The 71807-nt window shown below is 41.3% G+C and overlaps 3 protein-coding genes across 5 annotated transcripts in view; 1 reads left to right on the top strand and 2 right to left on the bottom strand.

The window, feature by feature from the left end:
- rev1 (REV1 DNA directed polymerase) overlaps positions 1-7972 on the bottom strand; it is a 12991-nt gene extending 5019 nt beyond the window's left edge. For both annotated transcript variants that reach the window (XM_073473676.1, XM_073473677.1), the window contains exons 1-13: positions 7711-7972; positions 6833-6908; positions 5634-5766; positions 4547-4715; positions 3949-4458; positions 3027-3838; positions 2157-2249; positions 1935-2051; positions 1729-1855; positions 855-983; positions 611-765; positions 414-533; positions 96-316 (exon numbers count right to left, since the gene is read on the bottom strand). In XM_073473676.1, the coding sequence (XP_073329777.1) occupies positions 96-316; positions 414-533; positions 611-765; positions 855-983; positions 1729-1855; positions 1935-2051; positions 2157-2249; positions 3027-3838; positions 3949-4458; positions 4547-4715; positions 5634-5766; positions 6833-6898 (2652 nt within the window). In that variant the 5' untranslated portion in view covers positions 6899-6908; positions 7711-7972. The remainder of the gene's footprint in view (positions 1-95; positions 317-413; positions 534-610; positions 766-854; positions 984-1728; positions 1856-1934; positions 2052-2156; positions 2250-3026; positions 3839-3948; positions 4459-4546; positions 4716-5633; positions 5767-6832; positions 6909-7710) is intronic.
- Positions 7973-11222: 3250 nt separating this feature from the next.
- On the bottom strand, positions 11223-31184 carry aff3 (AF4/FMR2 family, member 3). The gene is made up of 19 exons (XM_073473893.1): positions 31053-31184; positions 29117-29161; positions 24188-24262; positions 23163-23196; positions 22998-23055; positions 21953-22004; positions 20541-20578; positions 20189-20378; positions 15590-17545; positions 15373-15500; positions 14087-14246; positions 13900-14003; positions 13678-13741; positions 12984-13120; positions 12819-12890; positions 12613-12706; positions 12439-12488; positions 12115-12320; positions 11223-11958 (listed from the first exon to the last, which is right to left on the bottom strand). Exons 1-19 carry the CDS (start codon positions 31122-31124, stop codon positions 11837-11839), a joined length of 3657 nt encoding a protein of 1218 aa, XP_073329994.1. The 5' UTR covers positions 31125-31184; the 3' UTR covers positions 11223-11836.
- Positions 31185-42021: 10837 nt separating this feature from the next.
- arhgef7a (Rho guanine nucleotide exchange factor (GEF) 7a) lies at positions 42022-66962 on the top strand. Of its 2 annotated transcripts, XM_073473879.1 has the most exons (20): positions 42022-42337; positions 46727-46811; positions 46956-47089; positions 49032-49233; positions 50462-50550; positions 51074-51168; positions 51358-51453; positions 51763-51885; positions 53738-53876; positions 53959-54018; positions 54131-54277; positions 56825-56911; positions 57749-57827; positions 57910-58049; positions 59258-59482; positions 59589-59682; positions 60159-60248; positions 64515-64614; positions 65895-65949; positions 66104-66962. In XM_073473879.1, the coding sequence occupies exons 4-20, from the start codon at positions 49035-49037 to the stop codon at positions 66224-66226; spliced, it is 1941 nt and encodes a 646-aa protein (XP_073329980.1). In that variant the 5' UTR covers positions 42022-42337; positions 46727-46811; positions 46956-47089; positions 49032-49034; the 3' UTR covers positions 66227-66962. The 2 variants fall into 2 exon arrangements, with proteins under 2 accessions (XP_073329980.1, XP_073329981.1); XM_073473880.1 differs by lacking the exons at positions 64515-64614; positions 65895-65949; positions 66104-66962 and adding an exon at positions 60715-60923 and having other exon boundaries at positions 42209-42337.
- Positions 66963-71807: the final 4845 nt, after the last annotated feature.

Here is a 71807-nt window from a genome sequence, read left to right as displayed (position 1 = left end):
CACAGAGGAAGGGGGACATGAATATTAGACAGATAGGTGGGAAATGCAGGGATGAGACAGAAGAAATAGCTCAAGTGAAAGGAAGTAGGTCTAACCCTTGTGAAGCGGATGTTGTAGTTCATCTCAGCTGAGACAGACTTTCTTTCCTTCTCGTAGCGGACGGGCCTATCATCGAGCCCCCTGCAGAAGCGGAACAGGGTCTGTCCGGTCCGGGGTCCAAATTTCTTTTGCAGCTGAGACAGATTGACCTGTTGGAGGTCCCCACATGACCTCACACCCATAGCAGCTAGTTTCCTGCCCATAACAGGCCCAACACCTAGAAGAAGTAAACAACAACTGATCAAATAGCCACCACGAGGACACTTAAAGACTGCAGACTGAATGCTATGACCAGCAGGTGGTGCTGTATCTACCTGGCAGGCTGGTCACTGGCAGGTCCCTGATGAAATCATCTACTTCTTCAGACTTCAAGAAGTACTGCCCGTCCGGTTTGGCCTTACGGGTCGCCAGCCGAGCCAACAGGATGTTGGAGCCTGAACAGATGACATAGTCAGTTTGAGTCTGTAAAACAGAAACAACGTCTTGATCTATTTTACAGTATAAGACTCACCCATGCCTACTGAAGCACAGCATCCCGTCTTCTCCTTGATGTCTGCTCTGATTGCTTTGGCCAGATCTGCTGGGCTGACACCCAACTCGACTATCAGAGCAGAACCATCTATCAACACTTCATCACAGCTCAGAGCCTCGATGTCATGGGTGTAACTGCAAAGAACAAACAATAAAAGAAAGAAAGTGTGATTTAGGTCATTTTGCATGCAAGGAAAGTGAATAACTGACCAGGGAGTTCTTACCTTGCAAGAGTCTCATACATGGTGAGAGCCACCTCTTTATAGGCCTCAAAATCATAAGGGACAGACTGCAGCGCTGGACACAGCTGTTTTGCTTTGCCAAAAAACATCCCGTTTCTCACACCTGCCTGTCTGTAAGAAAGAACCGATTTATTAACATTGTGGTTAGTCCAAAATACTGATTAGAACCTGAATTATACTCAATTTTTGGGGCCGATATGTATCGATATTTTGTATTCAAACACTTGTGACAAAGCAATGGAGGCAGTTTAACAATAATCCAAAATGAGCAGTGCACTGAAAAAGTTAACTCTTTTTTAAATGTCTTAACCCAGTGTCTTTTGCATTATGTTCTGTCAAAAAAAAAAAAAGGTTTCATATTGGTGCTTATCGGACAACATAGACTGTATGTTGACACCGATATACCTGTGATAGGCCAATTTTGACTGACAGAATCAGCCAACCAATATATTGGTCAGGCTTTAATACTTATATTTGTGATGTTTAGAGAACTTGAAAGTGTATCCTTGGGTCCACCAGAAGGAATAACAGAAAATGATACCTCCTGAAAATACAGGCTGTAGCAGCAAAAAAAGCAGTCACCTGTAAATGGTTACAGACTGACCCATGTTCAGTTGATAACAGACTTAAATCATCAAGAGATCAAGCAATTCAAGAGATGGAAAGACTGAAAAATGACTTACTCATTTGCAAGATGGAAAAAATGTATAATTAATTGTTAAAATACAGAACGTGGTTGGTAGCTTTCCCCTCCTCATCCTCACTGTTTAAAGACTTGCATACAAGTTATGAATGCTCTTTCTGGGCTAAAAGGATCTAATAAAATCAAAGTGTTAAAAAGAAAGTGCGTCCTTACCTCGCCTCATAACTGCAAGATGCAATCTCTGCCATTGAGAGAGCAGCAGCATCCTGGTCCACTCCGTTGGTATGGGAGTCAGGACTCTCTTGTGAAGGAGTTCTGTATAGATCATCTTCTGCCCTCTCTGAGAGGCAGGACAAGAATGTTACAATAAAGTAAGGTAGCGAGCTCCAAGACAAACAGGTTGGGTATAAGAATCTCACCAGGTTGAGGTTGAGCATATTTCCTCTGATAGTACTGCTGCTCTAGCTGAGGGTTGGCCCCAGCTCTCCGAGGCACTCTGCCCTCTCCACGGTTACTGGTCACAGCTACAGGCTTCCCTGCAAGAAGAGCATCGACTCAACCAGGAGAACTGAATGGATCAATGAGACTATTATTGGGATCACTACATATGAACACCGTTCACTGACAAAAAGGGGCCTTACCTTTTAGGTCTGGTCGATGTCGGATACCCACAGACACAAAGAAGCAGTCCATGTCCACATGAAGAATACATGATTTAACGCTTGCTGACGTACCTGAACACACAAACACAAAACAGATCATCAGACAAATGTTTTTCAAATCACAAAAAGACATGAACACTTCATCTAAAGATGCCACATGCATTCCAAGACATCCAGGTTGCGGTTTAATATCTTTTTTGCTTAGGAAGGTTCCTCGCTGAGACCTGAACTATCAAAGTGGCAGCCATGATAAGACCTGGTTGAATATTTTAAATTCTAAGGAAAGGCGCTTACAGGCTTCCTTTCTTATCTCCTTTAGCATAAGACACATTGGACCATCCTTTACAAAAATGACAGGCGATAATTCCATCCCAGAATTTTTTGTGGCAGCAACATTTAAATTGAATACAGCAGACCAGGACAATAACATCCACCGTTGTATAATTATGTAGCTCTATGTCAGGTTCTCTTAGCATCACAGTTGTCTTTTCCTGAGTCCTTTTGAATTCTCCTTCAGATCTTTCTTTGACCTCACAACATTTTCCATGGAGGTCAAGGAAAAGTGTTTAGGAAAGGACATAAGGCTTACTTTTTCAGTTTAACTGAGAGAAGCTACACATCCCACACAAGTGAGTACTGGGGCTATGACACATTTAGTTTTTTGAAAGATCTTTTTCAGCATTTTTTCATTTCAAGGTAGTTTACACCAAGTAGCAACAGGACACACAGAATGAGAGAGACACTCAACTAACATCTGTCAGAATTTGAACCACCATGACACCCAAATACATCCTTCTTGCAGCCTGGGTGTTAGTGGTAAAAGCAACAAGGCAACCTTTCCTTTCCTACCTTGCCTGCCTGCAGAGTGCTGGGCCACAGATTTCCTCAGTCGCTCTTTTCCAGAGAAGGAGTTTGACCCTGCTGCTTTCCGTTTGCTATGTAGTTCATTGACATACTCAGAAAAGCCGGATCTCCACGTGGAGATCTGGTGTAACCGTGAGTGAGAGTAGAACTCGGAGATCAAACCGCCTGTCTGTGCCAGCAGCTGAGCTGAAGACTTAGATGATGATGACTTCTCAGTGGGAGGGTCAGGTTTGGTTGTTACATCGCTCGTGTTGAGTGAGGATGTGTCAAATGAAAAGGCATTGCGGTGACTTCCGTTCAGCCGAATTGGAGCATGTGAAAGAGGTCGAGAGGCAGGTGAAAGGGCAGTCTTTTCAGGATCTGAATTAACTTGGCAGGATGGCTGGAGCTGTTTTAGGTGGTTTTCGGTGGCTTTTATTGCCTCCTGGTAGGTAGGAGGTGGAGGTCTCTGCCCACTGGCTCCTTGTGAGCTGGAATGCTCCCGAAAGACGGGAGACTGGTCGGATTGCTTTGGAGGACTGTGGGGAAACTCGTACGGGTCATGTTTGGTGTGAGGATTCTGAGGTTTGTCTTCTGAACTCTTGACTCTGCTTTTAGGCAGCTCCTTGTCAACAGAGGATTCATCTGTAACAGGGGACAGGTCCTCTGGCTTTAAGGCACCATTAACAAGGTGAGCATGTCCGTTGGTCAGGGGTGCTTCATTCACCACCTGTGGGAGAGGATCTTTGCCACACTCTTGCATTTCATTCATTTTTGAATGGCTCATCACGTCCAATGAGGTCTGCATTAATCCGTTTCTGTAAAATAAAGAAGTTTTTTTTAAAATCAGAATTAATGTAACCACATGTTCTCATTGTGTGTGAAGAACTTTCTAATTTAAATGAAGGGATAAAAGTTGGATACTCACATTTTTAATTCAGCTTCCTTGCAGCCGCTCTGGGCACTGCTGCAAGAAGAGCTGATCTGAGGTTGTGGTTGGCCGGCTCTCTGGTGCTGGAGACTGGGATGAGGTGTTTGAAGAGTAGACTGTGGAGGTTTGTGCAGGTGTTTTGTGGGGTAGGGGAAGGTGTGTAAAGGGTCTCTGTGCCTGGGATCTGAGTAACTTGGTTGAGGGTTAATGGAGCGAGCTGCAGAGTTGTGCTGGATGGACTGAGGTTGGATGTTGCCTTGGTGAAGTCGACTGTGACCGGGGGGAGGGACGGAGTTATTCTGACAGGTGGATGATGAAGACTGCTCATGGTTGAGGACAGAGTGCTGAAGGCTGCGCGGTGGCAGATGAAGCTTATGATGGACGCTTGGCTGGCTGGGTCCTGCGATCTCTGAGGTCTGACGCAAAGTCATGCCGGGGAAGAGTGGGCCTTTGTGTTTAGCATATAGCTGGTACTGCAGGTAAGGCAGGAGACGCCCAGCCTTGACACTGTTTTTAAACAAATGACAAAGTTAACACAGGAACTTCTTTTAGCTTATATTTTTACCATATTAAATTAGCAAAACATGCTCAGCACCTGTCAGTGATCCACTCTGGCCTGATGACCTTCTCCCCTTTGAGCTCCTGAATTTTGCTGTTGGGTAAGTTATTGGCGATGATGTGGGTGGTCTTGGAGCGAGAGTAGTAGGTGTGGAACTGGCCGCCGTGCAGCATCATCAGCCTGCGTAGCTCATCTGCGTTCGGCTCTGCTCACAAACAGGCAAAAAAATGAAACAGTAAACCAAACTGACAATAAAATGATGACTTCAGTTTGAGTTGTTTTACTACATCTTACAGTAACATTGCGCAGATAGGCTGACTCAATTAGTCGTTGAATCGACATTTTCTGGTTGGAGCTTTTTAAATGTAAAGATTTGCTGCTTTTCTTTGTCATTTATGATGGTAAATGAAGAGTCTTTGGTTATTGGACTGCTGGTTAGACAAAAGAAGCCATTTGAAGATATTACTGTGGTCTCTGAGTAATTGCCTAGAGCATTTTTTTGACATGTTAAAGACTAAATGATTATTGATTAATCATGAAAAAAATTGACAGATTAACTGATAAATAACAAATAATCATTAGTTGCAGCCATAATAAAATAACAAAATAAAATGTCCGCTCCATAACGAACTGAGCAGGAGGCCACCTGAGTGTTACCTGATCTCATTGGTAAAGTGCATCAAGTTATCTACACAAGACAAAAGTCTTATCCAAGATCTGCACAAAAGATCAATACCAGCAACTATACTTGAGTAAAAAGAAAAGACCCAATAATCACATGAACCATGACCTGAAAGATGGGTTTTTTTCCCTGGTATTATCCAAATAATGCCATGATCTGTATGTCCATGACAATTAACATGGATATATTGTTAAATGTATTACAAACGGGTTAGAGTATTATAACATCTTTCTGTACAGCTACAGTTTTACAGAATATTTTGAAAATGAAGTTATAATTTTGGGTGACAGAAAAAGAAATACAGGGAATCGTCTGCGACATTCTTTGAGCAGATTTGCATTACTGTTCAGTTCTTCACCCTGGACCAACACGAGTGTGAGAGAGGAGACACAAACTTATTAAGTGTGCTATGTGATATCATGCGCTACAGCATCGTGTTACCTGTGTATCCATTGACGTAGATGGACACTCCACTGAAAATGCTGGAGCATGAACCATCCTTCTGTTTCTCTCTGGGGGCATCGAGTTTAAACTGCTCATCCAGCTTAGACACTTTGGCAGCCATGTAGCCGCCCTGCAAACAAGGAGGAGAGCAATGACAGGACAAGGTGTTAGAAAATCATTCACAACAGAATCTCAGCGCTGAACAGAAACATTTGTTTATATTAAATCATATTCTTGAAACATATGCATATTCTACAAGTATTTTTGACATTTACATAAAATCCCCCTAAAAATGATGCTTGGCCATGATGCATCGATAAACATTACATATATTCAGACTCATTCAGACAAGATTATAACAATGCATTATCTCAATTTCTATATATACACTCCAGCAACAATCAACATTTTTTCAATGTACAAATACTTTTAACTTAATTATTGGCTTTGTTTTTTAACCTGCTTAATTTGCACTGATTGCAAACCTTAACTACCATGTGCATTCTCCTTTGCAGACTGCACATACCCATTCAATCTGTACATTAATGCTTATGAACTTACACAGATATTAAATATGGTCTGCTTGGTGTTGAATTACTATCTTGCCTGTATGCTGATACTAATTTTATTTTGGTTTGTAATGGGCTACAAGCAGCTCTTACAGTTGTGTTAAAAGTCAGAATAGCCTTTACTTAATCAACTCAGTATTTACAACTTCCCATTAAGTTACCTATATATCCAACTATAGGACATTTCACCCTGAAAGAGATATCAGCCTCAGAGATGTCTGCCTTCTCTCGAATATAATGGAACTAGATGGCACTCAACAGTACTGTCTCTTTCCAGAAATCATGACACAGTTACTCAAGATAACCTCGCTGTGAGCAATATTTTTGGGCACTCTGAGCACTGCAAGCCGAGTGTCATCTAGTTCCATTATATTTAAGAGAAGGCAGACATCTCTATGGCTGATATCTCCAAAACTCTGCAACTCACACCAAAATGATTTAGATGGATAAAAAGCAATACAGGTAAGGGGGGGAATATGTAGTTATGATTTGGGGTGAACTGTCCCTTTAAGGTCAGACTCCCTCAGTCATCAAGTTCACGGTCCTTTTCACTATGGGCATGTCCTCACACTGGTATGATTCCTGCCAAACATCGCTGCTGATGATGATGAGATGACAGATACTCACCCTCTCAGCCCAACCATTGTCACCACCGGCATTGGCTTTCTTCTTCATCCACCCATCTCGACTCATACTGAGCTACCTGTAAGCACAAGCAGAGCTATTCAGCAATACTGAGTCATGCAGGTCCAAGCTGGGCTCAGACACCAGACTGCAGACAGTTTAGTGTTTAATTACTAAATTAGGTTATGTATTTATTTTTAATTATTCAGAGGAGATAATGCAGACAAATGGTTTTCCATACATCCTGAAATGATCAGATAAAGATGTGCCAATCATTTAATTACTATATTATTTATAATATCATATTATAACATTTTGAACTTCCCTGGGTGAAGTTTTGTTGGTAGTTTCTCATGTGCAAGCCAGAGGACACAGACAAACCGTGACACTTTTAACAAGTGACATTTACGGCTGTTGTGTATTTAATGTATTATTGAGGTGACATGTTAATTCAGCATAAATGTTATGAAATTGGATCTCCGCTCAAGGCGAGAGCTCTGTGTCCAAGGGCATGCCCGGGCAGCTCCTCTGCTGTTGACAGGTAGGTTACAACAGAGCCCCATGTGGCACTTTGACACATTCTTCATGTAAGCAGCTAACATTAGCATAGCGACTCCAAACGATGCTTAGCTAGTTAATCATGCAAGTCGCTGCGCCATGACACGACTGTAACACCGTGCCAGTTCAAGCAAGCGAGAGAAAAAGAAGAAGAAAAATACCAGCAGAAGTGTGTTGTCTGCACGCGTTAACAAAGCTGGCAAGATTAGCTACCAAACAATGGATAAGGTACGTGACTGTAACTTCAGCACGGTGTAAATCACGGGTGTAAACAAACAACAGTCCCGAGTGGTTGTTCGCTAACAGAAGTGAGTCGCTTTTACCTTTTATCCTGTCAGACTGGGTTGTTAGCCACAGACTTCTCTCTGCAGATAATGCCCAACACAAACGTTGTGTGTGCGCACTGAGTACGAGGTAAGACCAAAGCAAAGCGAGATGAAAATCCCCCAGACAGTTAGCTCGACTCCTCAGCCTTGACTTTGTTCTCCAGAGAGGTCCTTTTGATCAACTGAGGTCCCCTTATTTTGTTGTGCTGCCACGCCATGTCTGTTCAACATTTTCGCTCACCCTCCCAGTCCTTTTGCTCTCCATTTCTACCGCCTGATCCATTTGCTTTCCCTTTTTCTCTGTGAGAGTCAAGGGCGTCAGGCAGGCAGGTAGAAGTTCCGGAGAAATTTTTCAAAATAAAACATTACATTTGCTAGACAGGAGAAGCAGGATGGAAATGTTGGGTTATGGATCATAATAAGAATAACACAATAAAAATAAATAAATAAAGTGTTTCATATATATAGGTCTTGTCTCACAATCCAGGGTGCCCAAACTTTTTGCCCTGGAGGGCCAAGACTGACACTTAATGGTGGGCCAGAAAAAAGCATCTATTGTATTGTATTGTATTGTATTGTTAACATGCAGGGGGTTTACTAAGATTGTAAGTTCCCTCAGCTGACTGCTAAAAATATCTGGCAGTCCAAATTGCACCTTACGGTAGGCCAACTTTGGCCTGCGGGCCCCTCTTTGGCAGTCTTGCTCGAAATACTGATGCCAGAACATATTTTTTGTGATGTAGAAACTGAGTCTAGACAGCAATTGTCCATAAACTGTATACATACTTAGGTAATCTAGAAAGATATGGAGAGGTTTGTGTGGTCTATAGCGGATATAGACAGTCTGTTTCATTCCCTTTAAACAATTTCAAACTTCAATTCACTGTGAATCATTGAATGAATCCAGGCAAATTCTTAAGTTACAAAATATTAGCCTATATCTTAGCAACATACTAATCTTGACAGGCCTTTATGGAAAAAAAACATTGATACAATGACATGCATGGGATTTTAACCTTGTAACATTTCAAAATTTGAGTTTCTTCCTGCTATTTTTCTTCCTCAACATAATCTCCAATCTCCTATAAAAATCTATGCTCTTAAATACTGTTATGTTCGGGAAAAGTGGTTCATATTTTGACTGGCTTTAACTGTATTTTATTTTCAACAACGAAATAAGCTCAACTTCCGGTCCCCATGTAGCTTTTCGTAGCTAGCTTGATCCTGCTTACCCCCGGCTTCTTGTTTTTAGCCTCAAGTTGTGTTGTAATGCTGCCACTATGCGGGCAACTGGCTGCATGTCACCTGAAATGACTGTGTGGTAGCTTTTGGACGCTCTGTGCAGTTTTAAACCACCCACTCTGAGACTTTGACACCAATGTACCGACACGAACAAGGCAACCGTCGTTGTGAGGCGGTTCGGTGTTGGAGGACCGGCGGGTTATCGCACTTTCACAGACTGTTCACCTCAGAAAATGTGTCTCTGTCATGGCTTTAAATCAGCAGGCTTGAAGCGCCCACACCGCCTGCTTTCCTGCGCTAGACAGTCGATCAGAAGCAGTCTCGGGTTGTTGTTTTTTTTCGTTGTGTGTACTGTCTGGCTCCAGCTCGGTTGTCCTCAAACGGCCCGGCACACGAGCACTGACGGCCGTGACGCAGAGGCACGTGCAGATTGAACGAGGCAGGCTGTGATGATGGTGGTCCGCTCCGACTGTGTCACAAGGGGGCAATAATAACCCCGCAGTCACAAAGTACAGTAAAAACAGCGTGTGTGCCTGATTTGATCCGGACTAACACGTGATGTGTCTGTTTGTGATTGACTCACCCGACTTCAAATCTACTGCCTGTGTTAAATAATACGTAACAGTCAGCTTTAAGTTCAGGACAGTGGAATAAAGTAGGTCATAGTGCAGGGAAATAAAAATGTCCATAGTCTGGCGCTGGATTTCACGCAGTCCAAAGAAACCAGGATGCTATTGACCCATGGCTCGTCGTGTCCCGAGGAGCCCCCTTATTGGTTGTTCTCTGTTGCTATGGTACCAGACATCGGATGCTGAAGTTTCATGCCCGACTTCTGTGTTGGTGCAGCAGGAAGTAGTTGCAGTGATGGAGAGTGATGTGTGAGTGTCGAGAGAGGAGATCTCTGCACAACTGGACTGACTAATGAGTGTGACTCACTCACAGTCACTGACGCCTATAGAGTGTACTTGTGTGTGAGAGAGAACCTATAGGATCCTCTCCCCTTCACATGGGCGACAGATTTTTTTCTTTTTTAAAACTTGCCGCAATAATGTCCACTGTCAGTATAATGAAATAAAAAAGGCACTGTGAGACAATAAAAGCAGAGAGCTTCTCTCAAACATTGATTGGTGTGTACCTCAGGAGGGAAGCTGCACATTGTGATGTAGAGCCATGTTTGCTGAGGGCATCTGAGGACACAGGATCACTTCGTGTATGCGGGGCATCCCTTGTTCATAAATAGTTGCAGTAAATTGTGCAAAATCTGAGAGTAGCTTATTTTATGTGCTTTTAGAGTTGGGCAATACATCGATATTATATCGCTATCATGATATGAGACTATATGTCATCTTAATTAGGGATATCATATCATAATATGGCATATGTTGTAAAGGCTGCATTACAGTGAAGTGATGTAATATTTTGAATTGTACTTGTTTTAATAGGCTACTTTAGCCACTTAGTTATTATATCCACATTGCTGATTATTATTTATCAAATATCTCATTGTGCCAATATTTTGTGAATGCACCGATAGTCATTCCTGCAATATTGTTGGAAAATTGACATGGAGGAATTTGGTCAAACATATATAGTGATATTTGATTTTGCCACCCAAATAGACCATGTTCACACAGCGGCCATTTTTCTCTGAACTCCTGCTCAGGGTGGGAAGCCCAAATGCTATGTTAATATTATTCTGCTGTGTTTCAGGTTGCAAGTCATATAAAATGTGGGGAATCTGATGATTTGCTATCATTTCACCACTTCACCACCATGTCACGCGTTCGTAGCTCTGAATCACTGCCCACACTTTTTATATGTTGAGAAATTTAAAATAGTTTAAAAAATGAATGAGAGTGAAAGGGCAATCCAGTTTGAATGTCAGGCTTACCCTTTCACAGGGTAAAACAAAACTTTACTTTGATTACCATTGTCCGTTTTGAGAGGGTTTCATAGGCTAATGGTTCGAAGAAAATTAAGTTGACCTTGTAATCCTTCAGCTGAAGTTAAAACATAAATATTATCAAAATTAAGACACAAAAGATTGATAGTGATGATATGTTACCTGTGTAACTCATGCTGTAAGAATCTGGAAATCTAAAACACATATTCCTGAACCAGACCCAAGAAAGCAAACTTAACAAGAGGATCTCTGAGCGACCTCTTCAAATTCATTATTCATTTAATGACATAATCCCACACTCAAAACAGGGACAAAAATACATTTTGCATAAAAGGGACCTTGAATGTTGGCAACTAGACTCACCAACACCTTTTTCTCTTGTATTTTTTCTTTTTTTCTAAAAACAGATATTCCATCAAATATTGCACAGTAAAAACACATACAAATGAAAATATCAAAAAAATTTAAAAGAAGAGTCCTTCATTAGAAAACGTCACAGACAAGAGTTCTACTCTGGAGAAAGTGGTTTATGACTGGTTGGTCTTTTTTAAGCATTTTCTCCTGTTTTGGCCCCAAAGAAACAGTCCATTGTATAATGATTCAATCCAAAGTATGAAAAAGGCTTCACACATACAGCCGAGTCCCGTTTCTGACACCATGAGACCTTTGGCAAATTATTTCAAATCCATACAACTCTTCAGATTAATCCAATGATGAGGAAGAAGGTGCACGTATTCCATCTGTGAGAAATTACTAGATTACTCCTTCGGGATGCTTTGCACACAGTAAGACCTGGATGGCAAGCACTCCAACATCCTATGAGGATGGTCAGGCTCGAGGGGATTTCATCCAATTCCATTTCGCACAGCACTGTAGGTATCAGTGCTGTCCTGTCAGCTGCATAGAGTTCCAGAGTTGTGTCCCTTTTAAGTAAGGCCGGGAGGCCCAGTGGGCAGGTAAAAGTAAATCCTCTCCTTGTTAGTTAAGTTTGGCACTGATGCGTATCCATTGAAGAGCCTGTCTGGTGTACTGGACTGCGTGAGCTATGGTACTGTGAAGAGTCAATGGTCCAGACAAAGTATTTAAGTAGTTGAAGAACTCTGTAATGAAAAAGGAAGATCTTAAATCATCTGTTGTCATTGACATATAAAACAGATTCATTTGATCTAATGTGGCTTTTTTTAATGTAAGTCTGAACGTAAAGGTTTTTTTCCCATCTCATACATTGCATGTGTGGCTGAGTGGGGCCTCCATACCTTTATTCTCCTTTGCCAGGTTGTCTGCCACCTCCCAGTACTCATAACTATACAGGACACTGTTGGTAATGTTCAGGTGATTTGCTGCCATCTGATGGATACGTTGGGGAATGCTTATGAGAGAGGGTAAGTTGCTGCCCCCGTGTGAACCCTGTCTGAGGTGTTTGGCGTTGGGTGAGAGCGAAGAAGGGGGTCCTCCTGTACCCCTGGGAGTTGAAAACACAATGCACAACAGAGTAATGGTGATCAGTAAAGGCTCAGTGGCTGCTGAAAGCACATGAATGAAACAAGAGTGCCTGTAATATGAAGTTATTATCCACCTACTTCCCAGAGTCATTCCAGCAGGGAGGTGTAGAAGGCACTTTGGGAGAACTCTGTAATGACACCAAAAACTAGGCTGAAAGTTGCCCAAAGGCAAATTTTTACATTTGATTTTTGAAATGGAAATGACAGCAAGATTTCCTGGAACTGACACATCAGACCTGTTTTTAGACAAACCTTGAAGTAGTCAAGCAGAACTTTGGAGTATTTCAGTGCGTGGTCCTTCTTTAAACGAAACATTTGCCAGTAAAGGAGGGCAAGGCATCGGAAACTGTGGGCACACAAGTCAAAGAGCCTTAGACCGACCACAAATCATCCCCAAAAATGCAGGTCCTTCAGCTTGATGATAGATGTGGAATAAACAGAGGAGATGACATACGCACCACAAAACCGCCAGCTGTTTGTCTTCCTGTCTTGCCCCAGGGCCGGAGTGGTTCTTCAACCTCATTGCGTACCTTAAAACACAGGACTGTTAACAATGGACCTGCGGTTCATCTGTATGCGTGTGTGTCGACGTCCAAATCCAAACGTGTTTTTGCGTTATTCACCTAATAAGCTCCACTGTCTCTGAGTACATGGTGTAAGGAGACTTTGCCTCTAGTGGCCCTTCCTCCATTGCTTTCCCACATTCCATAAAGGAGAGAGCGGCGTCAATGTAATTCACAGCCTTCCCTAGTTTGTCCACCTGGAAAAAGACATCCAACATAAGCATACTCTCTTCTCCTTGTCTTCCTTCACATATGTTCAGTAGCTGATGTTAGTTTCTCCCTGGGAAAATATTTGTATTCCCGAAAAGATGCACAAGATGCAAGATACTGAAAGATGAGCAGGTGGCACCTTGCATGGTAGCCTCTGCCACCAATGTAGGAATGTATGGGTGAATGCTGACTTGTGTAGTAAAGCGTTTTGAGTGGTTGCTTAGACTAGAAAAGCGCTACATAAACACAGTCCATTTACCATTCAGACCTTTGACTGTATGTAGTTTATACATACAGAAGATTGTATGTTTCTCTCTCTCTGAAGTCAATTTTTACTTCCCTGGAAACAAATGTGCTATGTAAATAAAGTTTTGTTTGCTCGCCCTCTCATTGACATATAGACATTAAACTGTTGCTAAACTTCTCGTCTTTCTTCAATTGAGAAAGCAAATGGTTGTATTTAAACAAATGGCAGAGTTTTTCCTTTAGTGATGGTACAACATCCTAATTTTGTTTTATATTCACCTTAAGATCAAGGACTCACCATTGCATCTGCACGGTGCTTCATCCTTTTAGCCTCATGTAAGTAGTACTCTGCATGGTGCGGACTAGGAAGATGGACAGAAAGACAAAAAAGTAAAAAAAAAAGTGCAGTGCAGTCACTGTTTCCCAGGAAGGCCGAGGAATCAGGTGTCTGGTGAGTCTGTATCTGACAAACATCAAGCAGTGTGGGCCATGCAGTGAAACACCGTTTGGACTTGCTCACGTTTCATGGTTTGGCACGGCCCCCCTGTGTCCTGCAGGGCCCCAGGACTCGGATGGTGGTTGAGGCTGTCTTGACACTTTTACACATTCCACCTCCATCTTGGGCTGCGTGTACAGGTGAAAAAGAAATAAACCAAAAATACTGCAAGCAATGGGATGATCTAAAAAAAAAAACTTTTTTGTCTTACCTTTATCGCAGAATCTCTATTCTTGTCTCTGTTCTTGTGGACGTGATGCTGCTCCGAGGTCTTTGTTTTGGAGGGAGGCTTCACAGCCTCGGGGCTGTGTGGAGACAGTGGAGACACAGGAGACAATGGCCTCTTGCTGTCCAAGTACTCCTCCAAGTACCTGAAGGAACACCGACATATGTACATTGACACAAACACACATGGGATGTATATTTAATACACTTAAGGGATTTTCACACTGCACTTTGTCCAGGACTAAAAACATTCTTTGAACCTTCTTAGTCCCAGGCTAACAAAGCGTTCATGGCTAATCCTGACTTCATTTTAGGGCATGCTGGCCTTGCTCTGGAGAAGGGTTAGCCCCAAATTTGAGGCATTATCCCCTGAACATCAACTAAACACAGGGATTTCACACATATAACCCAGGGCTGGCACACTGCACTGCAGGGCTATCCTTAACCCTGGGCTAAGAGTTAACCCTAGGATATCTTGGTCCCTTTTTACACATGCACTGTTAACTCAGGGTTAAACTAAGCCTAGCACTATACAATTCACACTGAACTTCTAGTAGCCCTGGGTTAAAAGTCCGTTGGAACACGTGACTAATGCCTACTTCAGCCCCTATTAACAAATGCACATTTTAGCTTTTAGTGTGAAGTTGATTTTCTTGGGATAATCCGACAAACTCAGGGCTTTCCCTCAAGAGCAGGGCCAGCAAGCCCTAGGCTAAAGTGATCCAGCCTTGGAGTGGGCCAGGATTGAGCCAGTGTGAAAGCTTTCTTAAGTCCTGTTCAGAACAAAGATTTGTGACAAGACGAGTTGAAACTTGCAACAAATTGCAATTTAAAGTAGGCTTAATTTCAAACGTCAAGGCTTGTGTCAGACAGCCACAGCTGTTAGTCAAATACATAAGGCGATCCTCATCATCCTTTCATTTTCGACCAGCTGACAGTTCGTAACTCACTTAACCAGTTGACTTCAGCTGATTGGCTGGTGAAACAGGTGGTGAAACATTCTACAACCAGCCACTGGCGACCTGACGAGCTGAGTCGATCCAGTTCACACTGCCAACCCTAACAGCTCCCTTAGTCTGGGACTAAGACAGTGCTAAGAATGCTTTTAGCCCTGGGCTAAATATAGTGTGGAAAGCTGGTTTAACAATGTGTGTGTGGAAAGAGGCTAAGTTATGCCAGAGCTAAAGGTAGAACATGGAGTGTGAAAAGCCCTTTATTGTATGGCATATACAGTATTGTTGAGACAACGTGGTGTGTTTGGTGTTTTCTTACCCATTGTGTGTGGTCTCAGTCACAAAGTTGCGCTCAGCTGTGTGAGCTGAAGACTCTGTGCGCCCTGAGAGGTCATTTGTAAGAGGAATGCTCCTCTTGCTCTCTCTTTGTGACACACCATTCTCCAACTGGTCAAACACAAACACACATATTCAAGCTTTGAAGAGCAGCCCTATATCGATGCAGAATAAGAAAAGTAAATGTACATGTTGTCTACCTTGCGTTTCCTTTTGCCGTCTTTTGTCACAGTCTCAGGGACGTACAAGTGTTTCATAGCCTCCCCTGGCTTGTCTTTAGTTGATGAAGAGGAGGAGGAAGAGGGGGGCTTTTTAACAGGGGAGCTTGTAGTGCTGTCCGGGACCCTTTTAAGAAGAGAGAGATCTATTTGCACCACCAGATTTCTAAGCCCTCGCTGGGAAGATGTTGTAGCTTGTTCGCCTCGCCCAAATGGGACCAGGGTGTAGAGCTTCTGCTTCCCCTCACTCGGCTGCCCCTCACCTGGATTGCCCGAGGTGGGTCCTCTGGGGTGCACCACCTTCGGCCTGCTGGCGTCAGTCGTGCCTGGGCCTTGTTGCCCTCTCTTTGTGAGTCTCTTGTGAGAGGTAGAGTCCGCGGGGACTTTGGTGATCGGAGCCTGATATTCAGATTCTGAGTCTGAATTTGAAGAGGAGGAGGCAGAGGATGAGGAGGACACTCTATGAGGAGTTGGGGAACGTGATGGAGAAGGCGAAGGGTCTTGCTGTAACTCTCTCTCCTCCTCACTTCTTCCACACTTTTTTGCCCTCCCTTGGTGCTGGTGTGAGTCGTCTTGAAGGCGGTGTCGCTCGGTGCTGGTAGGCAATCTCTGTTTGGTCTGGACTGTTTGCCATTCGCGTCTATGCTGCTGCTCCCTCCTCCTGCTGTTTTCCCGTCTTGCTGTCTCCTCTCTCTTCCTCTGCCTCTCTATCACTCCCTCCTCCTCTTCCTCTTCCTCCTCCTCTTCCTCTGCCGAACTCTGGATCCAGGGACGCCTCAATAGCTGCTCCTCCGCCAGCCTCCTGTCTTCCTTTCTCTCCTGTTTCCCTTGTTGTTTTTCCCTATATCTGTCCTCTTTTCTCTCTGGTTTTCTCCCCTCTGCTTGGGTCAGATGATCTCCTCTGTGTTCCACCTGTTGCTCCTTGGGCTGGGGTTTCTTCTGTATAGTTTTTGTATGGTTGACATGCACGGGAGTTGGGGTTGTAGCCTCCCAAGTCTTGGTCCTAGGTTTTAGGCCAGGTGTAGAGTTCAAGCCAGCATTAGAATTGGTAGCAGCTTTAGAGGTAGATTGGGAATGAGAACTATGACCAGGGTTGGTTTCACGATTAGTTGGAGCTAAGTGCTTTGTTCTTGTGGGGCTGTGTCGTGAGCTAGATTGATGCAAAGGCCTGGTTTTGTGGTTGGAGTTGGAGTGGTTGGATCTGCTGCTTTGGATTTGCTCAATATGTGGCGCGTGTTTGGCTTTGGGAGCCTCTGAGATTTGTTTTGAACTTGGAGGCTTAGGTCTAGATTTGTGGTTGTGACTCTGGTTTAACACAGCAGAAGAAGGCTTGGATTTGCTTTGGTCTTGGTTCTGTGAGGGTCGAGTCTTGGGCCTGTGTTGATGAGTACTGTTTGTTGACTTGCTCTTGCTGTCAGTGTTAGGCAATGGGGCAACCCATGGCCTATTTTTTGTCCTGTGGTGATTGTTTGTTATACTCGGCTGTGTTTGGTTCTGACTCTGAACCTCAGGGAAGTGACGAACCCTTGAAGGAGCAGGAAGGCTGGGACTGGGGCTTCTTGGAGGCTCTCTAGGTATTGGGCTAGGGCTACGGCTGGCTCTCGGGCTCCCATGCAGACTGAGGCAAACACTTGGAACCGGACTGGGGATCGGGCTGTGCCTCGGGCTAGGGCTGGGACTTGGGCAGGTGCTGGGAAATGGGCTGGGGCTGGGGCAGTAGCTATAACCAGGACTGGGTAGGGGGCTGTTGTTGTGGCTGTAATGGAACTGTGGGCTTGGAATTGGGCTTTGGCTGGGGCTGTATTCCTGATTGCTGTCCCAGGACCTGGCTGGAGATGGGGCTCGTTGGGTGTGATCCGGTTCACTGCTGGCAGATTTTCTCTGGGATTTGTTCAGCCATTTATCCAACTGCCACTGAGCAGCAGATGGGTGATCAGTCTAAAGAAAGCACAGCAGAAGAGAGAAACAAATGTCAAATATGAGTCGCAAACTAGATTAATTCAACATTAATCTTTGTTAATTGCGAGGATTTGCACATAGGTACACGTGCAGTGGTGGAAGACGTCTACATAGATCCTTTTCTTTAAGCTGCTGTTGGTAACATAGTTGATTATAGATCGGGTTGGCCACCATTCGAAAGTGCCAGTATTTGATGAGTTGGGAGTGAGACTCTAAAATCAACTATCTTACCAACAGGAGCTTCAAGTAGAAGTCTTAAAACAGCAATGTACAAAATAAAAATTATCTACAAAACTTACTTGAAATATCTATCTAAAAGTACACAACAACATTGCATATCATAGTTATATAGATTTTATTATTGGACTATTATTTTATTGCCGCTAGATTTTAAAAACTTAATAAACTCTGTTTGTACTATAAAGACATTTCTGACTGTAATTAATCTTGTAGTGTTGTAAGAGTATGTAAACCTGTTTTTAATTCAAATAAACCTGTCCAAGAAGTAACTATCTTGAAAGTATAGTGTACTAGGTTCGCAGTGATATACTGGTTTCAAGGTAAACCATAGTATGAAAATTGGTGAGCATCATAATATGCACATATGCTTATCTAAGGTATTAAATTAAATCCTATTAGTGTTATTAAAAATATGTATATTTCAAGATTCTATCAAATTTCTATCAAGACATAATATATTGTGAAATTACAATAAAGCTGAAAAAAACCTGTTTTCATTATTTTTCAGGCTCCTGTGATGGCAGCAAAATATTTTGTACAATGCTCCATCACACTTGCTACAGCAGTATTTTTCGTCATTTGGACGACTCTTTCCGTTCAGGATGCAGGCAGAAAATTTGCAGGAAGGCAACACAAACAAACATGGAGGCAAGTGAACATGAGAAAAATGGTTTGATAGCGAACAGGAGAAGAACTCCGACCATTTTATGTCAACTACTTATTACTGAATTGATAAAAAATGTGGTATATCCTGATATGTCTCATTATCTGGATATGACATGACCTATATCAGGTTATGAGATTTGAGTCATATCACACAGCCCTACTGCGTTTTTTTTAAATGAAGGTTTAGGAGTCAATTATACACTAAAATGACTTGATAACAAGGACATTGTTGCAGGATCGTAATTTAACTAGCAGAGAAAATCAGGCTTATATTAAATATAAATATAGTGAAGTAGAAGTATGACGTAACAGAAAAAGTACAGTATGTTTGCAGTACGTGAGTAAACATACTTTGCTACATTCCACCACTCTGCACGTCTCTTTATATATTCGTTAAGAGGTCAAACTAGTTGAAAAGCGATGGAAGCAGAGAGTGAAGGATCACTTGGCGTTACATTTAACCATGAGCACAATGACACATATTTGTGTGTGTGTGTTGACATACCACAACATTGCCACACTCCAACAGAACCATTTAAATACAGTACAGTCACTGCCCCTGACATGTAACTCACTGACTCAGCTGCGCTTAAAAAACAACTCAAACTCCAAATGACAAATCGGGTTCGTGACTCACGTCTAAAAAGTGTCAGACTGACATTATAACCTCCTTTCAATAGCCTACATGGTCTCACAGTCCACATCTGTGCTTACAGAAGCTCAACCCCCATCCAATTATGCCAAATGACTCACTTGATGTTTGCTTAACAACTGGCTCGGTAACCGTAAGAATGAGGGGAGCACGAGAGAAACAGAAAGTATGTAAAAAATACTTACAGCTGGGGAGTAAACTTCTTCCTCTCTTTTGCGTTCTCTTTTTCTCTCTTCGCTGACTGGGGGCTAAATTAAACCTCTACTCCTCAAGTCAAACAGTGACCCCCCTCCCTCCCCACATCCCTCGCCCTCTTTCCAGAGAAGACACTGCATCTCTTGTACCGTCTCGGCTGCCCTCCCTCCTTCTTTTCTGTCCCTCCCTCTCTCTCTCTCTCCCTCCCTCTCTCTCGCTCACTACCTGGAACTCTGGATTTGCAGCTTCCATAACTCCAACCCCCATCTCTTCCTTGGGAGACATTTAAACAGTCCACGTAAATGAAAAACACATGGTGCGCACCCCCCCTCCGCCTCCCCCAACCCAAACACACTCCACTCCCTCCCTCTCCATAGGGGCCCAATGTGGTGCATGTTTAGTAATACAGTTATGTCGTACAGGGCTTTCCATTCATAAAAGAGAGGCAGGTTTCCCCTTCATTCCCCACATAATACACATCTCAAACTAACCCCCACAATTCCCCACACCTCCAAAAGCTCACCATGCTCTCAAAGTTTATCTGAGGCAATGACATCCAACTGTGAGTGAGAAGGGATGTCAACATCAACTCAAGTCTTCATGACTTCCAAGTCCTGAGGGCTTTCCTCTTTAAGACTGGGCCTGTTGACATGACACCCAGGCACTAATTCCCAAAGCTACCTCTGCCCTCAACCCTCCTCCTCTTCTCCAACTCACATGCATTCCCCATTCCTCCGTCCCTCCCCACACCTGCCATCAACTGCCTCGAGGCCACCGCTCCCTGTAGAGAATTCACGTGAAGGCAACCAGAGGTAGAAACAGACAAACGAGATATGAACGGAGAGCAGGGGGGGATGCAGTGTTGTTACCTCCTTGTCGCACAGTGGCTGCTGCGTGTTGGCAGGCGACGCAGGATCTCGGTAAACGTCTGGGCTCCGGCTGGGGCTCCGGGAGTGAAGGCTGCTGCTGGCCGACTCAGCAGAGCAGTCTGAGTCTGAAGAGTCCGAGCTGGAATGTCTCACCCGCCTGCCATGTGTGTGCGCTCGCTGTGCTGACAGGCTGTCAGTCAACACACACACAAACATCAGAGAGGGGTCAGCGTGGGTGCACGGCAGAGTGGAGCGGACAGATACTATTGTTATTCACACAGTAGATCTCATGTTTACAGACAGTCCTGCAAAAACATCCAAATATGCACACACGATATTTGTGATCGAGTACCTGTGTCCGTGATCCCAGGAAGCTGACTCATGAGTCGCCTTCAGGAAGACAAAACGGAAACTTATCATCCACAGCAGCAGCGAAGTGAAAACCTGCTACACTTGATTTGTTACCTCTGCTGCTTAATGGCTTTATATGATTAGTAGCAAATACAGACACGGTTGTGACACACTGTGTACGGGTGTGTACACACCATTAATCCATACCAGAAAAACCAGCAACCTTCAGCAGGAGCTGCCGAGTTTTGTTTTCTCTTCTTACATGCTCTCACTGTCTTTCTGCCTCTTCAAACATGTACAACAGCATGAAGTCATGAAGACATGAGGACATGAAGACGTCCAGCTCAGGTCATAACCACTGAGTTAGTTTTATGTCTGTGTCATACCAAACATCTGGAACATCCATCCCACATGGAATTACAAGACAAGATAAAACATTTGTCTTCTGGTAATACAAAGACAAAAAACTGTGTATTTACTGTATTTCAGTACACAATTTCCATTCCACTTCTGGATGCAAGCAGTACTTTTTACTCCACTACATTTATTTGATAACTGTAGTTACTAGTTACTTTGCATATTGCATGCTGCATCAAAGCCAAACTAGTGTACTTTTGAATTCATTTATTTTTATTTTTTTACTTTTACTTGTGCTTATGATGCTCAAGTACATTTATTGACAGAAACTTTTGATACAAACAGTAAATTTATGGTTAATTAAACTTTAGTTAATAGTTATTTCACTGTTAACAAACAATGAAATGACTTTCAAAACATTTATTAAGCAATCGTAAAGGTTTTTAAACATCAGTTGCAACTTTATAATGGCCATCCAAATGTTAATAGATGAACTACAGTTGCTATTGCTGAATAAATGGTTTATAAAGCATTAACAGTGAAATAACTATTAACTTCAGCTTATTTAAGTGTACATTTACCATTTATTTATGATGGTTTTATAAAGTGTTACTCACTTTTACACAAGTGCATTCAGATGGGTGACTTTCAATTTTACCTAAGTAATATTTTAACTAGTATCTTGACTTTGCTCAAGTACAACTTTTGGATACTTTTCACAACACTGACAAAAGCAAAAGAATGGTTACACCATTACATGTACTTCTATATACTTTCGAGTAATATACAAATGTATATGAAAACAACTACTAAGAGCCAACAGTTAATCGTGAACAAAGGACTTGTTTAATTGAAATGTTTTATAAGTGAACAGACAACTCAGTCTTTGTGCATAATCCTTAAAGTCAACTACTTTCTTTTAAAACAATAACACTAATATTATTATTATCAATTCATAATAGAGAAATGGTTATCAGTGTGGACATTTTATCTTCAAAGCACTTTTAAAATGCAGTGATGGTATTTTTCTAGCTGCAGAGAAAGAGTGTCACCTACTCTTTGATTGTCATCATCATCGCTGCTCAGCTTCAGGTCATCAGCAAGCATGCTGCATGCAAAGAAACACAAAGTCAGAGAAGTCACACACTGTCGGCAGAGGTGCACCGATCCACCTGCTAGTGCTTTCTTTTTCACTAATTTAACATCTGTATACATCACTGCGTGGAACACATGGAGATTCTTTTACATTTTTCTAATGATAAAGCCACATCATGGCTGATACCTGGTAAGTTTAATAAGGACAACACTGGTGCCGATACTAATCCAGTGTTATATCAGAAAGGTGCGTCTCAAGTTTTCAACACTAAGAAGTCTTTCTGACAGTGTTCCTATACATGGTAGAACATAGTTTATGTGCACCTCAGTTGGATGTTTGCAAATCATTTATATAGACAAAAAAACATACAGAGATAATTCAATTCTCAAAACCAAACAGCATGAAGTAGCATCAGAGGTGTTAAGATGACCTATAACATAACAATATTAACCAATAAAGACCCATATTGCCAATCATTCATTTGTTTTGTTAAGTTAATATACACACCTAACTAAACACATTTCAGATATACTGCAAAAAGTGGCCAAACCTGTGAGAAAAAAAGTTCTCCCAAATGGTTTACAAATCTTAACTGTCTTAAAACTGCTGTGTTATGTAACAAATGATGTGTGATAATGTGGAACACGTGGTTGGCTAACAACACCGAACATGTGTTTCACACTAAAAAGAGGATGTAAAGAGGTAACAAACAGGAGCATGTCGCTATCCACTGACAGCGTTCAAGAATGTTAACTGACCTTTGACCTGACCTCTGTCATGCAGCCTGAAACACTGTGCTGCCTGCCTCTACATCTTTCTCTATCATTAATGCTTTTTCCCTGTGACTGTTCAGAGGATGCTGTTCATGTTTGTATTTAATTTCATAAAAAAGTCGCTGAGAAGAAACTTATGTCTGTGATATATTAGGTCGTCTGCGTGCGTGCCTCAGCGGCAGTTCAGGTTTGATGACCTGCGGTGGATCGTGTTTCCTCATGTCTCACTTACGATTTGTGAGGTGCCACATGAGGGTGACGGGTCATTCGCAGCTGAACATCCCCCCGACCTTACAGAGAGAGAGAAAAACCAGGCAGAGAACCATATATTATTAGAGAACTAATAACCTGATTGCACTTATCAGATAAGCAAACGTATTAGTAAGTGAACACATACTTTGCCTTTGTTGTGTACTTTGTAGTTTTGCTTCCTTCGGATAGAGGGAGAAAAAGAGATAGTGAGAGAAAAATACACAAATACACATAAATATGTTCTCTAAAGATTTAGCATTGCAAACAGCATTTCCTCGAGTGACATCACTTAAGGCAGTTAATCAGACCTTATGCAGCCACTTTCTGAGTCATAAAAGGCAACATTTTTCACATATGCAGCCGTACTCCCAGCCCAGAATAAAATCCTACGTTTCTTCAAACCATGAATATGTTCAAAATTCTTTCATGTTTCTCCAATACATGTCATATCACGTTCAGATATCATGAATATGAACTGGATTTCATGTCGGGAGGAGAATGGGATGATTAGGGCGTCACAGCTGGGCGAGATGGGTGCCAAGCCAGAGACCACAGCTCCAGACGGTGTTTCAGCAAATGACTGGATATTTCTGACAAGACGTCGGGACATTTTCCAGTTTGTGGCAATAAAACCAGATATTTCTGTGAGATGTTGGACAATTTACAGCCATGTTTGTGGTTTTTGTGCCTATACCTAACCATAAGCACAGCATAGTCACAGCATGAAATTGAAAATTGAACCTAAAGAAATGGAAAGATGCAACTTAAGTTTCAACATATTCATGGTTTGCAGAAGCGTACACTGCCAACATTTACTCAGCCAGTTGAGTTGAGTACTGCCCAAGACCTTTAAATAGATTTAAGATTAAGATTAAGATTAAGATTGTCTTTATTTATGCCACAACGGGGAAATTCACATGTTACAACAGCTCGAGGTGCAACAGTACAAGTAGAATCTGAAAAATATGCATAGAAATATTAAATAGAAATTAAATAGAAAAAAAAGGTATTTACAAAAAACAATAAGATATTTACAAAAGCAAAATAAGTGGGTGGAAAGTGACTGTTCATGTAGTGCTTACTGTACTTACTGTAAATATGTCAAATCAGTAGAGTGTGGGAGTGTAAATATCAAAGTTTAACAAACAAATACACAACACACAGACATACCTTAGAGTTGTAGAGGATTTGTTGGGCCTGGTCACCCCCTAAGGCTTGCTGGGACGGCCAGGACTGAGTCATGTCCTGTGCAACAGAAGTGGGGAGGGCGGGGGCGGGGGGTCAAAGGTGAATTGTGAGATGTCGCTGAGATTGATGGTGTTCACATGCTGAAAGTCCCGGCATCTTAAATCTTTAAATCAAATCACTTTCTTCCTTTTTCTTTCATTTAGAAGTAACTTAACTCTCCCTCTCATCCACGTATACAGTGCAGAGAGCCTCGCTGGACAGCCGACTCTTGTTATCAGCACTGTTCCTCCCCACCAGGGGGAGTGTGACTGGCTAATAATAATATGAGTTAGTCTCAATGTCTAGTGTCGGCTGTAGGCTGAGAAATGTGTATCATAAGTTGGTGTGGGAGTGTGTAGTTTGAAGCTGTGTCAAGGTTTTTGTCATTTTGTTTCTTTTTGATTGATCTCCAGCTGCATCTTTTTCCAGGTATTTCAAGTATCTGCTATATTTTTGATACAGTTACATTTCACAGTTTGTTTATGGCTGTTTTCAATCAGTGAGCAAATAAAGACCCTTCTGCTATTGCATTGCTACAGTAACGTCTCTGGTGCATGCGACACCCACTCATCTACCTGATCTAAAAACTTGTTCAAAAAAAGGCATGATTTTGCATTCAAAGATGGTAGATCTGAGTATGACTTGACTCGAGTTGAGTTTGTAGCTTTCAAAGGTGCACAGTCAGTGAACCAGAACACAAGACAGCTCATCAAAACATTTGTTGCTTGTAAGGCAGCCCTGGGGAAATGAACATAAAAGATGTCAGGTGGCTCGTGTCACAACAGGTAATCATCAGTGCAACAGTTGAAATCACAGCCACAGCCAAGAGCAGACCGCAAAATGGAGGTAGAAATTACAAATCATTGTGCAGCATTGAATTATTTGAACGCTTTTGGGATGAACTTCAAACTAACCAAAAGGAACATCCACATATCAACCCCGAGCAGCCGCAGGAGACACTGATCTAGGATCTGCACTGTCGACCATCAGTATACACCGAGTATACTCCTTAGTTGAGTCACTGTGACTAACAGTGTGTCGGCTGTTATGATTAACAAAAAGTTGTCCAATGTGTATATGTGATCTTACAACAGAAAATCATTCCAGGACAAATTTGGCAACGGATTATTCACTTTCTTCATTTATAAAAGAACATTTGCTAGTTACAGTCTCTTCAATGTGAACAATTCTTGCTTTTCTTACTTTCTTATCAATGTTAGTCCCATTTTAAGACATCATTATGCTCAGTTAACTTGTGATAGACATTTGCAATTTATTTTTGTCATGTTACAGACAATAATAGAGGTCAACCGACATGGCTTTTTCAGGGTCCATACTCATGCCGATTAATAGAAATCAAGGCGACTGAAAACCCACATTTGGGACCAACATTAATTTGATTTGATTAAAAAGTTTGGAACAACCAGTTATGAAATAAACCTAAATACAATTTACACAAGTACTGTTACTAAGTACAATTTTCAGGTACTAAACTTTTACTTACATTTTTTTCTACTTTATACTTCCACTCCGCTACATTTATTTGATACATTTAGTTACTAGTTACATTGCACATCATAGGCTGTTAATTGTGATGTGTTACCAATCAGATAGTGTTGTGGGCAGGACATTGTGTGAGACGATACTGCATCAGAGCCAAAGTAGCACATTTTAAAATCATTTAAAAAAAATCACCAATACCCGCTGATCTGCCGGGGCCTATAATCGATCTACCCTAGGTTATAATGTTAGTGGATCATCAATTCGATAATCAATAAATTAGTTAATTATGGAAATTACTTGAACGCATTGTACAATTGTGGCCATATTTAGTTTACACACACATAAAGAAGCACCTAAACACCCTACAAAAAATTATGGTATTTCACCTAAAGGTGGCGCTACAGCAACATGATACATCTTTATGGACACAATCCTCTAGTCATGAGTCTAACTCTCCTTTCTGCACACAACAAATCCTTAATATTCTCTCATATGATTGTAGACAGAGGTGTGCATGCTCTGAGCACTTTTGAGTTAAAGATGCCATATGTAAGAATTGGCCACCTGTTGAATTCATACTCCAAACAAATAGGGGGCAGCATATCACCAGAGTAATCTCTAACTGCTGCTAACTGTAGCAGCCTTTAGCAAGTAAGCTCAGTTAACCGTGCAGATGGCGTCATATTAGGTGACTAATAGGGAGCCCGGAGCAACAGGGAGTGTTGGTGTTGTTTACGATCTTATTAGCACCCTACAAAGTGGCTAGGGGCTACGTCTTTGACATTTTGTCAAAACTGTTATTTCTGCACATTCTGTTGATACATTTAATTAATTTGTGAATGTTTTAAACAAATTCTTATGAATTGTACCTTTAATAAAATCCAATAGTATTCACTAAACCATGGTGAATTACAAATGATCAATAATTCAAATACATGTGGTGGATGCTCACAGTTGACTGACAGTGTCTGCCTGTGCATTCATGCAAGTCTCACACTGACGGAGCGTGGAAGAGTGTGTTGATTACACATGATTACACACCTGGACTATTATGAAAATGTACCCTATTTCTTATTGGTTCGCTGTGCGCGGCGCTCCAGAGGAAACCAGCCACATGGAGCGAGCTCTGCTCTGCATCCACTCTTTGCTCCTGCTCTGATTATAATCTCTACTGATTAAATTGCCCACAGTCACACTCAGACAAACCAGGCCTCATGGATGCTGAGAAAATGGCCTTTTTGTACCATTCATTTACCATGTTAGCATGATCTGGTTTCTCAGCTGCGTCATAATGTGGAAGCATCAGTGTGTAATGTACATGTGTGTGGCAATCGCTGGGTTGAGCGAGGGCATGAGGTTGCTCGACTGCTGAAACAGTGAGCGAGATCTGGAAAAGGTCACGTTTTGTCAGCTGGGATGTCTAAGGATTTGTGTCAGTATGCGTGTGTCAGTGGTCTGAGTGCAGATCAGGACTTGTGGTAGCAGACATCGAAATCTCCTACAGCTGTTCTAAAGGGATCTAAAGGAATAGTGCAACATTTTGAAAAGTACACCTTCTGTCTTTCTTGCTGAGTTGTAGATGAGAAGATCGACACCAGTTTCATGTCTGCACGCTAAATTAAAGTGACAGTAGTTGGTTAGCGCAGCTTTGTGAAATAGTCCAGCACATTACCCTCACAAAACCATAATGTGTCAAGCTAAGCTATCCAGCTGCTGGCTATAACTTAATTTTTAGTCCACAGACATGAGAGAGGTATCTATCCTCTCACTGAACTCTCAGCAAGAAAGTAAATAAGCATTTCCCAAAGCATCGAACTATTTCTTTAAATCTAATGGGAGTCGGAGCCAGATTTATTCACTGCAATCCAAAGACGCTGATGAGATGACACATTTCTTTGAGCGTGGCAGGCAACACTAAAGCTTTTCCCTTCCACTTCTCCTCCTCTACTCTCCCCAGCCTCTACAGTAAACCCTGGAGGGCAAGTGTTTCCTCTCTGGGCTCATCCTTTCACTTCATTATCTCCCCTCCCTCGGTCACCAAGGACACAGCACCAGCCCTCACCCCTTTCCTCCTCCAACAACAACAAGGTCTCCCAGGTGGAGCATGATGTGTTGCTATCTTCCTCCCACCCTTCCCCACCCCCCCATGTTCTGTAGCTCTATTCTTCTCCTCCACCCCTGCTATTTGTCCCACACTAGTGACAGGACGCAGGGAGCAGTGATGCTCTGCGCTGTAAAACCACAAATTATAGGTGGAAAGAAACCTCAGGGACACTGAGCTCAGATTGAGATATCTGTGAGATTAGAGCTAAAAACAGTCAATTGATAAACTGATAACAGAAAATGAACCTGCAACTGTTGTAACAATCAATTTTTTTTTCAAACATTCAAAGTTCCTGCTTCTCAAAGTTGACGATTTGCTGCTTTACTGAGTTTTATAGCATCATAAACACAATAAATCCTCTGATTCCAGCATCGCAGATATTAATGTTTGCTGTTTTTCTGTGTTTCCTATTTAAAATTGAATATCCTTGGACTGTGGGTCAGACAAAACAAGAAATTTGAAGACCTATCACAGTGCAGAGGGAAGCTAGCCTCTGCTCATACACTAGAATGTGGCTAACTTTGCTAATTAAGCTAGCTAACGTTACAGCTCAGCCAAAAGGAGGACGAAATTAATGTTTATATCTTGTGCTATCACAAGGCTCTCGTCCACGAGCACGGTGATACAGTTAGACAGAAAATGATGCAATAGTTAATGGCGTCTCCCTTGGCTGAGCTGTGATGCACGATAGCTTAACTAGCTTAGCTACCTTAGTTAGCTAGCCTCAAATCCATGAGTAGATGCTCGCTTCCTTCTGTGCAGTGAGATAGCTGGTGGGTGTCGTTCGGTAGACAGAAAATAGTTCCTACATGAAACTCTTCACAGCATGGTCTTTGTTCTATTTGGAGTAATCTGGTCATGAATCCTGGAGAGAGACATTGCTGTTGAGTTTTCAAATGCTTTTTTTTTGGTGCTTTGAGCACCACGAGCAGAATGCGAGAGAATGGCTAATATCTCTAAAACTTGGCAACTCACACCAACACAAAATAACTGGATAAATAACACTACAGGTATGAGGGAATATATGTATTTTTGATTTGGTGGTGAACTGTCCCTTTAATTGTATAGACTAATGGACTAATTGAATAATCATAAAAATATCAGCAGATTAATCAATAGTGAAAAAAATCGTTAGTCTGCTGCAATTATTCTATTCAGCCTGATGACGGTTTAAAATGGCTCAAACCTGGAAAAAGCTGAGGTCAAATACAAATTCTTTAAAAAAGTCAAGCAATGAAAAAAAAGAAACGGAAGTAATTTCTTACCTCCAGAATATCTTTGGCACAGCTGTTGTGTTGGCCTCTTGTTACCTGTGCAAACAGACAATGACAAATGAGGAGAAAGTCATTGGAAGTCTCGACAGACAGATAATCAGAGGAAGTTTTGTCACACCTCAGAACAACAGACACGAGTCTAGTTACAAAGCAGACCAGCACATGGAGAAAGAGCTGTTTTTCGCTGTGCACACAAACCATATTTGAGCATCTAAACTAAAGTGCAGTTTTCATATTGTGCACACACATTCGACTGCAAACACAGCTGAGCACATGTACTCACACACACAGCACATAAACTCATTCATATCTTTCACTAGCCGTTGCTCAAGATGTGAACTTTCACCACAAGGATACACACTAAAAAAAAATCACCTTCGGCTCTCTGCTTCCCGCCTTTTTGTCACCACAGTCACAACACGGTGCACCTCTTTACTGTAAACCTTGCAGTTACAGGCACACACTGTAATCGTGAGAGGGGAGGCTGAAGCTCGTTGATGACTCATATCTTAGAGATCGCAGCTGCAGACGATCAGACGGATGCTGATTTTGTTGCGAGCAACTTTCTGTTTCCATCCCTGTTAGGCAACCCCTCTCTCCCTCCCTCTCGTCCTCCCCCCCTTCCCCCTTTTTTTCAGCTCACAATTCAAATTCATAGCATGAACACAGAGAACCGTGTTGCTCAAGCACTGAGATAAAGGACAAATACTTTACATTACTCGCACTTCCCCATCTGTCCAACTGTGTGTGTAGCAAGGGCCTTTCTGTTTATGTGGGAGTGTGTTTCAGTCAATGGTTTCATTATGACTGGGAGTTTTGTGTGAAAACTGATGATCCCTGCACATATTAGTAGCATAACATATTGTTTCTCATTTATAATAGTAATAATACTAATGTTTCTTAGGTTTGGCTTTCATCTAATGTCATTTACACACACATATATTCAATTTTTGGCTGATTTGCTTCTTCCTTCTATTCCCCTGCTCTGTCTTCTGTGCCATCTGTGCAGTACAAGTATGCACAGTAGAAAATGTGTGTAGTGCAGCGTGCATGTGTGTATGTGTGTACGTGTGTGTGTGTGTGTGTGTGTGTGTGTGTATGTGTGTGTGTGTGTGTGTATGTGTGTGTGTAACTGTCTCTTCTTGCATGCATGACTCACTAAGGTCAGTGTCTGAGTGGCTGCACTCTGCCTGCGGATGGAAAACAGTGTGTGTGAAAACTGTCTGATTGTTACAGCCATATGAGAGCTGTAGGCACTAAATGAAAAACATAAACACAGACAGGCAGTATTTTACCTCCCTGTGGCGGTGCACAAGCTCAAGTCTGGCCTGCCTGCCTGCCTCCTCAGTTTATACTTACAGGTCCATTAGTGTGGATATAATCATGTGCAATGTGTTTCACACGTTCATACCCACTAAACACTACAGGCTTCAGCTCTGCTGCAATACCCTGATGAGTGAAGTCCCCCGGGCCCAAACAAACCATAACCCATCATAACACCTGCATCAAGCAGCATGCCAGCCAGCTACACTGACACCACCTGTTACATTCTTAAAATATCAGCAATTACTGAAGTTATGCTCATTTTAGAGGCTCCATTCAACACTTCCCTCTGTTTTTAGTGCTTTTAAGGAACATCTGAAGTGACTTTAAATCTGCACACTGAATCTTTATGAAGACAGGAGCACACAAAACGCACGGGTCTGTAGGAATTAGCCTACCCGCTCATTTTATTTCAGTGTTCAGATTAAATAACCAGCAGGAAGTCTGTGTACAAACTGTTGACTTTAAACATGCACTTATCTCGAGTAAGACCAACAGTCAAAGGCTCAATCAATCTGTCAGTGGTGCTTTACAGACACACATATTATCATAACTCTTCATTGTTTTGTTTTGTTTTTAAAGCAGGCTACATGCAAACTCTCACCTGAGAATAAGCGCATCGGAGTAGAAAGCACACCACGGAAAGTTTCCCTTTGCCACCGAGGACAGTAGGCATGGTTCCTGGATGGTCAGCGCTCTCCTCCGGTGTCCATGCCAGTCAGAGGACTCCCGTGGACATCAGCGGCTCCTCGCTCGTCGCTCCTCCGTGCTGCTGCGGGGAGAGTCGGTGTGTCACTGAAGGAGACAGGGGGCGGTGTAGGCGGGCCGGCGACGTCAGAGATGACACAAGCGCAGCTCATGCAGGGAGCTCACGACTCAGAGCGGCCCTGTGGATGATCCGCACCGGTCAAAGGCGTCATTAGAAATAATAATAACACAGCTGCTCGGGACTGAAATACACGGGACACCACATGATGAAGTTTTAATCACAGCCGGTCCAGTTCACAGGGGCGAAGCTATGAATTATGGGGCCCTTAAACCTACATTAATTGATTTTACTATACTATAGGCTATATATATATTATTTGCTCCTTTATTTTAAGTAGCTAGTTGCTAGCTTTGTCTGCTGTTTGGTGCTGGAAGAGTAGAGGTTTGTCTAAAAAAGATTAGGAGCTTTAAACAGAAAACAACACCCAATGAGATGTGTGGAAAGGGACATGAGTTGCATCATTTAAAAAAGTTTTTTTTTTACAATCTTTATTTTAAAATGTACGCTATCAATCAATAAATCAATAACCTAGCCTAATTAAGCCAGCAAGACATTCACACTTTATTCAGTACATAAAAGGTAGTTTAGAACAGATTGTTGTATGTTAATAATATTGTTATGCACATCAAACTAAAATTTAACAAATTAATTTTTGCATTTTTTTTTACACTTTTTTTAAGAGTCAGACACAAAAGGGGGACCGAGCCCACATCAAATTACAGAACAAGACACTTTACATCCAGCAGCAAAAGAAAACAAAATGGAAAATGTGACACAACAGTCTATGGTACTGTATCCTAATGTTTCACATGTTAACACAATATCATATATAAACCTAGTAAAGTAAACATACAGCACATTCACCTGCTGGTAAGACTAACAGAAAGTGAGTTAAGTCTAACTCCTTGTGTGCCTTATTTTAAATATCTCAATCTGTTGTGTCACACTAACCAAACCGCATATCCATTTAGTTTTGCTATTCTCTTTATGAGTCATCGGCTCCCGCTCCCATGAGCCCCAGAAACCAGCATGAACTACAAAACAGTTTTACCAATCCTCATTTAAATTTGTTTTTCAGAACAAGACAGTTAGTGGACCTTGGGTTTGTTTTTGTCAGTCAACTGCTGTTTGCAAGGTCAGAAATGAATCAGAAAGGATGAGAAATCCTCGAGGCACTGGCCATCTAAGGCTGTGTATGTTTCAAGGAAACTGAGCAAGCACTGTCCCTCTGTTTAAAAGAATGGTGATTATTCTGTTTGTAGTTTTAACTGATTTTATTTCAAATTGTATGTGTTGTTTCCCTCTCATGTAAAGGAAAGTGTCTCTAGTATATAATTCTACACGTAAAACCAATGACAAAAGTAATGTTGTTGTTAGCTCCTACTGTAGTCTACATCGCTCTACAGAAAATGTGTGTCAGATCATCTCTCACTTTTACATCTCGGCCTTGTGTGCTTGTCTAATCCATCCGTTATTGTGCTTAATGCATTCTGGCCTTTTCAGCGGCTCTGGGTTGCATAGGTTTTGCCTTGTCATGATAAAATATGAGCTGTCTCCCAGGTTCAGATGGTGCGGGGGGAGGCTGAGAGAAGAGGAAAAAAATAGACACGAGGAGCTTGATACATTAGAGCATTTATTTCATTGATTTGAGAGACCATAGGTGACACCATCTTGCTTAATAACCACAGATTCTCCTCTAAGATAGAAGCATATTCTTTAGAGAAGGAAGCATTTTCAATTGTTCATATCTGGAACTTGGTTTGGGACAACAGTGCCCCTCATTTCTTTATGGCACCTGCAAAGAGTGAACACAGGGACAGCCCCAGTTGACCGTGTGGAAAGTAGGTAGAAACTCATTTCATCAGCAGAGTGTTGAAGAGAGTTATTGAGACAAAAGGAAGAGTTGGTGTTGGTGATCAAGATGCTTTCTCATGGGCTCAAAGTCAAATCATTAGTTCAGTTATCTATCTAACGTGAAAGTGGGCGCATACATTTGTGGCTGTGGCTTTTGTGTTTCCGTTTTTCAAAGAGAAGTTTCATTTACTCTGTCTTTCTTTTGTTTCATGTGCATTGACTCGTGCAGTATTCAGCTAAAATGAGCCCTACACTTACAAATATTTTGCATTTTGGGGTGTCGGCATTGTCGATAAAAGACTCTTGAAGTGAAAAGTTCTTGCTGGGTAAGACTGGTAAAAATCACGGAAATCCTCACATTTATATGCAGGAATTAGTTTGTTTGTAGTCTCACCACACAGCGTTAAACATGATACAAAGACAGCAAGAATACAGCATGAACAAACAGGTGATTTATAAAATCATAATCAACTGGTTACCGGTTTATAACATTATGATAAATCTTTGGTTAATTTAATGAACAGCGATTCAAAATACAATAAATGTTGTTTTAGAGAACATAGTGTTGCTGAGGAGAGGAAATGAGGGAGACAAATGTTGTAATTGTGATATGAGTTGGTGCATTTTGAATATTTCTGTCTTCATGCACCAATGATAATGTGAAAAGGAAGACTTCTTTAACTGTTCAGGCCCACATCTGCACACAGAGTCCTTCCTGTTTTCACTACAGAGCTGTGCTGTGAGACACATTGGTATTACTATAAGTACTACCGTGTCATAAAATTCAGAGATTAGGTGACTAATCCATTAGTCAATCAATAGAAAATTAATCAGAAACAATTTATATGATTCATTTATCATTTCTGCTTTTTTTTAAGCAACAATACCAAAAAGTGTGAGGATGTGATGATGTTCTTTGTCAATCATGGCAGTAAGAGATGTGTTTCTCATTCATGGCCTCCCTATATACATACACGAGGAGGCCAGAGTATTAGAAACACCTCTGAATATAATACAGTCCAGTACCACCACTAACCATAACTTCAATGCTACAACAACTAAATTAACACCTCAGTCACAATGTGCAAACACTGAACTTTATAAGCATAATAAAAGTAGACTTAAAGACAAAAATGTGTGTATTGGATTGCATAAGGTTTAACAGGTGTGCCTAATAAAGTGGCTGTCTGGACTAGATTCACAACATGTGGAAACTCTCATTCTTTCTCTGAATCTTTATTTTGCATTCTCACAAACTAGGGAGCAGAGAGCGACACAGAGCAACAACAATATTTTCCTGTGGAACAGAGTGGAAATGTAGGGATGAAGTGGGAATGGAGGGATATGAGCTGCCTGGGGCCAGTCTCCACCGCCATACAGCGAACACCCTTGGTTACAGACCCATGGTGACAGGACCTCAAAGGCACAATGGCATCCCCCGACGCTGCCTGTTTAGAACACGGCTGGCCTCAAGAGTCAGCACTCCTGACAACACACATACTCTCTGTCTCTGTCTCTCTCAGAGGAAGATGGAGATGGAGAGGTGTTGGCAGAGAACGAGTGGGCCTGAGATACGTTCTCTGTCCCTGCAGCTTAATGTGGTTGCCATGTGACACCTGTGGGTATTCCAGATTCCTGCAGGTGAAGAGGAAAAGGTAGGTTATTTGTAACTGATTCACAATAAAACATCCTTTATTAGGGCTTATATAAGCACTAATAAATGTTTATTTAAATATATTTATGCATCATTTGCGAGTGTTTTTTAGATATAATTACCAGCCTCTAACTTAGAACAACTTCTGGGTTGCCAGGTTGTGAAAAATCCCTGCGATTGACGCTAAAAAAGAGTTGAAAAATGATAAAAATGTGAAAGTTCATCTCTTTGTCTCATCAGTATCAATAGCAATTATTAATATAAAGGTAATACAGATGGTTAGTAGGAGATAATTGGATTGTTGCTGACTTTGCTGCGTGATCTTTTTGTATATACAGTATCTTTATCTCACCCAGAAGTGCCTTATGACCCTGGCGGCATCCATGCAACACTGTGATGAGATCAGTGCACAGTTAGCAGAGAGCGTCACCTTGTGGCCGCAGTGAGAAGTGAAGCTTTAATCTACGACACTGCCAGCTGCTGAATTATACTGTGATATGTATCATTAATGTCTTATTTTCCCTTTTAGCTCAGGACAAACACGATTTTTTGGCCTTTTTTTAATGATCTCAGATTTATCCTGTTGGGATCCACAGCTCATAGACTGAGACCCTTAGAAAATAATTACTCATGATGTCATGTTTGAGCATCACTGATGTCATTTCTTGTTAAAACAGGTCGGTCGGACAGGTCAAGTCAAGAGTATACAAATGCCCCAGGGGGGCAGTCATCTATGTACACATAAATATGCTTTTTACTACTGAAAATAGTATGACCTAATTCTTGTGTATATAGTACTTAAGTGAAAAGTGTTAGGGATTATAGATATTGTAAGATACTGTATGATTTTGACAGGGGACTGTCATGTTATTGGGGGTTGTATTTAAGCACTATGTCACTTTGTACGTCTTTAGAAAGCTCCTCCTGACTGTTACATCTACCTTTTATAATAAATATAAGAGGTGAAAAACAGTGTGTGGGAATGTTTTTCTATTGCATTAGAATATGGTTAAAGGATGAGTTTAACCAAAAATTAAAATTCGGCCATTATCTTCTCACCCCCACGATGATTAAAAGTCAGGTGAAGTTTTCATAGTCCACAAAACATTTCTGGAGCTTCACAGTAAAACTACATGGCAGCATTTTCTTAAACAACTGAAGTAGATGGGGACTTGTTTTAAAAACAACTCACTAAAATGGCTGCATACAGCTCGTCCTGCCTAATCTGAGTCTCTGGAGGCCCAGAGAACCCAAATTGATTTGAAGATGTTGTTTACACCCTTTTCAAAGCCAAAATCTTCACTGTAGCTGCTAAGCTAAACGCGTTAGCGCACCCTGTCTGAAGTGGGTACACGACTTCTACGAATTCCCTGTTCAAATCAGTCTGGGATCTCAAGGCTCACAGAGACTTGGATCACACCAGACAAGCTATATGGAGCCATTTTATGCTTTTTAAGTTGTGTCTTTAAAGTCCCCATCCACGTCAGTTGTTTAGGAGAATGCTGGCATGCTATTTTTCTGTGAAAATCCATTGATGCTTTGTATAACTTTAACATTCACCCTATTTTCCATCAGCATTGGGGGCGAGAACATAATAACTGAATTTTAATTTCTGGGTGAACTTATCCTTCAAGGCAGGTCCTCATGGCTCAGAGCTAAATATCAAACTGTGTTGACTGAATGTCCTGCTCGTTTTGTGTCACACTTTGTTAAATTTAAAATGCAGCCAAATTGAAATATAGTGCCATCATTGAAGCTGGTGCTCTTATATCTGACTTGTCTGCTCAGCTGCTTCCTCCCTTTTGAATTGAGGCCTGTCCACAAACAGCACAGCTTACAGCAGATGACAACAGATACCCTGTGGCGTGCTTATAATAAACGGATAAAAAAAAAAAAGAAAAGAGGAGGATATGCAAAGCCACGCAGAAAAGCCTATTCATGACATGCTGAAGTGCACTAACAACTGCTCGGACTGAGCTTGTCCCTCTTGTGTGATGTCATCCAATGGATGAGTGGCTGGCGGCTGCGATGCGCATGTATGCAGTCCAGTGCCTCAACGCATCACAGCGAACCGCACTTGACAGCTTGCCAGGTTAGAGGGGGGGAAAAACACACCATTCAAGGGAGGAAACCAGACCTGCTGTATTTCCACCAGCACAGCCGTCATCCGCATCCAGCCCGAGGTAGAGGGTTTCCCGCAGCCTCTCTCTCTCTCTCTCTCCTTCTCTCTCTCATCGACATCCCATGCATCATTTTTTCCCCCTTTCTTTGGATTAACCGTGTGCTCCTGTTTCTAACGCACAGATGACAGCGTAACCGGGGCAGCAAGCTGTTCACAAACCAAACACAGCCGCTTTGTTGAATAGGATCTGTTGTGACTGGACATGAATTCGGCGGAACAGACGGTTACATGGTTGATTACGCTCGGGGTGCTGGAATCGCCGAAGAAGACCATCTCGGATCCTGAAGCGTTTCTGCAGAGCTCCCTGAAAGATGGGGTGGTCCTGTGCAGGCTGCTGGAGCGGCTCAGCCCGGGCTCCACGGAGAAAGTAAGGGCAATAATAACACACTCCCCCTCCCCTGCTCTCCCCTGCATACAACCGACCGCCCGCCCCGCCGGCGTGTCTGTGTGCTGCTGCCCAGATCCGTCAAAACCGACGCGGGTTGTTGTCTGGCTTCTCTTTCTGCCCACTGGTCCATGAGGCGATTTCTTTTGTAGGTCACGGCAGCCCGGGTTATTGTCTGCGAAAAACAGCGCTATATGCGGCCACATATGTGCGTCAGGCGTGTGTGTGGAGAGACAGGCCGTTGTTTCCACTGCGTATTGATCCGCTCTAAAAAAAAGAAAAAAGAAGGGAAAAAAGGCAACACCACAGCAAACAGGATCATTGATTGATCAGATTTGTCAGGAGCTATTAGATCCTGTATTAAAAGAAGGCCTCGTTTAATAAGCTTTTAATGCAGATCTGCGTTTATCGTGTGAAGACCCTGTTTTCAATTCCTCTTTAATCCAGGGCGATGTGGTTTGTGTGTGAATGTATATTTGGTACACACAGTGTGATCAACCAGGGATGACTGGCTATCTGTACACAGACCACAGCAATAAGAGTGGGCCGCCATTGACTGCAAAGGCGCACAGACAGAGATGGACCCTCTCCTCATTTAAAGGAACAGCGCAGTGTTTGTGTCTGTCAACGTATAGCGACAGCTACCTAAGGGAGGCAATGTTTTCCTGAAAAGAGGCTGCACCTCCTCACAGGCGTCAGAAATTTGCCTGTTAAATGACAAACAGGTTCCTCCATTTCTCCCCCATCACACCGACAATGCGCTGTTGTTTCATCTCTGTGGCATATCCAAATGATGTTCCACCGTTGGGCACACATGAGAGGGTTTGATGTAGGTTAGGCAGCCTGTCTAACATGCTGTATGTGAATTAATCTATGTGTAAGAAGGGGAAAACAACTGGGAAATAGATGCCTCTTCATGTGAAAGCAAAATTAGCAGCCTATCAAAATACTGCTAGTCTAAATTCTGCTGCCATCTCATTTGGGGATGATTTAATATGTTTTAATGATTTTCCAAAACTGTCAAATGCCTCACAACAATATGTTAGTATGAACTAACTATTGCTATGATAAGATAGCAAAATGGTATGAAACAGCAAGAAATGGAGTCACGATACAAATTTAAATATTTTCTTCCCGGTCGGACAGTAACTCTAAACTCTTCAAACCAGTGGCCACTTCAATAAACCCACAGAGATTAATGTCTGTAATGATAAATGAAAGGATCCATAAACAAAATTAGTTGGATGTAATGATATTATAGCAATCATACTAGAGATACTTGAGGTCGACACAGATATGATATGTAGGAGGTTTAAAAATCCATAAGCTATATTTGCCAATATTATATAGCCTACTTAACATAAACACACATTTATAAGGATCCCATGTGTTTCTTTATAAATTATATTGTTTATACTGAGAGGGACATTAATAGTTGAAAAATAAACTTATCAGTGGACAAACCATGTAATGGCAACACTTTCTGAGGCTATGTTCAGACTACCAGCCCAAATCCCTTTTTTAGCACCTCCAGATTGATTTTAGGAAGTCTGGACAGCAGTTAACCAGATGAAATGCGATTTTTGCTAATCGTATCCAAACCACACATGAAGGTGATTTAAATTGAATTTCTATGACTCTGGATGCTCTGGCCACTCCTCTTGGATTTCAAAGTGTCTCCCTTGTCACTCACAGTGCGACACACAACGCCAACGTCAAATCCACAGAGATGGAAGTCAATCAGAGCGGCTGAGCAGAGACCATGTTTCTGTTAGCAGAGTGGCCTGGAAGGCAACACAGAAAACAACTGTCTGTTGAGTCACGTTGAAATAGACCCCCTGCTCCACCACTTGACAGCGTGATGCTCGGAGAGCGAGATGATTTATCATGTGTCACCAGCTTAGTTACTGATGCCCACATCGTCACCATAGCAACCTACGCAGATACGTTGGTGATATCTGGACCTAAAAATCGGATCCTATCACTTGCAAATCATAGTGCGGGACGCTCCGTCTTCTGGTGTGATTCGAGAAACGAACTGCATTTGCCTGCAGTCTGAACATAGCCTAAATTAATCTGAAACATATCTTTGGCATGTCTGCGCTGACACTTCTTGTTACTTACCAGGCGATATATATATGTACACTGACATATCTGTGATAAGCTAACATTGGCTGATATATCAGTCGCGCTCTATATACTATTAGTACCACTACTTCCACTATTGCTAATAATAATAATAGTACTTAATTTGCCCTGTGCTGTGCTTCCCACTTCCCCCCCAACATTTTTAAGTTGTGGTTATACAACAATGATTAATGTGCTTTTTAAATCCCAGGGCCAGACAGCCATTGGCTCATCATATTGTGCCACTGTCTGACCCTGATGTGGCCCTCATCTGGATCTGTTTTGGTCACACTTCAGGCATCACTCTAAGTGTGCACCGTGCTGCATATGGGCCCGAACTGGGTTGGATATCAGTGGCTACCAAAGCTGTATAGACCAAAGATGCCACGACAGGCCTCTTTGCCTCCTTCGCCTCTCTTCTTCTTCGTCTTCATAGATTCCTTACAGCTGTATTTTGATGGAGTGATGCAAGGCCATGATATGAGGATGGTGGAGCTGAGGCAACATGTATGGCCTCACGTTTACCTGTATTATTCATTTTCAACTGAAGAAGGTACTTTGAAAGCAATCACAAACCTTTTTGATTCTGTAGTAATCTCTATTAATCTTTAAATGTTGCCTACATGCCTCCTAGACTAATCTCTAGAACTGCAAAGAATGAAAAATGTGAGGAAATACAAATGAATAGGAAAATGAAAAATGTCAAGAATGTGGTAAAATTCACAAGTGATAGTGAGAAGGTACAGTCATTCTTTATACACTGTATTTTGTTCACTGGTCATTATGAATCTCAAGATTCTACATCGGTCTGTTATCATTTTATGGCAGATATACTGTGTATCAGTATTTGCATACATGTCAGCTGATAAATAACAAAGAAACTGTCTCCATTTCATAGTTTGTCCACTGGAGAGCACTGACAAGCTTATTTTTCAGTTATACAATATCCTGATCAGAACCTATCCTAATCACAATTCTTTAGTAATCAGTGATGGAATGTAACTAAGTACATTTACTCAAGGACTGTACTGAAGTACAATTTTGAAGTCATGCACTTTACTTCACTATTTCCATTTTCTGCTACTTTCTATCTATATCTACTACTTTAGTTACCAGTTACTTTGCAGATTGTGTGCTGTATCAGAGCCTAATTAATGCTTTTTAAATTATTTATTTATTTATTGGCAATTGGATTGGATAAACAAAATATTAGATCAGGTCGATAAGCTATTGACCCATAGCATACAGTATATACATACATGTAAATATATGTATAATTTACATTTACTTGCACTTTAGATAATTAAGTACGTTTAATATCAGATACTTAAAGACTTTTACCCAAGAACAATTTATAAGGGCAACTTTCATTTTTACCAGAGTTATATTTTAATACAATATCTTTACTTTTGCTCAAGTATGACCCCTGTGTACTTTGTACAACACTAATAATAATCATGTTTATGAGATCCTTATAAATAATGTTTTTCTTGTTTTAGTTTAAAGGTGCTATATGCAAAACCTTTGGTTGAAAACCTATCAACAGAATGTGGAGGATTAATAGTTTTGGTGGTATGACTATGTATTATGTTGCAAAGCATGTTTAGCATGCTAACCAGCTAGCCCCATCCCAGTTTTTGCTTGTGGCTCCTGTCTTATCAGTGGAAACACCTACACTTCCCCAGCACTCTGAGCTCCAAGTCCAGACTGCTAGCTGCACTGCAAACTGAGCTAACTACCTAATGACAGCTACAGTTGGCAGCAACAGCGTGACATTAAAATCTCAAGCTTCTGAGGCAGAGCCCCGTTCATTCCAAGCCCCCAGGAAGGATACAGTTTTTTCAGTGTCACAACCCCTGCGAAATGACTTGTTTCATTGACATAACTGGAGCCAATAAAATTTGGAAAATCTAGAAGAGCCACAAGATTAAATTATTTTATCCCTATTCAAGTTAGCCGGGCGCTAAACCTGAAGTTAGCCAGCTCGGTCAACGGAAGTACACACGCTCTATGGGCCCCACAACACGGAAGAGCCGGGTATTTTCATACCCGGGAACTAAGTCAAGCCATTTTTTTTGGCTTCAAAATGCCACTGAGCAGCTTTCATAGGAATGAATGGGGCTCCACCTCCAACACTGTGTCCAGATGTAATATAACATCCTCGGTTCATTCCTATGAAAGTTGCTCAGCGGCGCATGAAGCCAAATTGACTCAACTTCCCGGCTATAAAATGACCTGTTGTGTGGCCTATAGAGCATGTGCACTAGAGACCTCTGTGGCAACTTCCAGTATAGCACCCGTAAACCACAGTTAGCGGTTAGCCTACTCTAGCGACATGCTGCTCCCCATTTCGACAAGTAGCCAATTCTTACATATTGCACCTTTAATACATAATAAATATTATCTGCCTAAAAAAAAAAAAAATTCTACCACCATGAAGGTTATTCTGAGAGGTGTTTCTGATATGTTGTCATTGAAGGAAGACTTAATGTTTGACTCGACATTGTCCTGTTCGGTCGTTATATAAAGAAAACAGTGCAGCTATAGGCTGAAGCGGCGGCAGCGGGGATCCTTATTTGTCGACGTCATTTCCCTCGACCCAACACTACAGCCTCCTCCACTTCCCCGCTGCGGGATCTGAGTCCAGCCTCCTGGAGTGTGTCAGGCCCGTCGCAAACACACACACACACACACACTGAAGAATGCGTGTCGATCGAGAAGAGACATTTTCAGGGCTGAGAAACTCACAGAAAACCGCAGCGTGAACCACCAGAGCAGCCGCAGCGTGAACTGGAAGTTTCTACCTCCTAACCAGCGTTTTCCCGTCTTTCCAGATTTACCAAGAGCCGAAGAACGACGGCGAGTGTCTGCACAACATAAAGGAGTTCCTCAAGGGCTGCACATCATTCCGCGTCGAGGTAAGTACATTTTACACATTAATCTTGCGTGTGAAACCACATGTGTCCACGTCTTGAAACACTAAGGAGCTGCTGTTTTAAAGGTAGAGTTTGCGTGTTTTGAGAGGAGGCACTGACACAATAAACAATGGGTCCATGGAGTGGACGAGCCCCTGACAGAGGGGAGGAGGAGTCCGAGAACAATCACACATCGTCCGGCCACAGAGAAGCTCGTCTAGTGGGGGATACATTTACAACATTTTGACAACCTAGATCGACATTACACGACGAGACTACCGCAAAGTAGCCTGTTTACATGTTTAGAAGCACCTGGGTGATGTTTACCCTCTCTAATTAATGCAGAGCTTTGTCCTCTGGGCTTGTGCGTGGCTTTATTGTCTCCACCAGTTCACACCAGCCCTTGTTTGAACCTATTCTGTCAAAATGAACCATACAGCAGCATGGTTATATAAGCGGGTCCTGCTCTAACAGGGTAATTACAGCCTTATTATAAGTCTAAACATGTCCTCAGATTAAGAACCTCACCCCTTGCAGGCCTGTATAGAAATATGTGAGAATACCTCCATAATCTTAAGCAAATGGAGGACAGCCTGCATGATGTTTAAGGCTGTGTGTTGGCCAGTGCATAGAGGGGTCATTGAACCATCCCAGTGTGACAATACAGCTCAGTGTTGTTGCCTCTCCCTGCTGCTGGAGATGGGGTGAGACAGTGCACTGTCATATTAAGTGTGTGAAACATGCCCTTTAGTAGCTACAGAAATGCCATGGAAGCAACAGACATACATTGTGATTTTATTACGAAAGCTCTGTTTGTTTTGGTTGACAACAGGGACAGGTTGTGGCAACAGTGCGGAGCAATAATCTGCAGGTTTATTGTGAACAAACAGTAAAACTGCCCCTAATGCAGATACTGTACTCAGTGCTGTCGCTGTTTTCCTGGCTTTTCCTTGCATGCAAGAGTGAAGTCCAATATGACCTTTTTGTGCAGGATTACAGTAGTTTGGGACATGCCAGTGCTCCCGCTCACCATCTGCACAGCAAAAAAAAAAAGATGGATCTTCTCCAGCGCCCAGAGCACTGCTGGCTGCGACCCCAGGTAGCTGTGGCTGCAGATTAGAGCCTCTTGCACGACAGACAGACAGACAGTCAGACAGATAGATGCTGTGCTTTTGCAGCCCTGACCTACCTCTTTCTAATGGAGTTAAGCTGGATGTTTGGCGGAGCATCAACATGCTAGTCTTGCTCTGTTTGCATGTCTAGCGAGGACATTACAGCAAGATTGAGCGTGTTTAGATCTAATTCGTGAACCTCTTTTTAGATTAGACACTCAAGACTGTGTCTCACACTTGGGCAGTTGCTGTTTCTGACCCTTCACCCCTGATTTCTTTGACCACAGGAAGTGATTATGAGAGTTCTCATGACCTCACTGGTCCCTCAGGAATAGTAACCTTACCCTGTGTCTACCCTGAGAATAATCACCGATCCATCTGTCTTTGACTAAAACGTTAAACGTTAAGTGCTGTTTAAGGTATTAGGACACTTTAAAGCAGAATAACAGGTAGTCTCAACATTTGAGATGATGGAACCAGAGAATATTTGCCACTTTGCTTGACTAATAACTGTAATCAATGATCAGAATTGTTACTGAATAATTGATCAGTCTCCTGAGCTCCAGTTGGCTCTTTACTAAAGCAATTTGGATTTGATTTGAAGACATAATATGTAACATTTCTGCGTTAAACTGTCTTAAAACAACTAAACTTTGGTCATATACTTTGTTGAGTTGTGTACTTGTGAACATGATTTCTGCCTGTCAGACAGGTTTTAACCAGCAATGGTGGTTATCCCCCAATAATACCACACCAAAGGATAAACTTAGATAGAGGTATATTTAGATTTGGCCCCAAATACTGTGTAACAGTAATGTCTAATGTCTAACCTCAGCAGCAGGTCGTTGTTTTTGTCTTGGGGGCTGTTTTTCCCTCAGTCTGGTCTTCAGGAAGTGAAACACATGATCAGTTGGATTGAGGTCAGGTGACAAACTTGGCCGGTGAAGAATACTCTACTGTTTGGTCTTAGAGAAAACTGTTCGGGTACCGTCTGAATGTTTATGATCACTGTCCCATTGCATTGCCTAAAGTGCTGCAACTATTCACTCTTAATTGATTAACGTCTCGTTGATTAAATGTCAAACATTTGCTGGCTCCACCTTTTTAAATGTGAGGAATTGCTGCTTTTCTGCGTCATTAATGACAGTAAATAAAGAGTCTTTGGGTTTTTGACTGTTGGTTGGACAAAGGAAGCAGTTTGAAGACGTCACTTTGGATTCAGTGAAATTGTGATGAGCATTTTTCACAATTCAGTAAATAGTATATTTAAGCAGTCTCTCACTCAGCAGTCTGATATGTAGCCATATGCCATTAGCTGGAGTACTCGGTTGTAATACCCGGTGCAGGTAAACACTTGTGTCCTCCAGCATGACAGGCGTGGGAGCAACTCACCACGCTGTTGTAGCCCGCTGACTCACAGAGGGGTGTTGCACTATTGTGTCAGCCTGCTCTGAGGGATCATTACCTGACTGTGATACTGAGGCCTAGCAGATGTGTCGAAGCTTGTCGTGTTAGTCATGCTCATTATCTCCGGGCATGAATGTTTAATTTACACCATTCATCAGGCTACACTGTGAAGACTGGCTACTTGTTTTTTTTTTAACAGGAAGAACCAAAGCTGAGCAGATATCGTGGGGGAAAAAACATTGAGTATAAATACAGTGATAGTTTTCGTCCCAGTGAGAGTATAGACGGGTGATGAAGAGGGTGCTTTCAACACGAATGCTCCTTAAGGACAGCAAGTCTTCCAGTAGCTTGTACACACACACACACACACACACACACACACTCTCTTTTCCAAAAACACACACTGGCAAACACAGTCATTCACATATTCCCTCAGGACATTTCTGCAATCAGAGCGGAAGATGAAAGAGACTCATATCTCACAGTCACTCACCCTCAATATAACTGAAGCGAGAGTAACTAATCACATGAAGCCGTTGCAGAGGAAGCGAGAGGACAACTACAGTCGTCAACAGAGATACAATCACTGCCATTCATACTGACCGAGAGGCTACTGAGAGTCACACTGATTGTGACGCAGACAGTGCTTATACTTTTACTGTGGTTAAAGGATAAGACTCACACTATTCTAAATGTTTCATATTGTCAACAAATCTCAACGCATTAGTCTGTTTCTCAATACTTTATCACACTCATGCCCACTCATGTTATTACAACTTTCAGACTTGTAACTAGCGCTAATGTCAACAGTCTCATTGTGTCAATATTTAGTCATCCCTGCAATGTTGTCGCATTATCGATTCTGAGGTATTTTGTTAAAAATATTGTGATATTTGATTTAAGCACCCAGTCTTAGCATTTATGAAGTGTTGATGAGAAGTTTCGAGAGATGTACCGTGCATCGCAATATAGCCTAAAAATATTACAACATATTTTTAAGGCCATATTGCTCAGCGCTACTTGATGCAATAAACATCTACGGCAGTGGTGAAGAAACAATTAGTTGATTACTTGATTAATCAAGCCCCGGAGAATTGAACAACACTAAATTTGGTTATCCATTGATCATTCATGTTGTTTTATATCACTGTAGGTTGAGTATCTTTAGGTCATTGACTGTTGGACAAAGCAAGTAATTGGAAGACATCACTTTGGGCTCTTTGGACCTAATGATGGGAATCCACTGCTTTTTCCTAACTTTTTTTTTTTTTTACAGATTTATTGACTTATTAAACAAATGATTTGTAAATAATCGTTGGTTGCAACCCTAGATCTTTCAGCCCAATTACACTTGGTGATATCTGATCACACTTGGCATGGTATCAGTAAGAGTACTCATTATCTAGATGGCCACATTGTGATTGGATTAAAACATGCAAATTAGACCTATAAATCAGACTTTGGCTAAACAGGGACTGCTTGTTAGTATGTTCAATTCTTTGTTGGTTATGGCCTTTGTATGGGATTTGTTGGTAATAATAAGAAAAATATAGAATACAGCCGACCATATCCTTTGATGCTCTTGCGCTTCATAAAGTTGACAGCATCTTTTGCAATGCACATAATTCAACCAGTATGGTTCAAAGCTGTAAATAGTGCCTGTTTGTAGCTGCTGAGCTTCTGTGTTTCGCCCACTACTTCCGTCAAAGATAACAAGGGTTATTGATTGACTGCTCTGCTCAATGCTGGCACTGAGGCCAAGTGATGACACAGGCCTGCTGCGCTGGAATTAGCGATTACCTTTAAAAGGGATATGCACTTTCTGATGACTCTATGGCTCATGTTCTGCCTCTGTCCCCTCTCTCACCCACAGCCGTTTGAGGCCAGCGACCTGCTGCTGGGACTGAACTTCTCAAAGGTGCTGAGCAGTCTGGTCTCTCTGAATAAAGTGACGGCAGGTTAGTCAAATTACATACAATGTGTGCCAGTTACGTGATGTGTGTGGGTGTTTTTTATGAAAGACATGTGGGAAGTGATGAGTGTGTGGGCGCTGCCTGCAGATACCAGGACCGGTGTATTTATATTTTACCCTTTCTGTTCAGATATCGGCGTGGGCAGTGATTCAGTGTGCGCCCGGCACTCTTCAGCCCATCGCATCAAGTCGTTCGAGTCGCTGTCCTGTCAGGCTTCACTGGGCCGATCCTCTAAGCTGCTGCAGAATCAGTTTCGCAGTCTGGTAAGTTCAGCACTCAATAGCAGGACGGTTTAAAAACAGTAGTTCTGATAAACACCTGTTAAATATACTGACATGCAGTGAATTTTTGATGGTACTGTCTTTAATTCTATTACATTGTAAAGTGTTGTTTTTGTTTTGTCCAGTTGCACTTAAATATAATAAATAATCATTAATAATCCAGTGTAGTTAGTTCAGGGTAGTTGTTTGGAGCACTTTACAGTTAGATCTCTACTTGGGTTGATTGTTGGCAGAACTATGCTGTGAAATACAGATGTCACCAGACTTTAAGGCTTAAAGACTAAAGTCTTATTAGGCTATTAGGCTAATGAAAAGGGCGAGACGTATTTGCCTCCAGACACAAATTGATCCCTACTTGTTGGCTCTGATTGTTTATATCCTGTTTGCATTAAATGCAAGGACATTATTAGAAGGTAATGTCAAAGTGTTTGATTAAAAATGTTGCACACCAGCGCCTTACAACGTGTGGAATGCTGTTCTTAGCCTGCTAGCCACGCTAGCTCCTGCAGTTCCATGCCGACCCAGTTACCTTTTGCCCCAACAGACAACAAATTTTGCCGGGTGAAATTTTATATGACCCGGACTTTACAATGATACAGGAGTAAGTTGTCTCATCCTGGACAGTTGAAACAAAATTAACAGTGGAGTCATGGAGATGTCAATCTCTGTACACTCACACAGTCCTGAAAAGAAGTCTAATGAGGAACAACAAGCTATAATTGTAACTGAAAACTGTGTGGGTGGAAAATGGTTGTGAAATGAGCTTCGTTAAGGTCAGAAAGAACCGTTATAGTTTTACTTTTTCACATTTAATCAAACATGTTCAATCGGCGGATTGTTACTGATTTATGAAATATTAAATATATATATGAAATATGTTCACAGATTAATGCAAATGGTGTCTTGTAATATTAACAATAATAACTATAATTATACATTATGATTGTTATCATTATTGTTATTGTCATTGTTATTATAATGATAATAACTTTATTAATGCAGAAAACTGCAGGAAACATGCAATGCATGGGTAGTGATTCACATAAAAGCTTGACCTTTAAAGATAATTTTAAGAAGTGATTTAAAAGATTAAATTGGTTTTGCTTCATTTAACTGAAGAAAGTTTTGTGTCATCCAACATTTAATGTCAACAATTGGGATCATTATGTCTTCGGGGTAGATGTAACTGTGTGTCATCAGCATAACTGTGAAAGGAAACATTGTGCCTATGAATCTTATGACCTAGTTGAAGTGTGTAGAGGGAGAAGATAGTCAGACAGTCCCTATTAGTTATATAGGCTTTAAACCAACTCAGTGCTGAGCCTGAGATATTTACCCATTGTTCAAGGTGTTCAATTGAAATATTAACTACTGTATCAGAAGCTGAAGTCAGGTTAGAGTTAACTAACAAGTCACTGTCCGACTATTTATACAACTACTGAATAATAATACATGGAAGTGATATTAAAAATCAACTCAGAGTTCCTTAATGCACATGACTCAAAGCGAGTTTCCAGATGTCAAACCACAACTACAGTAGTACTTAATACACTGCTGTCTGTCACAACTCAGTCAAGCCAACAATCAGTCACAGTCAGGCAAAACAACATTAGCTATAGATGGTAGAATTGACAAAAATATAACGCTGGATTCTGACCAGCTACAGTATGAAATGCAGAAGGATAGTCACAGTGGAAGTGTAGTTTGAAGGTTTTGTTTGCAACATAGTAAAATCTCTGAAGGATGGAAATAATGAGTATGATGATGAGTAATAAAAGTTTCACAATATGGATGAATAGATGTTCAGGAGGAAAACTCTGCTTGTTGATACTTATCCTCCCACTACCTTCTGTCATCAGTCTTTCATCTCCTGACCTCACAGTGTCTGTCTCTGCTCACTTCCTGTTGCTTCTCCGTTTGTCAGGACATGTCAGAAAACAGTGGACAGCAGCTGCTGGTGAGGGCACGTTTCAACTTCCAGCAGACCAACGAGGACGAGCTCACCTTTAATAAGGGTGACATCATCGGCGTGACTCGTCAGGAGGACGGTGGCTGGTGGGAGGGGATGCTCAATGGCAAGACTGGGTGGTTTCCTAGCAACTATGTCCGTGAGATCAAAGGCTCTGGTGGGTACCTCTGCTACCTCTGTAAGACATTACAACATTATCAGAAACGTAGGGATCCAGAACAGCATTTTATCTTTGTTTCAGCATCCTCAAATCATCAGTTTCATCCCTCAGACTACATCATGTTAAAGAGTTCCTCCTCCCCTGTATCACAGAGCAGCTTGAAAGATCATAAAATTGTCTAAACAGACGTTTTCAAATCACTGTCAGACTAAAACTGTCAACCGGCACTATACCTCATCACAGTTGCCATTGTTATTGCCTCCCATCTGGCCTTATGACAGTAACACACCCCCACATCTGTTGCCTCTCGAGGCCTGCTGTGGTCGGTTGTAAAACAGGTTCAGATGCTATGTGGCAAGAGGTAGAAGCTAAATCTGATCCTCTGTTTGACTGACAAGCAATATAAAACCATGAAACATAAACACAATAAAACACAATTGATGACAATGAAACTGGTTCAATAGGAAGATTATAGAGCACAATAAAGGGTTCATGAGAGAAAAGCCAGAAAAACAGCAGCATGAACAAGAATAAAAACTCTAATAATGAATAGGGATACGATGAGATAAAGTGCAGTGACAGTTTATGGTGTATTAGAAATAAAGAGCGCTTATTAAATGTTGGATAAATGAAATGCTGAGGTGTGAAGGACTAAGGACAAAACATTGGCTATAATGTTGCTAAAGCAGTAGAGATCAATATAAGACTGTATATCAAGCAGTGAAAAGACGTTTTGTGGCTCAGATGAGATCTGCAGCAAAATGACAGCCACTGACTCACTGTAGCTACAGGGGATTTTACAGCCAATAGCACCTTTATGCAGCCAATTAAATTTCTGATGTCTGCATTTTGAAGTAGTAGCTTCAGTCTGAGTGTTTCAACTGTATGATTCATCTCTCTGAGATTCGTCACTAATAGTTGTGTGCATGTTTCTCAGCGTAAGAGTAACGATTCATGCTTAAAGAGTTTGAACTGATTTAGTAGCATATCAGCATTCATCCACAGATCAGTTGGGAATTACAAGTCATGACACATTTGAAACTTTATTTATAGAGGTAAGATTATTTGCATATAAATCTATGCTGGCTATAGGTCAACTGTGATATTTGATATTTCATGCAGACATTAACGCTCAGTATTTGTTGAAAATGTAAATGTTTCATGTCTCTTTAGATGCTAGGTTGACTTATGTGTCCTAATTCATTTCTTTTGTCCCTTTCCACAGACAAACAAGTGTCCCCAAAGTCTGGCACTCTTAAGAGTCCACCTAAAGGCTTTGACACTTCTGCAATCAGCAAGACGTACTATAACCTGGTGAGGATGCAACAGTCATTTGAAATAGGCCTTATCTTGACATTTTTATGCTTTCTTACTTCTGTGTTTGTCCTTTCTCCACTAACATCATGATGACATTTAGGGACTGTTACATGAGTGCTTCTCTTAGTGCCTGGTTTATATCTTTGCCTGCCTTTTTCTGTTCGGAATTTATAAATTCTCTTGCTGGAAAGTAATTACATTGAGTATCAGGATAACATCTAGTTGGCCTCTTCAACCACAGCTCCCTCTGAACAGCCCAGTGACATACTTTCTTTCTTTGACATGTGACTACCTTTGAAAATGCTTCTGCAGCTGAGCACAGGATGCATCTTTGTTGATACTTTATTTTGTGAAGGGTTAGGGTTACCCTTTCTTTAGGTGTTTGATTTATATTATAATATTTACATGTTAAAAAGTTTAAATGGATTTATGTTTCAAAATTTGTGGCACCGACCCATAATAAATAATGTCTAGTAAATAGTATCTGAATTAAAACTGTTTTTTCCCCTTTGTATTGTAGGTGTTGCAAAACATTTTAGAAACAGAGACCGAATACTCCAAGGACCTTCAGAGCCTCCTGACGAACTACCTGCGACCTCTTCAGAGTATTGACAAGTACGACTCATGTACACATCAAGCTTGACGAAACAAGCATAATTGTTGTATTGCAGGAACCAGAATCAGTCTGTTTCTGTACACTTTTTAAACAACACATCTGGGCTGAGTACCTTCTCATTTATTTTTTGCATTTCACTCAATATGTTCATTTATCTTTAACCATCCCTTCTATTCCTTTTCCTCCAGACTGAGCAGCTCAGACGTGGCTCTGATTCTTGGCAACCTTGAGGAGATCAGCACTTTCCAGCAGATGCTCGTCCAATCGCTGGAGGAGTGCACCAAGTAAGTCCCTCCCCGCACACACAGCCTCACTGCAGCAGCATCCTCACTGTTTCATAATAAGCAGAAGGCCATCTAGTGTTCAACCACCTGTACTACAGCAATGTTGGATTAAACTGTAGATGAGGGAATAAATCATATATTGTGGTTTTGGAGTGCTTTTAGCCAACAGCGCCTACACACTCACGCACACACACACACACACACACACACACACACACACACACACACACACACACAATAGATATACTCTTTTCTTGTCTGTGTTTGCATAGGATCATTTTATCAGTGTGTGCTATTTTTTCTCTTCAGGCTCCCAGAGAGCCAACAAAGGGTGGGAGGTTTCTTCCTCAACCTCATGCCACAGATGAAGGCTCTTTATGCCGGTTACTGCTCCAACCACCCCTCTGCAGTGAATGTGCTCACCCAGCATGGGTACGTTAACACCTCGGACACACATTCGGTTTTATTTTACAGTGTTTTCAACCTGTTTTCATGCAGCCGTTCACAAGGAACAAAGAAGGTGGTGTTCATGTTATCTTGGAACCCATTAGCTATCGTCTGATAATGATTTAGCCTCTGGGTGCAACAGCCAGTGTTACAGGGCTTCCGGTTCAGACAGTGGATATCTGGATACCGGATTTCCGGGCCAAGTTTTCCTCTTCCTTATTAACAGATATCTGCATATAAATGCAGATTAAATCAAATAAGCTAATAAAAAGCTAAATTACTGTCAGACGATATCCGATGGGTTCAGAGATTTTACTTCAGCCAATGAGTTTTGCCTATTTTGCCCTCCACACGGACTGTTTACATGCATTCAAACAAAGTCCACTCAAATAATTGGTCAATACTTCCTGGACTACAACAGACTACAAACGGAAACCAGAATTCCTTTCTCTCCTTTCCCTTGCCTACAGATATTGTATTCATATGCAGTAATCTGTTTATAGAGATTAGTTTTCATGTTTCACCGGAAATTTGCTGTTTGTTGCAGCTTGTATTGGAAAAGGGAAAGGGGGCTGGTTGTATTGTTGGAGTTTATCTTTATTTTGCAGGTGTAGCTACCTGCTGCTCAGTGGTTGTGGCAACTATCCTGGCTTGTCTCCACGGACACAAAGTGCACACTCTGCAGTCAGATTTGGGCATAAAAATCAATCAGGCAGAAATTGCAAAAATAATTCAAATTCAGCTGAAGGAGAGAGGATAAATTAAAGTATTGTTTGGAAGTTTCAGAGTTAGTTACAGTGAGTGCAAAGACGTAGGACCCAAGGACAGTCAGGATGAGGCAAGAGGATAATGAGACCTGATCTAAAATGTGGTTACACACTTCCACATCCAAATAGAGAGCAACACGCTCTGCAAGTAGTGAAAGAGACATTTCATACATGTGATGTTTCTCTGCACTTTTCACTCACCATCCCACATCTCACAAAAAACATACCTTTTCTCTTGCACTGATCTGTTGTATACTGACAGGCATGTATTTTATTAAGCCTAGCTCATTAATATAAATGATATGGACAAAATAACAGAAACACCTGTCAGTATAAAGTAAAACAGTTTAACAGTACCAGAAACTGCAGCCTCTAAAATGATCATGAAGTTGAATCAGCACCTCTCTAAACAAAAATCGACATCGACATTTTAACCTTCATAAAGGCAGAACTGTGGTATTAGACTGCATTAGTTTTAGTGAGGTGTACCCAATAAACAGAAAAGTAAATGTATTTCAGTATGTGGCTTTGAGTCAGTTTTATGTAATGTTTTTGATGTATGCTGTCACAATTTTTGACATTTCTTTAAAATCATAATTTGCCTCATGTCTGTCTGCCTTTATAACTTTATGTACTTCAAAGTTAATTTCCTTCCAGTAACAAAGGCAGCAAATGAGTGAGTTGCACCAAGTTGAATGCCAGTTAGCGAACTTGTGCACTGAGACAAGGCACTCGAGAGAGTGCATAAAGTCACATCCTTTGGACTGTCGCAGAAAATCTGATCTGAGTCCTTCACAATGAAATCCGAGGTCCAGCAGCATTAAACAACATTTACAAATGATCCACAGGCTTCTATAGGCAACTGAGAGAGACGGAGAAGGTCTCATTTTTCTCTTCATGTCACAATTCGCATTCATATGGTCAAGAATAAATGTGATTAATACCTGTAAATTACTACAAATCATTACATAGTGCCCCTTTAATAGAGGCCTAATGGTCAATGTTTACATGAATGGAAAGCTAACTGAGTTATTAATTAATTCTGTCTCTGTCTGTCTCTCCTCCTGCAGGGACGTATTGGGGGAGTTTATGGAGGGGAGGGGTGCAGTCAGTCCTGGGATCCTCACCCTGACCACAGGCCTCAGTAAACCCTTTATGAGACTTGACAAATACCCCACCTTACTCAAAGAGCTGGAGAGGCACATGGAGGTGTGTATCTAAACATCTGTCTAGACTAGAGCACTTGTGAATTGACGTGTGTTTGATAACCAACATGTTTCTTCTGTTCCAGGAGAGTCATCCTGACCGGCCGGACATTCAGAAGTGCATGGCATCTTTCAAAAATCTGTCTGTAAGTGATCTCACTTCCTCTCCTGTCTGATGTATCATGTCACAAGACTTAACATGAAATTAATTAAATTAATAGCAGGTCTGTAAGCAGTTGTTTGTTTGCATTGTTTCAGGCTCAGTGCCAGGAGGTGCGGAAGCGTAAAGAGCTGGAGCTGCAGATCCTTACAGAGTCCATTCGGCTGTGGGAGGGTGACGACATTAAGACTCTGGGCTCTGTGCTCTACATGAGCCAGGTCTTAGTCCAGAGTCCTGGCTCAGAGGTACTAACACCATCTACTTTCTCCACCTGCACTTCATTTTGCTATAAACTGCTTCTGCACAAATTCTGGCCTGACCCTTAACCCTGCTGCGATGATTGTGATGGTAATGATTTGATGACAACAGCACGTTTTTAATACCGTAGCACATTTGGGTTAAATCCTTTCTTATCAGCATACGTATTTAATTTTTTAGGTTGAAGACACGAAGGGTGAACATCATGAACGTTCCCCAGTTGATAACTTATATTAAGACAATCATATTTATGTTACAAGTTTTCCAAAATGTTATGTGTCATCGGATAAAGCCAGGCTCAAAATTCTTGTTTGACTTTGTTGACATATAAGAGTCAAACGTTTTTACGGAGGGAATTTGTGGATATCTTTTGGTATCGCTCCATAATTCTGAAACAGTCATAGAAAAATCTATTTTCGTTTTTAGGATTCAAATGTTATGCAGATCTGAATGTGCTACTGAAAAGGAAATTACTGGGCAAAGAGTGCGAGAAAAACTAATTCTGAGAAAAGATTTAGATGTATTGTAAATTGCCATACATTTTAAAACCAACATTTTTTTGAAAAGGGTAACAATTTTAACTAATCGATATTGTCAAGGAAGTTCTCCAGTTAGTTACATAATTACAAGTGAAGACAATGATTTTTTGTATTACAATTTTTTTGAATCAGGCATTATTGATGAAATATTTCCAAATATCGTTCATTGCATAAATGAAGAAATATACTAACTAAATTAAGCACCTTAAATGTGTATTTTGGACGTTTTCTGTTCCACTTATCTGAAAGAAGAAATGTTATTGAAGCAAAATAGCCCAAAATCTCAAAATTGAGGTTCACCTTAAGTTAATGTTCATCAAACAAGAGGATATAACATGAATATAAATATTTATGGACTAATAAGTACACATATGTCATTTTCAGTGAATAAAATAATTGACCATAGCCAGTTCCTGCAGATTTGATAAGAGTATCTGTTTTTTTCCCCCTTTACGCATCACAAAAAACATTCAGGGACTCTTCATACAGTGATCAAGACAGGGATCAACTCAGAATTCATTAATCATACTCGTCAGGAAAGCCTGGATCGTAACCACCTTTCACTTATTTAACTCTCACAGTGTTAATTTATTTGTAATAAGTCAACTCCTAGTTAGAGTGCAAAATGAATCCTTTAATAGTGGCATCTTAAGTGCACCGACACCAAAAAGCTGTAGTGAGTTTTAATGCTTTGGACAAAAGCATCTAGAAAATGAATTTAATGACATTCAACGATTATGAGAGCACGTTCTGAATTAATCCTCATTTCAACTGGAGAGCACCTCTCTTCAAAAGTAACATTTTTTAAGACATTTTCCTCTGTTTGGATTCAATAGAACGTCAGTCAAATTCAACATTTTATATGCTAATTTAATGCTGCAGTGTAATTACCTTGAAATGAGAGCATCAGTTACTGCATGCATTGTTAAAAATGTCAAAGATGCACTATAATGAACTGACAGGTCAAAAACGAAGACAACGTTACAAAAATACACTCTGAAACAGAACAGTTTTACTCTAAACAAAGAGGATGTAAACTTCTTCCATGCGAGTGCCTCATTCTGTCACCTCACTCTTGCTACTGCCACATATTTTCATCGTCTCATAATATTATGGGGCCTGAAGCATTGCAGTTGTCTAAATCCTTGGCTGTTGACCGATACCCAGGCTTTGAACGTTTGTTACAGGGACACTGTAAAAGGGAAAAAGCTGAATAAGAATTGTACAACTTTATAGTTTGCTAGAAAAATTACCTTGAACTTGCAAAGGTCTGTCTGTGCTGCATGTTTCCTCATCACTTGTATACTATTAAGTATGGGTACTAGATCTGCCTGTGGTGTGTTCCTATTTCTGCTGCAGCTAATAAGCTACAATGAGTAACAAACATAGTGTTTAAGAGGCGTTTCAAAGAGCTTGAGAGTTTCTTGGGAGGATGTGGTGTGTGTATAATATTCAGATGTTTGACCTAGAGGGTTAATTTTGGAAATGGTAATTTTGTCATGATAAACTCCCCTTTCTGCTTGGCTGCTGTGTAGATCATGCAGAGTAAAATGCATAATGCAGTGACAGCCTGGGGTTTCCTGTGGTTGTTATTGTGAATTAATGCCACACTAAAGGTGCACTTTGGGGAAAACGGGGTATGAATTTATGCCTGAACCACAGAAAGGGAATGTACCATAATTTTGACAGTTGTAACGTGAATACTCAGAGGGACATAAAGAGCTGATTACTTACAGAAACATCACTCCGAGCCTAATGACTCATTGTATGTCATAAAACTCCAGCTGAGACGTCAACAGCCAGTATTTTCTCCCCGGATAATTCACATTAATGTAACTTTTCTCTGAGGCTGAATCGCTTATTCTCCTTGTGTATCTTTGATCTGAACTGAAATGTTCCCATCATTGAGTGAGTATTTACAAACTGAATTATACCTAATCATTTTCTTGCTCTTCCATTATCTCACTCATTCTTGTGCCTCTTCCTGTTTGTCAGGAGAAGAGTGAGCGTTACCTCATGCTCTTCCCTCACGTCCTCCTCATGTTGTCTGCCAGCCCCAGGATGAGTGGCTTCATATTCCAGGTCAGTAATAAACATTTTTCCCAGATCAGTCCCATTCTGATTCCCACCTCTAGTGTTTAACCTCAGAGTTAAGTAACTGATAAATTGGATTAAAGCTGCATTATGCAAAATTCATGTAGAACTCATACTTCAAACACATAGGGGGCAGCATATCACCAGAGTAACTGCTAACTGCTGCTAACTGCAGCTTGTTAGCTCAGTTAGCCCTGCAGTTAGCATTCTGGACTGGGTGTTCTGAGCACCTGGGGAGTGTTGGTCTTTACACTGCTAGCACAGAAGCTTTGGACCCAGATGGGCCAGGGTTAGCTGGTTAGCATGCTAACTTCTGTAGATATCTCTGCAAAACAATATAATAGAAATTATAATTTTATTTTCTATAAATTTTGTCAATAATTTAAATTTAATTAAATGTTATTTAATTAAAATTTATTTTATTATATTTATTTTATTTTAATAAAAGGTGCACCATGTAGTTTAGTAGAAAACATTCTAATCAGAAGAGAAAGATCTTCTATGATTGATTTTCATGCCCAAACAAACTGTAAACTGACTGTAAAGGACAACATAAGTTCATACTGTTTTACTTTGTAGTTAGAAATGGGCAGGGTTCGGCAAATATAAACAAACAGTGTTTTGTGGACCATACTTTACTTTGTTTATTTGATTTGGTTTGTTTACTCAAAAAAAAAAACATTTCTGAGCTTGTATTATTACCTCATTAATACTGTAACTATTACATTTCTTAGTTTGAATATCTTTTCCCAAACTACACGGTGCCCCTTTAAGGGTAATTTCTCCATTATGTCTTGATTCTGATGTGATGATTTCCCTCTACAGGGAAAATTGCCCCTGGCCAGCATGACAGTGACCAAACTAGAAGACTGTGAAGCCCATAAAAACGCCTTTGAGCTTAATGGTAAGGCCACATGAGATATTCAAGACTCTAAGTGTCATTCATTAACACGATGCCTTCAGCAACATCATCTCTGTCCCTGCAGGCCCAATGTTTGACCGTCTCCAGGTGGTGTGCACCCACCAGCAGGACCTGCAAGACTGGGTGGAGCACCTGACCAGACAGATCAAACACACTGCAGCCACCACTCCCAGCCACAAACCTCTCACTGTTCCCTGCCACACGGTCAGGAGCTAATAATTACGTACCCACATCCACTCTCTATTCATTTAAACACTGTGAATATATATCAGTGTTTCCCGTTAGTTAACGAGACTCTGGCGGCCCGCCATAGTCTAATTTGCTGAGCCATGGTCTTATATTGATCCTAAATGTTTTTCACTTCTCATAAAAGTGCTGAAGATCTCCAACATTTCATGTCCTTGTTCAGCACACACACACACACACACACACACACACACACACACACACACACACACACACACACACTCCACACGCACGCAAATTATGCCACCTCTCCCTCGTATCAAAGCTGTGTCAACAACTCCAGTGAGGTGGAGCTAGTTTTGTTTTCTGGTCATAGAAAGAAAAAAACATTGCATCGAGATGCATCACGATGCATCACGATGCATCTCAGTGTATGGCATCCTCAGTGATATGTATTCCTCCACGTGGCTACTTTTTAAATTCCCCTTTTATTCAGAAAGTCCTTCCAATAATCAGACTATAGCAGTCTACAAAATAAAAGCTGCATCTTTTCAATACATAAACATTACAAAAACAAAACATGTATCCATCTGCAGTGCCTTACATGTTTGTTATAGTATATAGTACATATATTGTACAATAACATTGTTTTCACATAGCTTTAAGATAAGGCATTTATTGACTCTGCTGCACACACCTCTCTGAGTTGGATGGCAAAGTTGACAGCTCCTTATTATTTATGGCTACAGACGTTAGCTTCAGGTGAAAATGGCTAACGTGACTAACGTTAGTAATTGTTGTGAGGCAGAAGTCACACACATCGTGGGTGTCATCCAGTTCGTACTTCCCAGTAAGTACTTGGCGAGTTCTTTTTTTTATCACTCGCAGATGATCTCTGCCTCCGTCAGACATACATCGAGAAATTTCCACACCTCTTACACTTATGATAATTTTATTTACAAAAGGGTCACTTGCATCGTGACAGGAGGTCTTATACATCATGTTCAAATCTATAAATCCTTCTGCTGGAGTTCAGTTGAGGGGAATGCAATGTTATTCTATGATTTAGGCTCATTAAGAGTATAGTTTCTTACTGAACCATACATACTTAACAGAGTATAGTGGTGCATCACCTGGGTGTTTAAGAGCAGTTGTTAAGTGTAGGAGCAGAACTGTCTGTTTTGTGATAAATCTTTACATCAACCCCTTTTTGTTCCATTTCTCAGCTCCCATCTCACCCCCTCACCCCATCCCGGCATGCTGAGGGGAGGGCCATGACAGTGGCTCCTACGTACCACACCCTGCCTCACCCCTCCTCCCATGGGACGTCTCTTTCCAGTACTATGATGTGGGGCCCACTGGAACCACCCAACACCCCCAAACCCTGGAGCCTGAGCTGTCTGCGGCCAGCACCCCCTTTACGACCTTCTGCAGCCCTCTGCTACAAGGAAGTGAGGGGCAGTGTTTTTATGTAGTCAAGACTTATTTATGTTTTTTAATGTTGTAAATCTAATTATCATGCACTTGTCTCTCTTTTTCTGCCCCCCCCACGTACAGGATCTTAGTAAAAGTCCTAAGAGTGTGAAAAAACTTCTTCCAAAGCGCAAGCCTGAGAGGAAACAGTCTGAGGAGGAATTTGCCTTGAGGAAGAGTATGTTTAAAATCTTTCCATCTTACCTCCTGTTTGTGTTGAAACCACTAAAATGTGTTTTCTTTAACAATAAAAGTGTAATGTAAGAATTGGCCACCTGGCCAATGCATAGTCTAAACAAATAGGGGCAGCATATTACCAGAGTAACCTCTAAGTGCTGCAAGCTGTAGCTGCTGTTAGCTAGTTAGCTCAGTTAGCTGTGGAGCCAGCCATCCGAACTTGGAGCTTGGAGTATGCTGTTTTGTGTCTCTTTGTAGTCATTTTTTGTCTCCTTCTATCACTGCTGTGTCCCTGTAGTCCTTCTGTGTCTCTTTGCAGTTGTATGATTGACTTTATTAAAGAAAACAGTTCTTCACTCTGGCCCAGGGGCCCACCTGATAGCTTGGGCCTGAGCCCAGTAGGCATGTTCAGTAACCCATCCAGTATTTGAGGGACATGTTATAATTTTTTTTCCCTTTCCATCTTCTCTTTCTCAGGTACAGCTGCTCTGGAAGAAGATGCCCAGATCCTGAAAGTTATTGAGGCGTACTGCACCAGCGCCAAAACCAGGCAGACTCTTAACTCCAGTAAGAGAACACAAAGTCATACTTGTACTGTACATGTGCATGCACAAAAGAAGAGAGGTTCATACTGCAGCTTGCTGTCTTTGTGTACTGCTGTACCTGTATTCTGTGTGTCTCAGTGCCTTTCTTTAACACTGGTACTCTGAGCTGATCTTTCTAACAGTATCTTCTCCTTCTGTCTGTCTCTTCTCCACCCTTCACTTTTATGGCATCGCTTTGGTTTTCCTCGAGTTTCTTCTTTTTCTCCCCTCTCTTTCATCGACATTTGTTTTCTCCATGTTGGACAAACATTTTCCCTCCCTGTATTCTGATTTGCTCCATCACCTCTCCGCATCTCTCATTGGTTTTTATGATTTACCATTTGTTGCGTGTTGCCTACGCTACCTGCACCATCACCCCTCTTTTTCGCCCACCATTTCCTCCCATCACATTTGTGATGTCATCGCCAAACTTGGCCCACCCCGACCAGCCTGGCAGGGCACCGATCTGATGCACAACCACGTGCTGGCCGACGTGGACCGGTCCTGTATGGACTCGCCGGGCCGCCGTAGCAGCGTGTCACGGCCAGAATTGTCCTCTGACCTTTCGGAGGACTCTGACTATGACTCCATCTGGACCACCCACAGTTACAGGATGGGTTCAGTGCCGCGTAAGAGCTGCATCTCTCACCAGAACTAAAGAACGTACAGTACTGCCACGCTGTACTGTAATGTAACGTACAGCGCGCTTACCTCTTTTACCTTCAATGTATTAAAAGAAACTAGATTTTTTTTATTTATCTATTTATTTTCTATGATATATTTGTTCATTTTTTTTGTTAACTTATTTGGTTTATTTATTTTTAGACTGTTTGTTTGAAGATGTTTTAAGCATCTCCCTGTTGCCTTGCCACTTTCCCTTTTATGTGCCTCCTCTCTTTGTGTAGTTGTCATGCAGTAAGTGTTTGGTAATTCTTGTTAATTTATCTTGAATGTGACCACTCCCCTTGTTTGACCATAAACGTGGCGGACTCTCTCAGCAGGGAGTACAGGGATGTTGGAGTGGAGTGTAGGGGAGGGATAAATGAGGGAGGGAGAGATGGGGATCTTTCCTGTCTGATATTCAGATGTAATTCAGGAACGAGTGTTATTCTATTTACCATGTACTACTTCTCTCCAGTATGTGTTTCTAGAGTATGTATGCTCAAACATAGCACAGATGCCACACACACATGCACAGGCTGCTGCGTGATAATATAGCAGCATGCAAATGAAATATTCAAAATTCTGAACATTTTATTTCTGTTTTCATAATTTGGATCTTTATTCATGTTGCCAGTATAAAGCAGGATTTAATTTAACATACCACATGACCAAAAGCTATTCAACGCTAAAAATCCTTGCAAAATTTAACGGTTAATTTTTTTGATGTAGCTGCTACAGGAAGAGGAGATAACACATACATGTCACTCTCTAGTCTAGCTTTCTTCAGCTGGATAAAAGCTACTGGACTTGAGGGTAAATTTAAAGGGTCAGTTCACTCAAACTACAAAAAAACAACAATTTTCTCATTTAGCCTCTAGTTGTATTCAGCCATGCAGATGGTTTAGTTTTAGTTTGCCCAGGATTTGAAATGTCTTTCTTTCAACTACAATACAGTGAATGAAAATTTGTTTGTGGTGCACACAGCTTCATACAGCTACATCAGATTAAAGAAATCAAATCAACGCCAAAGCATCTTTCTAGGATCAGTGTCCGCATTAGTCTACATAATTCAAAGCCCTTACTGCCAAGTGTTTTAATTCAAACTGCTTCATGCTAAAGAAAATGTCCCCATGAAATCTGTTTACAATGCGTTCAATAAGGACACGTCCTTGGTGATTTTTTTACATTTATTTTTTCAGTCCTGTGAGCACCAAAAACTTAACTCGGGGTTAATGCCTTTGTAACGTTGTGGATACAGAAATCTCTGATTATTTAACCTGGACAACTTTCTGCATCAGTTGATACATCTTGAAAGTTAAGTGATAAAATAGGATTTTTTTTTTAATTTGTGGCGAACTGAGTCTTTAAGTCACTAATTTTAATAATTTACTGTACTGCGTAGTCTCCTAAGCATCATCCTTTAAAGCCTGATCTTCCATCCAGTAATGTTGCTGTCTGTCAGTGGTTCTACAGGGTTGCATTTATATGTTGTTTTAAACGTCAAGTTAGTACGTTAAAAAAATATCTAAACCAAGCATAGCATACCAACCCGACGCTAATAAACTGTACACTACAGCGAACACAGCTACAGTCCTGTAATACAAATCAAATGCCTTTGTCTTCTGCTAGTTAAGGAATAGTTGGACATTTTGGGGAAGAGTTTGGAGTTACATGAGAAGGTTGATACCACTCTCAGATCTGTCTGTAAAAAATGTAACTGGAGCCAGATGCAGGTTAACTTAGCATACAGACTGGAAGCACGGGGAAACGGTTAGCAAGATGCTGTTTGACATAAGGTTCACTAATTCACTAGATACTTTAAGCTCGCTAGGCTAGCCGTTTCCTCTGCGTCCAGCCTTATGCCATACTAAGCTTAACAGCTGCTAGCTCTAGCTTCATAGTAACCGTACAGTGGTATCAATGTTTTCATCAAACTATTGACAAGAATGAGAACAAGCCCATTTCCTCAAAATGTTGAACTTTTCCACTCCGCTGTGGCTGTCACCAGACTCTGACCAGGTTAGCATAATGTCAAAAACAAACATCCCTTGTGTCACAACAAACTAGCATCTATGCTACGGCCTCATAAGCCAGACATGCCTTTGTGTTGTCTGGCTTGTGAGGTTTCCAATGCTATCTCCTGCATTAATGACTATTTTTATGAAGAAGTATTTTTCCAGTGTTGGTATTAAAAGTACAGGTTGGCATCCACTAAGAGTCTATCTCCTCTTACAGCAAGCAATGTGAATGACATAAGGAATATATTAGTCAATGTTACAGTACTATTTACTGTTTCTGAAATGATTTCTTTATTGGATTCATTATTTTGTATACAGGTGTTTTTTTAATTTGTATTTTATTCTGTATGTCAATGTTTACAAAATGATCCCTGAAAGAATCGTTTGTTTTGTTTTTTTCTTTCTTTCTTTTCTTTTCTTTTTTTTTTTTTTTTTACATTTTATTGGTCTGTATCAAAGTTTACACTGAAAATTATAACATGAAGTGTTTGAATTATTTTGCACAATCATGTAATGGGCCAGTGGGTGTGGGGGATAGAATCTGTTAAATTCTGTACTTTTTGTCGTCTGCCTACAGTGTGTATGATATAGTCCTAAAGGTAGACTTGAGTATTCAGTGTTACTGTAAAGTAAATGCTCATTCGTAGTGTAAATGCTCACCTTCGGTGTTTTGGAAGCATTGGGGTAAAAAAAAAAAAGAGAAAAGAAAAAGAAACAAGAGACCAACATGATTATACGGGAACATTTCTATGTATACTACTCATTCAGCCTCAGAATACTGTCAGAGTGGACTTGAAATATAAGAGCACATAGTCTCCCTTTCTGTAAATATTAGTTGTCATGGAGCAAGAAAAAATAAAACCCATTCTACCTTCTATGAGTATTTGAGCTAAGAATATCACTGTCCTTATATCATGTGCTATACTTTGTGACAGGTGTATTCTGTGGTTTAAGAAACTAAGTCAAACTGTGGGACAGGCAGGGGGAAGAGACCAACTGTCTTTGACCAACGTTGTCCTCTGTGTGCTCTAATGCTGTATTCAGTTCACACATGTGACCATGTCTTATCTAACAGCGCTGTCAGTGTATTTGTTCTACACTGCTGAAGTGTTCAAGTCCCAAACGCTGTATTATGAGTTTTGAATAAATCTGTCATTTGGTAGACACTGGCATTCTGGTGATTTGTTAGACCAGCAAATCTCATTGTGTCTTGTGTGTTGTCATTTGGGGAAAATGTCTGAGTTCTCATTAATTTAGGATTGACAGACTTGTAATGTGAATGAATGAATGGATTTGTTTGTCTTTTCGCCAGATATCTCCCCAGCTTTTCATTTCCTCTCACTTTCTCTGGCTCTCGTCTGATGTCTGGTCTGTGCATGACTAACACACTACTACTACCGCTTGTGGTGTATGTTTGCTTCTCTTCGATGCTGTAACTCGTTCCCATAAAGGAGTTCAGACTGTGGTCTGAAAAAGTATTTCACAGGACAACTCAGCACTGACTCGTCTTAGTACAAGGTGAGACAAGCAAAGTACCAGTTGTTGAGTGCTCTTCTGTTTTGAAACAGGGCCGCGAACGGAAACAGGGCTGCACGTGATCATCCCCGGTGAGAAGAAAGTCCTGGTGGATGGTCCCAGTCGCAATGGACAAAGTTCTGGAGAAGAAAAGTAAGTGATAGCTACATCTCTCTCTCAAGCTTCTCCTTTGCCCTGAATCACTGACTTAACATATTGTAAATCCTAAAAAAAGACCAAAATTATTATTGTGTATGTGCCTTAATACCTTTTCTGTGGTAATGATGTGAGATGCCCATGATTCCTTTCCAATCTGATGCCAAGTAAAACACTGGCTGGTGTAGCCGGTTTGAACATCAACACGCAAACTGAAGCCGAGACCGACATGATGGTCAGTGACAGTGATAAATGTCACCAATAGCTACACTCTCTATCACGCCGTACCTGCCTGCCAGTGCCAAAGGACTCAGTAATTGCACCTTTCTTCTCTTCTTCATCAGACCACTGCTGCGTGAACTCGCCATGTTCTGTGTCGTTCGTAAAGTTCAGATGTTTGCCACTGTACCTCACAGTCCTCACACACACCTCACACACAACGTTGTTGCTCTACTGAGAACTGGAAAAGCGCTACACAAGCCGTCATCAATATCAGCTTACTGTCAGTGGCGCCTTACACATAGAGCCATAGTTTGCATGTGACTGTGAGAGGCAGAAGGAGAAGTAGTTCCTATCAACCCCGGATTTTCTTTGAATAGAAGCTGATGATAGTGTAGTTACATTGTACTGTGTCCCTATTAATGATAAAACACACATTTACCCCAAATTATTGAACTTAGATATCTATCTTTTATTAAAAACATCAATCCTTGAACAGCAACATTTGGGATCGGAAGTACTGATATTTCTAGATTGATTCACTTCTTAGCCTGAAGCCACCTGTTCCTGCTAGAGTTGTCACAAGTGTTTTTATATATTTCATAATGCGTTAACATTCTTCAAAATACTTTTCTAAAACTGCAAACATTACTCAAATAGGAGGCATTAGTGAGTTTGTGGGACTATTCACCTACAGATTATACATAGGGTGCTTGAGTTACTATTGACAACAGCAGGACAGTTGACTCAAAATAAACTACATCACCCATGTTCATTGTAATGGAGGAACCATCACCAAATGGAACAGTGTAGCTCACTGATGTTTTAAATTGTTTTTGGACAACAATGTAGGGCTATTACACAGAGAAATACTGGCTGGGATGCGATCCATTCATTATGTAATCTAATAGAAGAGTTGGGAAAGTTAAACTGAATGTACTTGAAATGTACAAATGGACATGTGAGTGTTGTTTTAAGATAGACTTTTAAAAAATGTGAACTTGCTATTTTAATAACCAGTCTTGATATGTTGACCTGTAAATATGATCATATTAAAGGAGCCTGGTGGATGTGGTGTACGCCCTGAGGGATGAGGTTCAAGAGCTGAAACAGGTGAATGTTTGGGATTGTTCATGAGAGATCACAAGATGAATTGTAAGCTGAGTAAGGAGTATGCAAAATGTGAGCTAAATGGAAATATATGTGTAATGATACCTGGTGATAAATCTGTTTACAACGTGCATGATGACATTATTTGACCTCACAGGATAACAAGAAGATGAAGAGATCACTGGAGGAGGAGCAGAGAGCAAGGAAGGATCTGGAAAAGGTTGTCAGGAGGGTGTTGAAGAGCATGAACGACCCAACCTGGGACGAGACAAATCTTTGAGGATCTTGTGCATCATCTCCATCTGAAGCTTTGAAATGGGAAAGGCAGAGCATGTATGTGTGGGCTTGCTTGTGCGGTGTGTGTGAGATGCACACACTTTACACGCATAATTTAAGGTTGGTTGTGTGAGTGAATCTGTAAGCTGATAGTCGAGTGTTTGCTCTAACAGGAGTGCCGTTACTGCTCTTTTGATGAAAAGACAGGAGTCACTGGGACGTGATGTTGATCAGGCTTGACCATCTATTTCACAGTAACATTCCTTGAACACCCAGCACAATGGTGTGACCATCATCAGTGTCTTTGGTAGTGTTCAGTGTGGCTCGAAGACCGGTGGAGAGAAGTCCTCTCCCTCTGTTTACAATCATTTAACAGTCTGCTGTCCAGCGGTACATCAGTGGTACTTTAATGGTCACAAAGGCTTTGGACACATCTGAACTTGAACCATGCCATTTCATAACCTTTTTTATGCTATTTAATTTTTTATGAATTGATTTTGTTGGCCTCTCTCTCCGACACAGGCTTAGCCTGGTGTTTTTAGCCTGAAGTTAAGCTTGTGTCTGAAAGCTCATCTTTTGTGTCTGTTTTATTTTTTTTTGTTGTTGTTACTGTTTGACCTCCTCTAGGTTCGACTTTCTCTCTAGGCATCCTAGGGAATTGTATAGATATTGAACTTGTACTGTATAATGTAAATACTGCTAAAAGATGAGCCTTTGAAATAAATGTGGTTTTAGAAGAATGACTTTAAGTTGCTGCTTTACCTGCTCCAACAGCAAGAAGTAACAAGAAAGCTCTGCTCCTTGTCTCTTTCACTTACACTCACACATACACAAACACACACAAAAAGAGACCCAAGGCTGGATTACCAGCTCAGCAAAGCAGGCAGCTGCCCTGTGTGATACATAATTTGATTTACTGAAAATCTGTTAATTTGCTGTATATACATTTGAATTAAATGTATTATCTGATGTGGGCCATACATTACCACCTCTTCCTGTGCCTAGCTTACATTGGTCTTGAATAAATCTTGTGCCTATAAATTGTAATCAAAATGCCTAGAACTCACTGATGCACAGAAAACCTAAGATTGTGTTGTACACTATCATTGGAATACTATTGGTTTTTATCGGTCTCTGTGTACCTTGAAGGGGACTTGATGGGGACCTGGAGGTGTCAGGAGATTAACAATAAAAAGATTTTTTTTATTGAGGTCCCCTGGATAATCCTGCCATTAAAAGCACCACACAAGCAATGGCTTCGGGCAGGGCTTCCAAACCTTTTTTAGCCTGTGACCAAAGTATCCAGTTATTTCCATGAAAAAAGCAAAAACGTAAAACATTATGATATTTTTCCTTTCTAATTCATCTTGTGACCTCTCATAACCCTGCCACACATATAGAGGTCCCAATCTTCTGTGGCCAAGTAACAGTCTAAGCCACAAGTGTAACATCAGTGAGAGAATTAAATCATCCCAAGACTTAGTAATACATGTTTTAAAAAGTATTGAACCCACCATTAGACATTTCTTTCCTCGTTGTTTTAAAACACTAAATCACTGTAGAAGTAGTTTTCTTTTCACTGCTCAACTGAAAAGAGATTTCAAAGTGAAAATGAATATGTAATTAAGTCCAAACATAGAACTTTAAGCAATCTGGAAAGCCCTTTTGCTATGACAGTACTGCTGCAGTCAGTGGTTCACAACTGTCATAATAATGAAGGTAGGTAGGAGGGTCAGCCCAGTCCACCGAGTCTCATCAGGCACTGTTCAGGTAAGCAGTATTTCTTTTCTGAATCCGAAGGTAATGTGTTGATACTGTAACCAAAAATATTAGCCAATTGCTGTCTTTTTTCCCCTTATCCTTTTGTCTTGAGGTTTGGTTTTAGGCAGGTTGTGAAGCTGCTCGGAACAAAAAAGCTCATCCTGCTCACCCAGGATACATTTCCTGCCTTCGGGAATGGCGCGAAATTGCGCTCTAGTTGAACAATTGAACTGTTTCAGGCCGCCATGTTGGTGCTACGTTGTTAATTTTGCTAACAGGAATGCTGCTGCTGCTCCTGTAGCATTTCACAAACAAGCTCGCCAGTTAAAACGTTTGTTTGTTCCATGCTGTCAGTGTTTGTCCCTAGTTTTTGCAAAGACTAAACTGGAAGAAGAGGAATCTGTTGGCAGATTGGGACCTCCTGCATCATGTCTTCACTAAGCTAACTTAGCTTGTGCAAACAGGTACTGTTTACTTTGACATATATAATATAGAGTTACATAGTAAAAGAAGAAGCTTTTTAGCTTTTGTTCTACACTTTACACTGCTGTGCTGATATGCGTCTGCTACTTATTAACACTAAATAACATTTCATAAGAAGAGATGTTTTCAAACCATGGAGTATTGTCAGTTTAAGTGACCTTTTTCATAGCTGACATTTAGATATATCATAGCAGGAACAAAGCTCAGTTGTAATTAAAGACATTAAATTCCATTTAGGTGTGTCAGATCTATGGTCCTGGTGTTGTGGATGTTATCTTACTGTCACTTGGCCACTTAACGAAGCAAAGACATGGCTAGTGCTATTAAGTTACTGCTGTGCTTTTCCTGCTATGCCACCTGAAAATGCCTGCTGTGGAAACAGTCCAACTTAACTCTACACTGAAGCATTTTAAAGGTAAGAAATGCAATTGAATTGAAATCTTATGTTTTGTCATTGGTAATTTTTACTGTGTCTGCGGCCACTGCAAATGACTTTATCTTCTGTAAGTAATGTGAACAACATGATGAATCTGGATCTGGATCTTAAATGCTCCACTATGTTCACCAGATAGTTTTGAATTGTCGCTTTCTGCTGTTTGATAGCATACAGTGGGTTTAACAGGACTTTTTTGCTAGAAACAGCTGCTTGTCGCTGCTGGAAACATGGTTGATGACAGTGAACCAGAACCATGGAGCTATGTTGGCCATGTTGTACAACATCGAACACTTGAAATGCTATTGTGTGCATGAGATACAATTTATTCTCACATTTTGGCTAATTCGAGAAAACAAGATGCAATTAAATCCCATGTTTTGTTTACTTTACCACACTAAGTGTATATGAAGAGAGACAGCACAATGCTTTTTTCCTGTGTAACGAAAGCCTTGAAGGCCTCTGAAAGCTTTGCCAGTTTAGAAAAAACTCTGTATTTATAAGGGTTTCGTTGTGGAAGCTGTTAATGTCACTCCCCAGTCTCTGCCATGTTGACCTTGGTGTATGCTTGTAGGGAATGACGAGGTTGAAGCTTGGGTAACAAATAAAATCTTTGTACCCTTTCTGTATGAGTATGTTAAAACTGTTTATCTTAAGATGACTAACTTGCTGTTACAACAATGCCACCTTGCAATGTGGGGTCTGTTAAAATAATCCCATACTGTCTGTTTTGCTCTGCTACACTGCTGATGCTGCTGCTCTGCCCGTTCCACACTCCTCTATTACATTGCTGCAAAAACATACTGCTACTGCTGCCAATGCTCATATGCAAAAGTGTCATTTTGGTTCTCACTTTAAGTGTTTTGATCTTCACTCCCAAAGCTCTGTTGTGCTGAAGATGGTGTATGCTTGCGGGGAGTGACGAGATCAGACTTAGGTGAATGCATTGTCTATGGTCTATGTTTATTCTTCGACATGAAGGATGAAAGTGACACACTGTGGCATTTTGAATGGAATGAAAGCCATGCGAAAAGTCCAAAAAAAAAAACGGTTTGTGTGGCAATGATATTGATTGCATCTTGTCTTTGACCCTAACAAAACAATCATTCATGCTCACGCCTGTGTGTACGTTTGTGTGTGTTTGTGTATATTCTGCGTCTTTTTGAAACGACTGGCCTATTGAAATCTATTGTGCACCTTGATAATCGTGACAAGCTTTGTGGAGAGAAGATGATCCCATTCTGCTGCTGTTGGATGAATAAGCACAGATGTCAACCTTTTCACTGTGACTCTCACCTTGTCCACTCATTAGTAATGAAAACAGTTGCCTTTTGTTTCACGTTGAATATTCCTTCATAAGAACAAAGGCACGATTCACATTCATTCTGTGAAGCAGATCTCGGCAGATAAAGCCAGGCCAGCGCTGTCGTGCTCTGACCTTGTGGGCCTGATTCTCTCACAGTGTTGGGCTGGCCCACTGCCACTCAGTCCCCAATAATGAACCAGAATGTGGAAACAGAAACTGCCTTGCTTCTGGTAAAGTCAATACCTGGATCTCTTAGATGGTGTTCCAGGTGGAGGTACATGAATACACATCGCTTTCCTTTACTTCTTGTCCCACTTTACCTGAACAACGGAAGAGCCTCCCTCCTTCCTTCTGTCAAGTGTCTGGTGGGTGAGAAACTTTTGAACTGAAGAGGCAGACGTGTATTATCAGGGTTCTGACCTGCCCCAGCCCCTCTTCACTCTCTCTGCCTCTTTCTTCCTACGAGGATGGAGTGACAGCTTGTCACTGTGGGTCCTCCACAATACAGCTCAGACCCCCCGACTATTGTGGAGCTTGTAAAAAGCATCAAGGTCTTCCTCTCTCTTTCATTCACTCTTTTCTCTCTCTTTTCAAAGCAGAGAGTCAATCAGCTGTACACACACACACACACACACACACATACATACACACGACTCACTTCTTTTTCCCTTCCATCTGTCTATTCAGCAGCCAGTGATCATTTAGACTTGACATGTATTGTGAAAAACTGAGCTGCTCTGCCTCTTTCTTCTTCTCTTTCTTTCACTCCCTTTCTCTTTCAACTGTCTGTCATTAATGTCCAGGTCTTACAATATACGAACAGAGGAGGAGAAGAAAGCGAAGAGTGAGGGATGAATTGATGGATGGGAGGATAAGCACTCAGTGTCCTTTCTTTAAAGATTTGTTATTGTACAGTACTGTCTCCCAGTCATTTTTGGTTGGTGTTTCAGTCTGAAAGCCCGTCCACGTGCTCTTTTGTATGGGAAAGCAATAAGGCCCCATTGAATGAAGCTGAATGGACCTGCCATCCTTAGGGGCTGAGGCCTGAGGACTCCTATTCTTTAGCCCCCAATCTAATTGGAGCTGAAATGAAATGGAGGTTTCTTATGAAAATAGGCTTTGTTTGGCCGCAAGGCTGGTAATTCATAAACAATAAGCAGGGCTCCATTGTGTAGATAATAATATATTCATGCTGCTGGAGATGGGGAGAAGGCAAAGCGAAGGCTGAGGATATATAAGGAGGATAGGCAGAGACAGGGATGGAGAGTGGAGGGATAAGAGGAAGGGGAGGAGGAAGACTAGGGGCTAATGGCAAATAGTGTGTCAAAGAAAATTGGTAATGGTTGGGTAGAGGCAGGGGAAGTGAAAGGACTAAAAGTGGGTAGGAGTGAAAACTGAGTGGGAGTTAGGGGTGAAAATGACGAGAATAAGAGAGATACGAATGAGGCGAGGAGGGCGGGAGATTGGGAAATGGTTTTGAGTACCTCTAAGCCTACAGGTGACTGGTTTGACAGCAGTAGGGGGAGAAGGCATCGAGTGAGACTATCAGAAAAATGGGATAGGTTGCACGGCGCAGATCTGTGTGGAGTTGTGAGAGTGGTG

The sequence above is a fragment of the Pagrus major genome, chromosome 9, assembly GCF_040436345.1.
Source record: "Pagrus major chromosome 9, Pma_NU_1.0".
Lineage (NCBI taxonomy): Eukaryota > Metazoa > Chordata > Actinopteri > Spariformes > Sparidae > Pagrus > Pagrus major.
Note: the sequence above shows the minus strand (reverse complement) of the source record. Positions and strands in the feature narration are given on the sequence as shown.

Bases quoted from the DNA above. Each gene is read 5' to 3' on its own strand.
- aff3 (XM_073473893.1), bottom strand. From the start codon at position 31,124: ATGCCTACTGTCCTCGGTGGCAAAGGGAAACTTTCCGTGGTGTGCTTT. The intron at 14,247-15,372 runs GTAAGAAAACAC...GTGTTCCTTCAG, and splicing joins ACTGAGACCACACACAATGG to GTACTTGGAGGAGTACTTGG. The intron at 13,742-13,899 runs GTGAGCAAGTCC...CCATCTTCCTAG, and splicing joins GCCGTGCCAAACCATGAAAC to TCCGCACCATGCAGAGTACT.
- arhgef7a (XM_073473879.1), top strand. From the start codon at position 49,035: ATGTCAGAAAACAGTGGACAGCAGCTGCTGGTGAGGGCACGTTTCAAC. The intron at 49,234-50,461 runs GTGGGTACCTCT...CCCTTTCCACAG, and splicing joins CCGTGAGATCAAAGGCTCTG to ACAAACAAGTGTCCCCAAAG. The intron at 54,278-56,824 runs GTACTAACACCA...CCTGTTTGTCAG, and splicing joins TCCAGAGTCCTGGCTCAGAG to GAGAAGAGTGAGCGTTACCT.